General features: G+C 39.8%; 3 protein-coding genes and 1 pseudogene across 3 annotated transcripts in view; 2 read left to right on the top strand and 2 right to left on the bottom strand.

Annotated features, from left to right (window-relative positions):
• The first annotated feature begins 613 nt into the window (after positions 1-613).
• pou5f3 (POU domain, class 5, transcription factor 3) lies at positions 614-3,979 on the top strand. Its single transcript, XM_076283362.1, has 5 exons — positions 614-2,029; positions 2,141-2,252; positions 2,383-2,513; positions 2,785-2,949; positions 3,722-3,979. Exons 1-5 carry the CDS (start codon positions 1,286-1,288, stop codon positions 3,977-3,979), a joined length of 1,410 nt encoding a protein of 469 aa, XP_076139477.1. The 5' UTR covers positions 614-1,285.
• Positions 3,980-16,122: 12,143 nt separating this feature from the next.
• Positions 16,123-20,933, bottom strand: LOC143123402 (alpha-(1,3)-fucosyltransferase 7-like). Its single transcript, XM_076284786.1, has 2 exons — positions 20,738-20,933; positions 16,123-17,861 (listed from the first exon to the last, which is right to left on the bottom strand). Exons 1-2 carry the CDS (start codon positions 20,798-20,800, stop codon positions 16,818-16,820), a joined length of 1,107 nt encoding a protein of 368 aa, XP_076140901.1. The 5' UTR covers positions 20,801-20,933; the 3' UTR covers positions 16,123-16,817.
• A 4,963-nt stretch (positions 20,934-25,896) lies between these two features.
• On the bottom strand, positions 25,897-27,065 carry LOC143122662 (4-galactosyl-N-acetylglucosaminide 3-alpha-L-fucosyltransferase 9-like; annotated as a pseudogene).
• Positions 27,066-55,841: 28,776 nt separating this feature from the next.
• Positions 55,842-60,948, top strand: part of LOC143123401 (alpha-(1,3)-fucosyltransferase 7-like) — a 14,959-nt gene continuing 9,852 nt past the window's right edge. Inside the window, exon 1 of the mRNA XM_076284785.1 lies at positions 55,842-55,948. The gene's annotated coding sequence lies outside the window, so the exon portion shown is untranslated. The remainder of the gene's footprint in view (positions 55,949-60,948) is intronic.

The following is a 60,948-nucleotide window of genomic DNA, read 5'->3' as shown; positions in this document are numbered from 1 at the left end:
TGCGGTGTGTGGTAGCCTACGATAGCCTACTGATGTGGCGTGCAAGCAAAGTACGTAGCCCAATATTGAAGGCGACACATTTAGACAATTTCTGACATTCAAAAATTAGCCTACAGAGAAAACCCATTTTGTGCTTGTAAATACTAATACCTTTTTCATCGAACATTAGGCCTACCATGATCTACTAGGTCATTGTAGCCTGAAGGACTGAGTTTATTGAAACGTCACAATCATTATTTTTTGTTTGTATGATTATTATTATTATTTACACAACAGAAACGTGTCATTAACTGTAGGAATTGGGACACTAGTAGTAAAACTTACATTAATAAGCTAATGCAATATAGTGATGTATCTAGGCGTATGACCTAAACCATGGCTTTCCCACAACTGCATCCAAATAGTGTAATTCGTGGAGAAAATTAACCGTTTTCATATCTGCATGTTTGAAATGTAGGCTAGTTTTCTAGTGAGATGGTAAATTTGAATACCAACGTGAGTGATTAAAGGCAAATCCTATTTTAACTAACTTAGTTCAATGAATTGGCCTATGCATGTAAAATACCACTGCTATGAATTTGTAGCTTCTAGAAAATTCATTGTTTCGATGTAAATGCACGAAATGGATTAACAGTGTCATCAGCCTAATAGTTGATCGTGAATAAATCCCCACCAACTTTAGAAGAGAATAGCCAAGCATCCTCTAAGGCGTTAAGTTTTCATATGAAACACCTAGGTTGATTATAATACTGGGACATAAATGGAAATAAAATGAACCTATTTAATAAGTAGCCTAAGGTTAGCCAATCTCTTTCTTGTCTTGACTTCTTCACGCCCAGAGAAGAAATCAAGTTCATTCACAACTTCACCATCAGCTGGTGCCTATTGTCTCGGGTGACCAATGAGAGAGCAAACAATTACGACTCCGGCCTCTCACGGTTGATTAAGAAAACCTGTTGAAGTCAGGAGTGGGTATCTGCACGCGTGTAAGTGAAGTGAGTGGCGGTGAACTCTCTGCCTAAATGAATGGACTAAACTGATTGTCATCTCACGCCCAGACGGCAAATGCCCGCATTTCCACACAGGTCGGCTTCTTGACCTCTTGCCTTCTTAGAGGAACCTTATCTCGCATAGGCCTACGACGTTGAATGATTTCACTTGGTTTATTACTTTTTTTCCGATGATGGAGGGATTTGTCACTTTAACTTAGAAGTTTAAGAAGACCACATCCAAGCTTGCTGACTTGCCTGCCAAGACATAAGCTATTCTAAAGCTAATCCTGAAGATGTCGGAAAGAACCCAGAGTCCAGCAGCAGACTGCAACGGAAGGTCCTTCGATGTCAACAGAGCAATGTACGCCCAGGCTCTCGGGCAAGATGGACTGGGCAACGCATCGCTCCAGTTCCAGCACATGCTACAAGACCCGGGCCTGCTTTTCAACAAATCTTCTTTCAATGGAATCACTCCTCCGCCTCCACAGGCTTTCTTTGCGTTCCCTGGGGTTGGCGGCGACTACAGAGCATCAGAGATACAGGCTGGGGACTTTACGCAGCCCAAACATTGGTACCCTTTCGCTGCCCCGGAGTACACCGGTCAGGTAGCCGGTACTACAACGGCTACCCAGCCTGCAAACCTCAGTCCGCCAATTGCTGAGACAAGGGAGCAAGTAAAAATGCTAGAGATAAAGACTGAAAAAGATGTTAATGACGAGTATGCTACTGAGACAAAGCTGCAGGTTCCACCACCGGCGACCTCCGTTGCCCACGGCGTCTATTACTCTGCTCCGTGGAATCCATCTTTTTGGCCAGGCCTCTCGCACATCACCGCTCCCGGCAACCCAGCCGCAACTCAAACAATACAGTCCTCTGCATTATCTCCTTCTCTTTCACCATCTCCGCCTGGAAATACGTTTTCTACAGCCGGGTTTTATAGCGGTGGTTCCGCGCAAACAGTACCAACGACCCAGGCGCAGACCACGGCGCGAAGTAGCGGCTCTTCTAGTGGTGGCTGCAGTGACTCGGAGGAAGAGGTGAGTACAACCCTGACCTTCAATCAGTACTTCTTTTGCACATCAGGCCAATGTGTAGGCTACGATTTATTTTTGATTTGCTTATAATTCAGTCGTGTTTTTTTTTAATAGGAGAATCTAACCACAGAAGAATTAGAACAGTTCGCTAAAGAACTGAAACACAAGCGCATCACCTTGGGATTCACACAAGCAGATGTTGGATTGGCATTAGGTAATCTTTATGGTAAGTCTTTTTTCAGTTAACTCCTCTTACAGACTGAAGAAGCCTATAGGACTTCTAGAAATATTTTGCATAAATGTCAGTTAAGCAGTTTGTTTACGTTAATCACTGTTTTTTTGTTTTACTTGTCCAGGTAAAATGTTCAGCCAGACGACGATTTGCCGTTTCGAGGCGCTTCAGCTGAGCTTCAAGAACATGTGCAAGCTCAAGCCACTACTGCAAAGATGGCTCAATGATGCAGAAACCTCCGAGAACCCTCAAGACGTGAGTGATTTCTCTGGAGTCAGATTTCGCCATGTTTAAATACAATTTGGTCACATTTGACATTTGTTGCTTTGGTCACATCATGCGTCACCTAACGCCATCTTGAAGTCTGCAATGTGAAGTCTGACTTGGGCTAAGGATCACTTCTCCAATAAGTGGCCATTGGACAAGCTGTATGACGTTGAATCAACAATTCCATAACACCATGTGTATCTGTCTAGTATTCAACAACAATAGGACAGTAATGTTGCTAATGGCCCTGTTCTTACAGATGTATAAAATCGAGCGTGTGTTTGTGGACACCAGAAAGAGGAAGAGGAGGACCAGTCTGGAGGGAACTGTGCGTACTGCCCTTGAATCCTATTTTGTGAAATGCCCCAAGCCCAACACCCAGGAAATCACTCATATCTCAGATGACCTTGGCCTTGAGCGAGATGTGAGTTTACTCCCTTCTGAAATAATCTGGAGCTTATTACAATGTTTTATGAAGTATTTGATGGACAGTGTGACTTCATGGTTTGTCTGCTCACACCCTTTATATTTTAAGCTTGTTAAACCAAAGGCTTCAATAGGCCTCTACAGTCTGACATAACATGCATCAAAGCAGCTAGTTGTTTTGATACATCCTCAGCAATGTGGTCCTTTAGGGCAGTGGTTCTTAAACTGGTGGTCGGCAAAAATATGGAAGGGGTCATGAAATCATTTACATGATTTACAAATCAGTGTTTCCATAATGTTAATTCGAAAGTGGATGTTCTGATTACGCAAACTCAGCCCCTGCCTCTTGCAATGATGCGCTTGAAGATACTGTACATAAGCTTACCACTCACAGAACACCGCACAGCCTTTTTTCGACACAGGAGTGCCAGTTATACATTGGATGAGTGCTAGTTATCCTTTGAAAAATAATAAATCAGATTGTCATTGGCTGCCATGACATTAATGCTTTTGTTGTTGACAGCATATCTATGTGAAATGTCTGCCTCTGCAACATTTTCCAAAGTAAAAGCACATTTCACCAGTTGGAGAGGGGGGTCGCAAGACTTGGCCAATGTTTTTTGGTGGGTCGGCAGACAGTTTCAGAACCACTACTTTAGGGGCTAGGTACAGGCATTTATTTTAACTTGTAAAGACTTTCACTTTGCATTAGTGAACCTGTGGTGGTTTATGCGTCCTAACGGTTTGCTTTTTGCGGTATCTTTGGACAGGTTGTGCGTGTGTGGTTCTGCAATCGCAGGCAGAAGGGAAAACGCCTGGCTTTGCCTTTCGATGACGAGTGTGCCGAGAGCCAGTACTACGAGCAGAGCCCACCCCCACCTCACATGGGGCCCAACATGCACCCGGGTCAGGGGTATCCGACCAACACCCACCCCTCCACCCCAACCCTGTACATGCCCCCTCTCCATCGAGCAGATGTCTTCAAACAGGCCTTGCATCCTGGACTGGTGGGTCACCTCCCTAGCTAACTGGAGCTAGCCGTAGCATTCCCAACACCCACACCCCACTCCCCTTTGAACCATTACATCCTCTATCACTCTACAAAAGGGCGGGTTGGTACCGGTGACATCAGGCCAATGTGTAGGTTTAGGCCGGTGGTACTCATAAGACTGATAACCGATGACTATATGGAACACCACCCATGCAAGCAAATTAAATGTGTGCACACGAACATTCTTGACTGAGTATGCTAAATGGTTCAGTCTTGTTGGTCACAAGCCTATCAGCTTGGGTGTTTGTCCTGGTTGCTGGAAAGAAGTGTCCAACATGTGGCTTTTTTCTAGCTGACTGAAATTTTGATGAGCCTTTTTTGCTAAAGCTATTGCACATCAAGAGTTGAAAGTTGATGTTTTTCCTTTTTTTTAAATGTTTATTTTGAGGAATGCCCATTTTATATATGTGTATTTGACATTTTTTACTGAAAAAGTACTCAACACAAGGTCTGCATGCATTTAAAATCACCTGGATGCTTTAATTAATAATGAAATGTGTTCCTCTATATGTGAACGCGACAGGTTTTTTTAAAAGCCAAATGAATTGTATATGTGGCTGAAATGCAGTCTGTTACCAAGCCTGTTTTAAATAGTTTTTAAAGGATGAGTGCATTCACTAGACAGAAATGTTTTGTGAGGACATCAGGTAGTGCTCTTCATTTTGCATCCATTTCTCTTCCTATTCATTTGTTAATGTTGCATGTAAAACAAATTCTCACCTTTCAGTTGCTAATGCTTGTTTTTATAGCCATGGTTGGCATTCTTAGTTTTATATCTGTGTATGCTTATGTGTGTCTCTTTTTAATGGCCTCTATGTGGAGTAGTCATGTGCCTTATGTTTACACCTGCATCTTCAAATGAGTCACTTTTCAAGCTGCTGTATCACTGTTGCTACATACTGTAAATGAAGTCTTGAATAATTTATTGAGACACTAAACCTAAAGTGTTTCTTTGGTTGATGGCGATATTGCCCTCTTGTGAATGTAGCTATTAAATACATCATCTGGAATTCCAATCACTTCATGGGAGCTGTGTCTAGTTTCCATAATTGACTTTGTTCAGCAACAGGCTACAACATCTTCCTCTTTCCAGCGGTTTTGACAGCTCTGCTGTGCCATATGGGGTCAGAGACCCTTAAAAACACTCACACTCAACTGGATCTCCGGGTCAAAATGACCTCATCCTTCCTGGTGAGACTCAGATTTTGTTGGCTGAATCTTAAGTCCTGAACCTTCACACACTTAACTGACATCTGTCGTAAGTGGTCACGTTTGCGAGAGTGTAAGAGTTTTTAAGAGTGTGTCCATGAGCGGATCAGGCGGGGGTGATGCATGCTACGTCACCAATTTTGATGAAACTCGGCCAGTTTGAAGGGTCCACCTAAACTCAAAAAGCCATTTTGGGCCCCCTCCTTGTTTTAGGCCAAAAAAAAAAAAATGGCCCAAAATTGCATAAAATGTTGACGTCCTTCCTGCTGTCATATTTAAACACAGCAAAGTAGCAATCCATGCCATCAAAGGTCCATCCAAGGTTAGTTTAAAGGTTAGTTACAAGGCTTAAGGTGTGACGGTAGTCAGTCCAGGACTGCATGTGTCCACTATGTCACATGCCTTTTGGCGAATACCCAAAAAATAGTAATATTCAGACCTGAATATCTCTGATGAGCAACCTCCTTTTTTCAAAATTCTTTCTGCACATGAAAGGGCCATCTGTGGACTTTATAAATCAAAAGTAAAATGCTCGGCCTTTTTATTATTTTTGTCTCTGTAACCGCCTAAATAGTGTGATCCAACCAGTGATTTCAAATACATATCTACTTCAATGATTGGTTAAAAAAGAATGCTTATGTCATTTATGGTGGACAAATGGAGATATAGTATCATCAATCATGTCTACTGATCAAATCCAAGCTAGATTTAATGTCCTGAGTGCAATATATTCCTTAAGGTAGCTCAAAATGACATCATTGGGTGACATACACCAGTATACCTGTAGGTCTAATTTTTGCAAATGTGATAACTCCAACATATCTCAAGGCTAGAAACGGTCACTTGGACGCAAATAATAACTTGTAAGATTTTGATAGTCAAAGGTCAAGGTCACTGTGACCTTATGTACATCCCATTGTGGTGAATAAATCTCCAAAAACCCTGCCAAGATTTGGGGAAATTAGCTTTTTCACCATCTCCCCCAGAGTTAGATAAGATGATACCCTTCCTATCTCTATGTGTAACTCAGTCTGAAGCACCCACCATTAGCATAGCTTAGCATAGCTCATTGAGGTGGGCAGTTCCAACTAGCCAATCCCCCGAAAGTGACAAAAGCACTCAAACATTGTTCTATTTACATGTTGTGACTAGTATAATTACAATGTGTACAAATTTCAATGTAAAATGCAACACAGAGATTTTCTAAGCATATACAAGCTTGGAACTACATTCTAATTCAGACGAAGCCCTGCTACTGCAGCTTTTCAGGTGCTGCGTGCAAATCACTCTGCCAAGGTAGCAGTGCTTTTCCTGAATGAAAACATAGTTCCAAGTTTGCTTAGAAAATTGCATATTTGTAGCCTATGTTGTAACTGTAAAAGTCACAACATATAACATGTAGCGCTGTCGTTATCAGTTTAGCTAGCCTCTGGCCCGCATATATCAGATACGCAGATTTGATTGGTTCCCCGGGATGCAAGGGGTAAAAGTAACGTGTATCATTGGTCATTGCCAGAGTGTCTCGCAAAGACAATTCCATTGTGCTCTTGCGAGAACTCTGGATTTCCAGGGTATGGTCAAAGGTCATTCATTGCCTGTAGGAAGTTTTTTTTTTAAATTCGGCACACAGAGTCACTTGCACTCAAAGATGAACTGATTAGATTTGAGTGGTCAAAAGTGGGTGTTACTGTGACCTTACAAAAAACAACATGGGCCTACTGTATTTTTACACCTTGAACACAATATCCTAGAAACACCACTAGTCGTGATCCCCATAGGCCCAATAGTAAACCCAGAAATGTTGAGTACCCTAAAGTTTTATTGCAGAAATGTAATCTATAGGCCTAGTGGGTGGAATTCAACTTGGTTGCCTAAAGTTGCACTTTGGGCAATTTGCATAATTAGCATAAATAGGCAATTAAGGCGAGGCAGTACAGGTGAATAGGGTAAAACATTTAAATAATAGATATCACCATGAAACTTTCTGAGTTGATTACTTATGTTAAGATGAGAAAAAATGTATTGGATGTTTTTTATAATTTAATGTTTACATATGCAAATGAGGCCCTATCTCATTAAAAATGCTCTAATTTGCATACACACAACTGATACAGTTACAAGTTAAATAGTTGGTATTTAGAATACAGTTACATTGTTGAAATCAATGGATTACATGTAACTGTTTCATAAGTTTGTTCACTCTCTAAATAAATTGAAGCGACTCCATTTCCCAGAAGCTGCTGAAAGCAATCTATGATGAAATTGTTTACATGTTTAAATCCAAGCCCCGCCGTCTTGCACTAGCCTCAAAACGCAGCCAGCGCACATTATGGACGCGTCATCGGAGACCCTGAAATCACTGTTTGCACAGCAAATTAGGAGTAAAGTAAGTGGAGGTAACTCCTGTTCCTCACTGATCGTGGTTCCTGATGTCTGTTCAAAGGATATTTTCCCAAGTATTAATAGCTCAGGCTACTTCGGCCAATCGGTTATGTTTGCTAAGCAATAGGCCTAAGCAAAGCCTAGTTCAGACCTACAATAAAACCAATATCTAACTGCATTCTACGTTTTTTATTCTAACTTAAAATAGCTTTATGGATTATTATTTTTTCTAATTAGATTTACATTTACGTTTTAAAATTAATTATATGGTGCAGCCTCTGAAGAATTATTCTTGCGAGTAGGCCTAGCATATTTTAACGTGCAGTTTTTGATTGTCATTATTATGCGATCACGTTCATTTTGAGAGCACTGATATACAGTAGCCCATGTTTACATTTACAGGTCATTTGTGTTCCACCTGTCATATGCGCAACCCTCAACCATCAACCCTCACTTGTACTGGGTTGATGCCACCGAAAAATCTCACAGGCAAACCTAAATTATAATTTCTGGCTACGCCCTTAAAGTAGGCTAGCCTATTTATTTTGTTTGTTTTAATTAGCCTAGTTGCCTGCTGTAGTTTTAGTGGTCACCTTGCTATTTTAAAGTTGTATCAGGTAGCTTAGTTGACTTTACATTCTCCTATGTGGGCCTAACACTTCAGCCATTTGGAATAGAAGAACACATCAGAATAGGCCTGTTTAGTAGGCCTAAACAGGATTTGATGGCTGCATTCCTACACTTATAAAATGCAATTCAATGCGGAAGTAATCTAAGTATTCAGAATACGTTACTCAGATTGAGTAACGTAACGGAATACGTTACAGATTACATTTTTGGGCATGTATTCTGTATTCTGTAACAGAATACTTTTTGAAAGTAACCCTCCCAACACTGTTTGTCTGTTTGTTTGTTTGTTTGTCTGTGTGTCTGTTCATCTGTTTGTTCGCAAGATAACTCAAAAAGTTTGGGAGTGATCCGGATCACCGTCTGGATCCAGGAGGCGGTTATGTTTTCTTGGCGGAGGTCTGCACTCTCGGAGTGCTTTTCTAGTTTTGCATGGCACACTTCATTTCTTAATCTGTCTGTCCATAGGTCAACACTGCCTCCTTACCAAGTTTCTTAAAGGTTTTCACCAACTCACCCAACCAAGTACACGTGTTTACCTTGGAAAAACAATTTTGAGCCTGGCTTTATCACACTATCTGGGGGCAGCCATAGCCTTTGGGGGCAGCCATAGCCTACTGGGGGCAGCCATAGCCTACTGGTTAGCACTTCGGACCTGTAACCGGAGGGTTGCTGGTTTGAACCCCAACCAGTAGGCACGGCTAAAGTGCCCTTGAGCAAGGCACCTAACCCCTCACTGCTCCCCGAGCGCCGCTGTTGATGCAGGCAGCTCACTGCGCCGGGATTAGTGTGTGCTTCACCTCACTGTGTGTACACTGTGTGCTGTGTGTGTTTCACTAATTCACGGATTGGGATAAATGCAGAGACCAAATTTCCCTCACGGGATCAAAAGAGTATATATACTTATACTTATACTATCTGCTTTTGTGTGTATGCAAATTAGAGCATTTTTAATGAGATAGGGCCTCATTTGCATATGTAAACATTAAATTATAAAAAAACATGCAATACATTTTTTTCTCATCTTAACATAAGTAATCAACTCAGAAAGTTTCATGGTGATATCTATTATTTAAATTTTTTACCCTATTCACCTGTACTGCCTCGCCTTAATTGCCTATTTATGCTAATTTATGCTAATTATGCAAATTGAAAAGCCTTCTGAAGGGAATGCTGCTTTACTTGGATCTGTGTGAACATCCAAAACGGAGATTTTTACAAACAAGGACATGATGGTTACTTTGGGAATTGAGTCAGTCAGTACTGTCCTGGGCTTTTACTACTGTACATCGATGTCCATCACGTGATAATAAAAATAATAACAATACACTGTGTTTTTAGGATATCATGTTCAAGTTGTAAAAATATGTTTTTTTTTTGGTGAGGTCACAGTAATATTGACCTTTCATCATAAACAAGTGCTATTTCAAGGAAAATTCCTTGTATATTGCTCTAAAGGCATTTCTTAGTAAAAGTTGGGAACAGGACTTTTTATCATAATTAACATGTGCTGAATCCAACTAGCCCTGTTCCCAAGCAGAATTTTCAGTTTTTGACCATCTAATTAGCATAAACAAAATGGCTGCCAAAATGACGGTTTGTGCACTTTCTCTGGGCGGGCATCATTATATCATGTAAATAAATGAACATTGTTCACATGTGTGCATGTCAGAAATCTCCCTTGGGCAATACATCAAAAGTTAAGGCTATGAAAAAAATAAAACAACAAGCTAGCATCAAGCTATTATCATATCATTGATTCCAAATGGGAAAGATGGTCACTGTTTTTATTGTGATACAGCATTTATTGAGTAAAGGAAACAAACAGGCCCTGGCTGTCTTCTGATCCCAGGGCTGCCCTGTAGAGCTCTGCTAGGCCCTGGGCAGAATCCACCCTCTCCACTGTCCCCATCCCAACCCTCACATTGAGTCCAGCATAGGCCCAGCTCCCCGCCTAACCCTAGTGCTGCCCTGGGCCCCAGACTTCCTGCAAACACCCACCCATACCTCAGACCTAACCCTAACCCCAACCCTAGCCCTATCCCCAACCTATCTGCCTGCTGCTTTTGATGTCTAATTCTGATTAACTAATTCAAATTCAGAAGGATTTTGACAAAGCGAAAGAATACTGAAGAAGTGTAGCTTTAATGCATTCCAGAGCATTCCCGAAGCAAGCTGGCTCTACCATCTTGGTTTTAGGCTTTATAGCCTGTCTTGACATGGCGTCATTTGTTTTTCTCACTCAGAATAGACAGAATATCCTCTATTTCCTTCTCCATACATGGTAATACACAGTCTAGTTCTTCCATCTATTTGCTTCTATTTGACCTCTAACCTTACTGACCATACATTCCTTATGGCTTGCTCATCTCTCTTAGTTCCAAGCCTTATTAGTGTGGCTAGTCCTCTGCCATCCCCAGGAACTGCTGCCAGCCTGCCCCAGTCACAGGCAAGATGGACTGAAAGGATCTGGTCATATTTTGAGGCTGCTAATATTCGATCAGTCATGTTCATTGTTGAGACCATGGAAAGTCTAACCTTTGAGTTCACTTCTTGGTGCAGGCATTCCAGTTCATGGTCACACTCCCAACAGAACTCATTGTCTTCACAATCCTCAACACAGATAAGCAATTGACAGAGTGCTTGTTGTCCAGAACACAGAACAGCACTTGGTCTGCAGAATGTAATAGAAATAGAAAGTAAGAGTAAAAAAAAACCTCTTGGATAACTCCAAACTCAATTCACACACTTTGATCCAAAGACAATAGTATGCATGTGACTCCAAACAAATGACTCGCATTTTAGATATTCTGTTTGTCCATTTGAAATATAAGGATAAAAACAGATATTTTCATGACTACAATGCAAAATAATACAATTATCATTGTCACATACAAGTAAATAAACATTCTATACTCGTTAATTGATGTCGTGCAAGATGTAAAGTTGTCCTATGTTCCAAAGGTCCTATGTTCCCAGGGCCCTATGTTCCCAAGGTCCTATGTTCCCAGGGTCCATGATCTCCTGTTCAATTTTTTGTTAACACACATTGAGCTAAGGAATGCTCAATGCAAGCATCGCTACGATGGAGGGGTGTGAGGAACTGGTGATGCGTTGGGCAACCGGTGATGCGGAGGCAGAGCAGTTTCCATATCATACTGTGTGCTAGCTTTTAACTTCCTGAAGTCTACAATGAGCTCTTTGGTCTTCTTGGTGTTCGGAGCCAGGATGATATCGGTGCACCACGACTCCGAGACTACATACATTACCAACCTAATTTGCCTCCAATACCCCATTGTAGAGGTCTAATTTAGCTCGTAGATAACACACACACTTACATGTACCATAACCTCCAATGTAAAAGCGTTACTAATTAGCTAACTGTGGTAACTGGTGAAATAAAAAGAAAGAGAAATATCCATTGTAGCAAATTCCATAAGCCGTGGGAACCAGGCTTGTGCAAAATTCCAGAATTGAATTGAAACTGGCTCTTAAATTCCAATTCAATTCTTGTATTTCACTTACATTTCAATTGAGGTAGCAAACAGGAAGCAGAATTGCATTTCGAATTGCAATTTTGCACAACCCTGGTTCCCACGGCTTATGGAATTTCTGGATTATCATGGAATTTTACTAAAGTCTATTCCAGACATGGAAAGTCAGGGAATTATATAATTTTATGGGTCAAAGTCAGGGAATATCAGGGAAATTTCTTGTTGCAATTTAAAATGTATTTGCCAAAATACATTAATACAAATGTATTTCCACACAACATTGATGTTCATTGACTTATTAGCTTTTTCTACTAGGCCTACTGCTTGCTTGAGTGGCTGTGGTTACTGGTTAGCCCTACTTATAGTTTTCTTTTTAATGCCCATTTATTCATTTTCCAAATCGTCATGGTTAATGGAAATTCAGGATTTCTGTTACGGAAGGTCAGGGAAAAGTCAAAGGGATTTTAAATTTGACTTCCCGGCCCGACACGTTAACTGTAATTATGAGCCCGAGCCCGATTTAAACCCGACATTTTTTAAATACGTGGGCCATTATAACTGACGTTCTCAACTACAATTCCGAGCTGTTTGAGCTACAGAAATCCGTTTAGAGGACATTGAGATGACAAAAGAGGACATTGAAGGCTGGCTATCATTATTTCTGCCATGGCAAGTATTTTTGCTGTCATAGGTGAACATCGTGCGCACTTAATGCACGCAACAAAGCATACCTGACAAATGCATACCTCCGACTTTTCTCCAAACTTCCTCGAAGTTATTTCTCCTGTTTTCATTTTTTTTCTTTACATCTTCAAGCTTCACGTTGCACTTAAGCTACACAATACAGCACAGCAGGCCCGGTGTGATGTGTGCGAGTGGAGAAGCTGCGCATGACACGTGTTGCGCAGATGACATTACAATTGACATTTTGTAACTCTGAGCCTAACTTGTATAACTTTGTATACACTTGTTACTTAGGCCTACTTTGATAAATATAAAATATTTCTGAGTCTGACTATGGCATAGCTTTAGCTCCCCACCCAAGTAGGCTAATGATTATAAAGAAAAAAAAAGCAAGCTTGATCAAGGACCCGGCCCGGGCCGGCCCGAGGATAGTGGCTGGAAATATCGGCCCGACCCGGCCCGAGGGTCGGGTCGGGTCAAGTTCGGGCTCGGGCAGAGAATCTAAACTCTAATCAGTACTGAAGCCAGAGAAAATTGAGGTTTTGAAAAGCACTATGAATTGCTTAAGAATTTGGGCATTGGTGAATTCATAGAGGCAACTATCAAATCTTTAGAAACATTTGTCTGTAGAGTTTACAATGTGCACAGAACAGACTTAGTCATACATTTGGTAGAGGAATATATAGGGGAATGGTGGAACTTCTAATGAGACAAAATTCAGACCACATGGATTGGTGTGTACAATTTAGGATTATAAACTAACAATTTGAAATAATTTCAAATTTTTTTTACATTTCATTACTACACATTTTTCTTGACCCTCAAAACATAATAAGTCTCATTTATCAAATATGCTCAGTCATAAAGTTTCAGCAATTTCTTTTTTCAAAGGTTTTTTCAGGTAATTAGCATAGGCAAAAGAATAGATTTATTTTTCACAGCCTGTAGCCTTGATTTGTTGGCCAAGGGAGAGATCTGAGATGCACAATATGAATGTGAACAATATGAATTTATTTAGAAATAAAGAAAGAGCCCAAACTCGCCATTTTGGCAAACATTTTGTTTATGCTAATTATATGGTCAAAATCTCAAAATTCAGCTTGGGAACAGGGCTAGTTGGGTTCAGCACACCTTATGATAAAACATCCTGTTTCCAACTTTTACTAAGAAATGCCTCTAGGATGCACATATCTCAAAAATAGCACTTGTCTATCACCCAAATATAATCAGCCACAAAACTTCTGTTAGACTTTGGTTTTTGAGGACGGTCACTGAAAGGAGCTGTAACAGTTATCGGAGGTTGCTGAAAAGGCAAGCCAATGGCTATGGCACCCACATGCTATTTGGGGTCATGTTGCAACCTGAATTGACTCTGAGATGCTGCTGCTGTGTTTCTGGAGTGGTAGTTGTTGGTGCCTGCATCAAGGGATTGCGTGTCGGCTGTGTATGTTGTTTATCAGATCATAATGTCCACAGTAATGAAGAGGAATGGCTGGAGAATTTATGATATTGCTTGGTATGTTGGTATGTTGCTGATCGGATCATAAATGGCCATAGCAACAAAGAGGAATGACTGAAGAATTTGTGACATTGATGGGTAGTTGGTATCGAAATATTTGTTGGTATTTGTTGGTGTCTGCATCAAAGGCTTGCGATTTGACTGGGTATGTTGCTGATCAGATAATAAACCGCCACAGCAATGTAGAGGATTGATTGAAGAATGTGTAGGTATTTGTGGTTGCCCACATCAAGGGCTTACGGTTGGTCTGGTTATGTTGCTGGTCAGATCAGAAACGGTGAGAGCAAAGAAGAGGAATGACCAAAGACTTTGGTGGTACAGTAGTTCTTGGTGCCCTCATTAAGGGTTGGTGTTTTGTTTGTTGTATAGTTGCTGATGGGATCATAAATGGCCACAGCAAGAAAGATGATTAACTGAAGAATTTGTTGGTATCTGTGGGTTCCCACATCAAGGGATTGCAGTTTGTCTGGCTATGTTGCTGATCGGATCATAAACGGCCACAGCAAAGAAGACAAATTACCAATTGTCGGTATTGGTTGGTAGACAACCTATCATGAGTGTGGAGGGAGGTGGGTCTGAGATGCCAGATACCACAGATACCACTTTTGAGCCTTCTGGAGGTCACCGATGAAAGACAAAGACAAAGGAAGTGCAAATGAATATTTGTACCAAATTTGAAAAAAAAAAAAACTCTCTACAGGCATTTATGATATATAATTTTCTCAAGAATGCAAGGCTCTTGACCTCCACCTTTGACCACCAAATTCAAATATTTGTTGTCTGTGAGTCAAAGTGAATATTTGTATCACATATGAAATTATGTCAGGATTTTTTTGAGGTTTATTCACCACAAAGGGATGTACATAAGGTCACAGTGACCTTGACCTTTGACCTTTGGCAAACAAAATCTTTCAAGTTATTATTTGAGTCCAAGTGACTGTTTCTACCCCTGAGATATGTTGGAGACATCACATTTGCAAATATTGGACCTACGGGCATATTGGTGTATGTCACCCAATGATGTCATTTTAAGCTACCTTAAGGAATATATTGCACTCAGGACATCTAAATCTAGCTTAGATTTGATCAGTAGACATGATTGATGATAATATATCTCCATTTGTCCACCATAAATGACCTAAATTATTTTTTCAACCAATCATTGAAGTAGATATGTATTTATAATCACTGGCTGGATCACACTATTTAGGTGGCTACAGCGACAAAAATAATAAAAAGGCAGAGCGTTTTTCTTTTGATTTCTAAAGTCCACAGATGGCCCTTTCATGTGCAGAAAGAATTTTGAAAAAAGGAGGTTGCTCATCGGAGATATTCAGGTCTGAATATTGCTATTTTTTGGATATTCGCCAAAAGGCATGTGGCAAAGTGACACCTTACTCCTTGTAATTCCAGTTTTAAACTAACCTTGGATGCACCTTTGATGGCATGGATTGTTACTTTGCTGTGTTTAAATCTGACAGCAGGAGGGATGTCAACATTTTATGCAATTTTGGGCCATTTTTTGAGTTTTTTTGGCCTAAAACAAGGAGGGGGTCCTAACCCCCCCTGTTTCACATTTTGTACTATTTTGGCTTTTTGAGTTTTTAGGTGGACCCTATCTGGGACCCAGGCGAGAGCAGATCAGCATTAGAGGTAGAATGTATCTCAGGTGATATGACCTCAACAAGAGCAAAATTGTGTTGGAATGAAATGGTACACAAACAAAATTAGTAGCCTATATTGCACAAACACAAAATAAATAACAATTAGTAATTCAAGTATCATTTTGAACATCAATCTTATTATGTTTTTTTTACCTCTTCATTGCACCAATGTCATAGTATACTTTTTGTGATCTTAAAGGCACTCTAAGCGATGTTGAGTAATGTCACTTCTGTTGTCGTTCAAACAAAACAGAGCTAGTCCCTCGCTACTCCCTCCCCCTCCCTCCAGTGCAATTGGAACTCTAGTCAGTGATTTGCTGGAATAGTTTGTTTTGTTTTTATGGTCCAGGGGCCTATTGCACAAAACTAGGATAAGGGATATCTTGGTTATCCTGGCTCAATTTACCCGTGATCCGGTTGCACAAAAGCGGGATGGGGGCAGCAGGATATGTTATGGTATAGTATCTAAGTCACCATGGCGATTTATTCTGTGGAGCTAGCCTGCTCCAGTTCCAGGATCTATTAAATCTCATCCCTTATCTCAGTCAGCAGTCACCACAAAGGGAAACCAATAGTTATTCCACTGCCCACTAGACATTGTTATCACATATAACTAGACCCACTGTCATTATTTAAACGTTTGTGATCATTACTTAACTTTTACATATCGCCATTCCCGACCTGTTATGCGACAATGTGACGTAACGGGAGCGCCATAACCATTTTGTGCGTGGTGGTCGTGACACTATAGTTGCAATATTCTCCTAAACAGAGGTGTTGCTGTTTGTTGCTGTTGTGAAAAGGCTATCGCTACCTACTTTACACCGTAGAAGGAGCAATGAAGCCGCTCTAGTTGCCATGGTGAATCAGTGAATCTGTGATCGGCGGCGGGGTCTATTTGAGGGAGCCGTGAGCGCGCACCTATCCAGGATAGGTTTCACCTGGCTTGATGAAGCCGTTTCTGCTCATCCTGGCTTGCTCGTTGTGCAACCAATTAAGCCTGTACGCTCTTGTTTTGGATTCATTGAGCACAGCTCAGTAACTTATCCCGGATGTCTTAATTCTGCTTTTGTGCAATAGGCCCCAGGTTGGACCAAGTTGTTTTTGTTGTCGTTTTTAGAGCCTGGGCTGTCCACAGAGGCCGCATATTTTTAGTGTATTCAGGGCATAGGCAGCTAGCGGATGATGAGGTGATGTTTTAGCTTAGAAAGCGTGTTACATCACTTTGAGCACCTTTCATTTGTGGCGATGAGAGCAGATAGAACAAAGCCTCTCCCGCCAGTCTGTGTGCAGTTTAACAGAATACTGATGTTTCCAAGCAAAATAAGTGCCATAGCGTTCTTTATCCACTGTCAGATTCTTGAGAAATTCTCCAAGCTCATTAATGGAACTGAAGTCGTCCACATGGATAAAGGAGTCTTTTGGTGCCACGGCCTCATACTGTTCCCGCGGTGGACCTAAAACTACAGGCACTGCTCCCCCTAGTAAGGCATTTCGCCAAAACTTTTCTGTGATGTAGTCTCTGGAGATGGAGTTTTCAAAAGCAAGGTAGAAATAGCAGTGAGAGATTGTGGGTAACAGACTCTCTGCGTCCAAAGGGTTTTTCGTAGCTTTCCCATACACTTTCACATTAATGACTTTTTTAAGCTGCTTATACACAGTCGACCTGTAATGTCGTTTTGAGTAGTTACTCACAACCCAGCAGGCTTGGAACGTTTTGTTCATTGGTAAGCGGGCATCAACTGTGCTGTCATTATTTGCTTCCTTCGGCACCAGTTCTCCATATGGGATGGTAATGTCTGCATCCCGTCTGTAGGTCATGACATAACTGAAGTGACATCCAAGGCCCTTGAGATTCCCACTGTTCTCTGGGCTCTCCAAGGACATCCAGACCCACCTCTGGCCGGGCGGGCGGGAACTGTTCAACGGCAGCCTCTGTTGACCTGACACCAACTCGCGATTGTGGAAGACCACCAGATCTGCTCTTAAAAACCAGGACCGATTATCCACCAGAAGGCATCCATGATAGCCATACTGCTCCAAACACACATCAGCACTCAGGCTGTATGGCTTTCCAAAAGGCCAGTGCCAGAGCAGGATTGTGACATTTGTGCTTGAAAAAGTAAAAAGGTCGCTCTGTTTATAATCCATAGGCTCTATCGGTGATAGCAAGTAAAATAATGAGAATATTGAGATGAGTGAAGATGAAGTGAGCAGTACGCAGAAGGTCATCTTCTTTCGAAAGCAAATCCTCATGGTAGATATCCAGTGTATTAACCACTGTGAGCAAAAGAACAGAACAAATAGTTAGAGATAAGACATATTTACACATATTCAGTGCTCTCTGCTTATTGTTTCTTTTCCTCACTTTTTTCAGTCTAGCAACCACTTGATACACTATATCAACCACCAGAACTACCCTAGCAACACCCTAGCAACCATCTCAATTACCCTAGTAACAACCTAGCAACCACCACTATAATGTCAACCTAGCAACCACCATAGCTACCAACAAGATTACCCTAGCAACCATCATAGCAACCACTTTATTTTGAATAGCAACCACCATATGTTCCCTAGCAACAACCTAGCAACCATCTGAATTATCCTAGCAACAACCTAGCAACTACCACTATAATGTCAACCTCGCAACCACCATAGCAACCAACTTGATTACCTTAGCAACCACCATAGCAACTGCTTTATTTTGCATAGCAACCGCCATAAGTACCCTAGCAACCATATGATTTACCCTAGCAACAACCTAGCAACCACCACTACAATGTCAACTTAGCAACCACCATAGCAACCAACATGATTACCCTAGCAACCAGCATAGCAACCACTTTATTTGGCATAGCAACCATCATTATGTACTTTTTTATTTTTATGCAACAAAATTGTAACTATCTCTGCATTATCTGTTTCTACTCTGTATGATATTTTACATCATATTTTTAGCATTTTCATGCACTTGTAATTCCCTGGAATTACATTCTTTAGTTTGTGTTTTTGCTTGTTTTGTTTAATCTACTGTTGAAGTAAAGAAAATGTTTCATGGCAACTGGTCATGGTCATGGAATTCTTAGACATGTATGCTTCCAATGTTGAATGTTTGCAGAAGTGGACATCTAAAAAAATGTCACCAGTATTTCCACAATCAGAATATGGTCAAATTTTTGCATAATATTTGTATTTTTTCCCCTTGGGTTATTAACATAAGACTGGCTAAGTAAGTTGCATCATCATATAATGTACTTTGTATAGCATATTTATGGAAAATCTATTGAAGTGGACAAAAACTGTTTGGCAGAAAACCTTAATATAGTTTTACAACTATGTCAGTTATTATGATGTTCAAATTGTATGTAGAATGTTTGTTGGCAGGCCGTTTGATGCATATCTGATGTATTTCCTCTGATTAAAAAGTTCAACCAGGTTAGCTATATTTTTAAACTTATGTTTGATGGAAAGTTGGACCATATTTCAAATACCATCCTTTTCCATTAAAATTATGATAATTCTTGTCTTTCTTCAACATCACAATTGTAGAAAATTACAGATCACCTTCATATTCATTTTCATTTTGTGTAAAATTCACTATGGAGTTGTTTTGTTCATACACACTGACATCTAGAAGAGGTCGAATTAACATTACATGTCAAACCATGTAGATCGCTGTAGAGAGTAACGGTCATTTTTTGTTTCTGGGTGGGTCTCATGCTTGTGGTGAGAGCTGAATCACAGACTTGGTGGTGGTTTGTAATAAAACTATGTTTTTTCATTGCTCCTTAAAATGAGCAATGCTCCACCACACCCCCCTGCCCAGCCTTCACCCCCACCCATCTCCGGGGTCTAGAGGCCAACTTCCTATGATAAGAGTGCTGTCTTTCAAAATAAGTAAATGTGTGTGTGTGTGTGGGTGGGGTGTATTCGGGTAGATGTGGTTAGGGTGGAGATTATTGTAACAGCGGCCAAATCTTGTGTCAATCAATCATTTTTTTGTCTTTTAATGATGCCATTGAGTCCACCATTGCTTCATCAGACAACATAAGGGAAGAAGCTGAGCAGCCACAGAAGAGCAAAAGGACGCCAAACATAAGTTCACAGCAGCTTGATTCTTGCGTAGTCACCTCTGGTGACAATGCTCAGATGCATTTCCTTTATACAAGAAAGGTGTTAACTTGACTTGACTTATCTGTGCTATTGGTAGGAGATTTTCCACAGTAACCAATCAACAACCAAGCCTATTTGGAACTATGCAACATGAGCACAACAATGCACTATGGGTCTGGTGCCAGTTGCAAACATAGAACGTAGAATATCTCAAGCTGTTTGTATATCCTCTACTGTGACGTAAATTTAACATAACCAGTTGAGATTTTGTTATGCCTTCATTTATTGCCAGTTTGTTATGAGTGTGTTTTAAATCTAGAGGCTGTTTCAACTGTCATCCTCCCCTAATTCTCAAAAACCAAGATATTAATGAAAACATTATGTGGTATACTACAAATGATGCTGATAAGCGTGGGTACACTTAAAGATGGGTAAGTAGACGATTCATGGCATTTGACCCAAAAGTAGCTGTATTTAATGATCGATCGTTTTAATATATATATATATATATATATATATATATATATATATATATATATATATATATATTACCTGATTAAAAAGTGAAAGATCAAACTTTTTGTCTGATCAACATGGCAATTGCCATCCGTCCTTTAATGTAGAAGGTATTATATTTTAAATCTTCCATCATCTACATTGTCATCTACATTGCACCTGTATACTTATGTCTACATAAACTTTCCCCATGTCTACTTTTCGTACAGGAGACATGTTGGGGAAACCAAAGTAAAAAAGGTGCAATGTCAGCGAGTTCGGCTTTAACTGGATTAGCTCTAAAGAATAAAACTGAGTAATCAATCTTTTTTAAGGTGTATTTATGGGCGCATTTGTAACAATGCACGTTCACACATAGGTATGTCTGATTTTTTACAGCATCACGCATCAGCAGCATGTAGTCCATGATTAAATCTTGGATTGAATGCAGCTATCATAAACAGCAACCATGTTCACCGTGTTGACACGGAATGGCATATTATAAACCAGTGAAATGAATCAATGTTGGTGAGTGGCACCCTTACCTTAGGAAGCGTGCGCTTGAGTCGGGGGACATGCCGGAAGCTCTCGTGGTTGAGCGGTTGCATGTGGCTCTGCTATTCTCCCCTCAGCTGTGCCTTTGAGCTGACACGTGGTATAGGCTCCGCAAAGTAGACTGGTTAGTCTAAGTAGACAAAGTAGACCAGAGCTCTTCAAACTCAAACTCTGTCTGCTCGTTTCTCTCTGTTTCTCTTCCTCTCTCTGTCTCTCACACTCTCATTTTCTGCCTTCCCCCTTTTGCACCCTATCATAAGTGTGAGAAAAGGATATTGTGCTAGAGAGAGAGAGAGAGAGAGAAAGATAGAGAGAGACAGAAAGTTCTTCTCAAATCCCACCACTGTCTTTAACACCCAGACTGTGATGTCAGCAATGCCAATTGGCCTATTTGTCTATATATTTACATAGAGCATAATTCATGAAATTTGATGAACAAGCTTGAAGTGATGAACAATCAAGTCCTGCACCTTACAAATGCACATCTATACTTAAATGACAAGCCTGAGCCTACATAGACTTAGAGAGTTGAACTCAGAAGTCAAAGATCAAGGAAGCTAAGGAGGCTCCTCACAGTTACAAAGAGATTATGAAAGAGTGGTTGAAACTTGGAGATCATGAGTGCAGATCACACAGATTCCCACAACTGCATTGAATGTGTGACTTTGTGATACATTCTTTTAAAAGTATTTCAACAAAACCGGCCGCCTGATAAGAGAGTTGTGACACAAAGAGTAGCTCAGCTATTTTGGGAAAATAGAGACAAAGGTGTTTTCTTTTTTTACATCATTCAGTATACCTTGGAGAAGCTTCTGAACCAGAGCTGAGACAGCTGACGTGTGAGGGAGAAAGAGCTAAGATGAGAGTTTTTAGAGAATGGAGATTTGGGAGAAGACAGATACTGTTCTAAAGAATCATGGAGAGATGTCTTACCTCTGAACTGAACTGTGTTTGACCTTCTCTTCCATGATTCCCTTCTTTTAATGATGTTTGTACATTCATGTTTTATACATTTGTACATAGCAAACATTTGTCAAATGAAATGACATCCATCCTAAAGTATTTTATCTGATATTCACCACCACACAGTGAAGTAGACCATAATCTGGAGGTATGAATCACCATTTGCAGTTAGGCCAACCCAATCCCTTGATTTCATCAAGTTGTTGATCAGTGGCCTGCATTCCAAAGAGAATTAGAGAGATGAACTCCAAAGAGAACATTAACTAACCAAAGAGAACATTAACTGGCTCCAAGGAAAGAGGGCCAAGAGAAAGAGAAACAGGCTGCTGGTTTGAATGTGGTTTGGGATAGCAGGAAAATGAGACTAAATTATGTGGGTAAGGTGTCTTACACAAAGGATATGACAACATCACCGCTGCACTCTCCAAAAAAAAACCAATTATTTTCAGCGGCTTGCGTGGCACAAGAACCGTTTGCCACTTTGACTTTTGTGCTGAACCCAGTGGCAAGCGTGGCACATACGGCTTCCTGTCTGAAAACCTCCAAAGACCTGTGGGTATGTCACAAGAGAGATGGCAAATGTCACATCTCCCGTACTTCCGTTTAAAACGCCATTTAGCCACATCCTTCCTGCAACAGTTGGCTGATAGTTCAGATATCACTGAACAGCAAAACTCTAACCCGAAGTTGTCTCTATCTCTATAGGTAGATGCTAGAGGTAAAGGGTGGTTAGAAGAAGCTTTTGTATAACTACTGGATGAATCTACTTTCTGTCATTGATTTGGTGGTGATGTCAGCGGCGTAAAAGTGGAAGCGGGTGAAACAGTGGATAATCAAAATCACATGCCTACCTCCTCATTAAATAGACATAACCTGTAGCAATGCTTTGGATAAAATCATCTCCAGTCTTGTGCCTTCTGCAGGGTTATGGCATGGTGGTGGAATTTGTGTAAACTCATGCTGCTCAAGTATGCTCATGGGAATTTTATTTGTGTTACTTTCCTTCTCACTTACAGTCTGTTCCTAGATACACACACACACACACCAAATGTGTCAGAGAGTGGTGTGAGGTCAGCAGAGAAGACATCTAGGAGTACACTATGATGTCTATAGGACATGTACACTAGGAGATGTCAGTCCAGAGCCAAATAAATAACCAGAGACCCCAGTCATCCCAACTTTAGCCTCTTCTGTGTGCTAAGGTCTGAGAAATGTTACCGCTGCCTGAAAGCCAGTACTGAGAGGCTGAGGAAGAGCTTCTACTTACAATCTATCCACATTTTTGAATTAGCACTTTATCACTTAATAACACTTATCTTCTATCTTTATTTATTTATGTCTCTATTAATATTAATATTGCAGTCATCCCAATCAGAGGACAAAGCTTCATGCTCATGCTTAACATATTGCTTTTAAGAGCTACAATATATTTTTTGTTGCAATTTATAAGGATGATTAACATCCATTTCTTAGACAAAGGGTATGGTCCTCTTGGGTTTTAGAGGAGTTCACCACGGTGTTACAATTCTCTTTAGGCCCTCTGCTGTTGGCAGAGGGCAGTGCAGGCCTTGCTGCCCTAAATAGTGTCAATAATTACTCGGAATGTCTGGTGTGTGATTCTCCCTCATATAATCAAATGGCAAAGAAAATACCACATAAACATGCCTCACAATGTTACAAACCTGTATATTGTTGCTTTTAAATTTAATTTAATATACTTTATTGTCTGTCGCAACAGTGACAGAAATGTTCCTGACAACATTACATTACAATACATTACATTACATTATATTTAAAAAAAAAGGTAGAGTGCAGGGGCGTAGATTTGCGTGGGGACCGAAGGACGTGTCCACACCAATGTCAAAATACGACTGAAATGTCCCCACCAATATTCAGGTTGAAATGGGGGAAAAAGCGCTCACATGCGCTACACAAAGAGTTAAATCATGTCTCACTTCAGTGCTGCGGATCATCTCGTACAGATCTTGTAATGTGCAGTAGCCTATAAGGGTAAATCGCGCTGATTTTAAGTTACCTATAATAACTACCAGTGAGCCGCAGTCTCCTGCGCAGCATGCAGCACTTAAGCTTTACTTCACTACAAGCATGAAGTGCGTCCAAATTCACCTATTCTTCTCTGTTGAACTCCTCGAGAAGTAGGCTACTCATCACACATGTGTCACATGAAAGCCTTTTCTCAGCTTTTAAACGGTGCTAGCTAGCCACTGTTTGCTGTGATAAACAGTTCGCGAGAAAAATAACTTCAAGAGATTTAATAATTATTCTCTGCGCCCATCTCCACATCCATTCGTCTCGGTGGAATATCGTAGGCCTACACACTCTTCACGCAACACATGACAAACCATATATCAGAATAAACAGCAGACCTTACCGAACACAAAGGTGTAATGCATTCCCGTGTATAGTTAGCTGTTCCAGACTAATCCGGTTTTGAAATAAATTATAGCAAAATTCAACATGGTCTTTCGGCTGCATTTCTTAAAACTGAGTTGTGCTTACATCGCCTAGATATCTGTAAATATTAGAATCAGAGAATATACAGGCAGCTCACGGTTAAGAGTTTGTCAATGTAGCCTTAATGATTTATTTTCACAAAATGCTAAGCATGCATGTATTTAAAGGAACCGTATGTAAGAAAAATATTTCAATTAATCATAAAATGGCCCTGATATGTCACTAGACATTAAGAAATCATGTTCATTTCAAATACTTATATCACTGACAACAGTAGTCCAGCCAGGATATTGTCATTTAAAAAGTGAAGTTGCAGCCCTCAACTGTTGTTGATGTTGTGTTTTGTCATGTCATGTTGTGTTTTGGCCTGATGCGCCACCCTCCAGCTATCTACTAATCACGAAGTCAGTAGTGTTTCGCCATCTGCGTGTGCAACCTCGAGTCAGGTGGGAGGGGGAGGGGATACACCACTCTTCAGTATTTTGAAAGTGATTGCAGTACCAGTTTTGGCCACAATCTTACATATGGTTCCTTTAAGTTAGTTTCTTAAAACTGAGCTGTGCTTAAATGGGCATGATTTCATAACAGACCAAATAGAAAATAAATGTTAAATATAGCCTACATATCTGTAGCCTACATATTAAAATCATATTATGTAGGCTACACAGTGTAGTTAGATCAAGTTGGACATTAGCACATTTTAATCATGGATAGTAGTTGGACAGTAGCACATTTTAATCATTTTATATATCTTTGGCTGGTGAAAGAGTTGAGTGTTTTTTTGTTGTTTTTTTCGTGTGTGTGGGGGGGGGGGTGGTTAGTGGGTAGTGTCCCCACCAAAGCTCAGACCAAACCTACGCCCTTGGTAGAGTGCAATAAGAAATAGAATAAGTGCATCAATGAGTGCTGTTTCTTAACCGTCAAGTGTCAGTTCTAGTCAGGTGGTAAGTCTAGGATCAGCAAGACTAGTTATAAGTGGTGCTATCAGGAGATGATCTCTGAAGAGCTGGGTCTTCAGGAGTTTTTTGAAGATGGAGAGGGATGTCCCTGATCTAGTAGGAACTGGTAGTGTGTTCCACCAGCGAGGAACAACAGATGAAAAAAGTTTGGATTGGCCTGAGTGTACCGGTGGCAGAGCTAGACATCGTTCGTCTGAGGTGCCCAACGGTCGGGTGGTAGCATATGCCTGTATGAGGGCATTCATGTAGGTGGGAGAAGAACCAGAGACTACTTTGTAGGCAAGCGTTAGAGAATTGAATTTGATGCGGGCAGCCATAGGTAGCCAGTGTAGCTGGAGGAGCAGCGGGGTAACATGTGAGCGTTCTGGATCATCTGAAAGGCTTTCACTGTGCAGGCTGGGAGACCTGTCAGGAGGGCGTTACAGTAGTCGTGAGATTACTATTGCCTGTACCAGGAGTTGGGTAGACAAGGCTCAGAATCACATATAAAACATGCAAACACATAGGGACTGTAAGAGCAACTGACTGCAGTGTCTATAACATTGGCAACAATGAAGGTTTTTTTGTCTATGCAAGGTAAAAAAATAATTCAGCTTTTCAGTGACTATTTTCTTCCAGTTTAGTTTTCTTTTTTTACTGCATTTAGTTTTCCTACCACAGCAATGTAGGCCTATTACAATTTTAAAGTGTTACCCCATCAGACACAACATGTAACTGAAAACTGAAAAAAAAAAAAAAAAAAGACTTCATGCTCACCTCATATCTTCACCACCTGAACATGAGCCATATATTATGACATGAAAATAATAAATGAGTTTGAAATAAATAAAATTAAAAAAATAAAACAAATACAACATGAGTTCAGCCAAAATACATTTAATACATCTGGCAGTCTTCAGTTAGGAATAGACTTTTGGTTAGGATACAATCGAGGGTCTCTGAGGAATTTACAGAAAACATGCACCCTTGTTTTATTCCCATTGCCAAGCATTAAAATCTTTGTATATTTTAGGTGTTTGCAGGCTGCTAATTTGGGGGCAAGACTCACAGAGGCTTCTAATCCAGTAGTTTGTCAGCACTGTGTACTTCAGTTTCCAGTTGAAGTATGAGACATAGCGTTCCCTATCCTCAATCAGTTTCTTCAGAAATTCTCCAAGCTGCTCTTATCTACGGAATTGAAGTCATCCACATGGATGAAGGAGTCTTTTGGTGCCACAGCCTCATACTGTTCCCGTGGAGGCCCTAAAACTACAGGCACTGCTCCACCCATGAACGCATTGTACCAGAACTTCTCTGTGATGTAATCTCTGTAGATGGAGTTCTCAAAGGCCAGCGAGAGATGGTCAGTAATAGACTCTGATCATCTAGACGGTTACCTACTGCTACACCACAATTGGCATTATATTTGACAGTTTTTTGTACACAGCAGTTCTCTTATGGTTTGGTAAAAAGTTGCTTACCACCCAACATGTAAAATGAGTTTTGCCCTTTGGAATTAAATCCTTAACTTCAGTCCCCAAATCCTTTTCTTTGATCAAACTCCCATATGGTACATAAATGTCTGCATCACGACGGTAGGACATGGTACAGTTGAAGTACCCGGCCAAAGACGTTACATTTTAATTATTTTCAGGGCTTTCCTGAGTAAACCAAACCCACCTTTGTTTCTGTGGGCGAATAAGGTTCAATGTTGTCCATTGCCCAACTCCAAGTGATGGAAAACGACAAAATCTGCATCAGAGATCTGGGACTGATTGTCCACCAGCATGCAGTTTTGTATACCAAACCTCTCACGGCACACATCACCCTCCAGATTATCTTTCACCCCAAATGGCCAGTACCATAATAGAATGGTGGTTTTAGTGGATTTAAAGATGATAGCTTGTTTGGGTTCTTGAAACATTTTCTCTGATGAAGGCATTCGGATAAGGAGACCAAGAAAAACAGACAGGCAGATAAGTAAAACCGCCACTGGCTTAGGTAGGAATGACAGATCCGCATCCGCATTGCTGTGAAAATAAAAGCAGATTCGAATGTATTGTTTTACACACAATACAATTAACAAAACTGAACAAATAATACAAACATAGTAATATTTGTTTTCCTGAAAATACTGCAGCTGTCTCATGGTGGTTGTCTCTTTGGCACAATGTGATACGGTGCTTGGGTTATGGAAAAAAGAGCTTACTTACTAAAAGAAGCACCACACTCAAAAACTTGGCAAACACAATGACCAAGTTACAAAGACCACAATGACCAAGCTACAAAGACATGGACTTAAATACACCAGGATGATAATTACAAAACACAGACGATAGGGCAAAAGCAACAAGAAGCAGGTGAACACAATAGACACAAGAACCAGGCTTAACAGACTAATAATCAGACAACTGAACAAGACTCAGGTGAGGGGTGGAGACATGAGACAGGGAACAGACACATGGCAAAATAAACAGGAGCACATGGTTAACAGGAACTAAGGAAACAGGGGGGTATAGACCTCTGAAGTTCGCCTACAAAAAAGCTGCCATCTTTGACATCTGGTATCTGTCGATTTTTCCTATGGGGAAATAACATGGGTATTTTGAATTATCGCACCTGTTAAACTCTCGTGGGGATGAAAAAGTCTGAAATGCAGACGTTTGCTTGAACACACTTTTGTCCTCTGCCTTCGAGTGGATACTGTGATCTCTGGTACGAAAAGGCGGCACACTTAGATTTTTGCTACCCCAGAGCTAACTTGCGATGCAACTTGCCATAGGTAGTTAGCTTCAATTAACAACCGGATCTCCTTATATGGGCAAAGGTGGCCGTTTTGGTTCTTTTTTATAGGCGAACTTCAGAGGTCAATTCCAGAAAGGAAGTTTAACAAACACTGAGATAAACTCAAACTCTAGGTTGTCTGAACCCATGATGATTAAACCCAAGCTGTTGGTTCCAAAATACCGGTTACAATTTAGTTATGTTATTGTTCTGTAATTAGTTAGTTATGGTTAACCTAGAGATGTGCGCGTTCATGGCAAACTTATGCAGACAACTTATGAAAATGCTGCAACATGTGACCATAACTATATATCTGTACACTACCTTTAAACTATACTGAGACTTATCCTGAGATCTACACTGATACTTTTTCTAAGAACTGAGAAGAACCATAGGAAACATACGTATACCTTTGATTCATACATGCTGTGAAATAGGCTTAACAAGGCTTAACGTCCCAAAACAACGATGAATGATCATCAAATTTCTCTCTCATATTGCTCCTCATAACCACCCGGCATGTCCGAATCCCAGGACATAACGCACTGGACCTCACAATAGGCTGAGATATAATTCCAAAGGGGACAGATAGGCAGAGGTGGAAAAAGTACTAAAATATTGTACTCAAGTAAAAGTACCAATACTTTGATGAAATATGACTCAAGTACAAGTTAAATGACCCGTCTGAAAATGTACTCAAGTAAAAGTAAAAAGTAGTTCATTTAAAATGTACTTTAAAGGAATTATCCGTAGTAAAATGCACTTTAGATCAATTTACGGATGATTGGGAGTACACACGTTGAGTTGACATCAAAATCATGTCATTCGGATGTGTTTTGAGAAAGTTCGATTTTACCGTTTTTGGTAAAAACTCGTTAGCGTGGAAGTGAGAAGGGCATATTATTTCGCCGCTACAAAACGCTATTTTTATACGTCTTCTACAGTTCCAAACAACATTACACTTACGTGGTAGTGAGTAGAGGGTCCCTAAAGCCAAACCGAAGTATCCCGAGGTCTTTATGTGGTCGGATAGAGAGTCCAGAATGAATTTCATCAAGCCAGTACCTTTCCGGAAATGTTGCCATCTTTGCTGCCATCTTTAGGGGAAAGTCCGTAGGAGTCGATTGCCAAGTATTTAAAAAAAAAAAAAAAAAATAGTCCAGTATTTCTTTTGAAATTGAAATGAAGTTGTATGGACTGGACTATGTTTTTTTTTTTTTTTTTTTTAAACGGCGACGAAATTGTGAATTTCGGCAATCGACTCCTACGGACTTTCCCCTAAAGATGTCAGCAAAGATGGCAACATTTCTGGAAAGATGCTGGCTTAATGAAATTCATTCTAGAATGACATGATTTTGATGTCAACTCAACATATGTACTCCCAATCATCCGTAAATTGATCTAAAGTGCATTTTACTCCGGATAATTCCTTTAAGTAAAAGTTACTTAGTTACTTTTTTCTGGTAGGGGTGGGGGGGGGGGGGGCTTTGTTTGACTCACTAAATTGTGTACAAAAAAATAGTGAAGACTGTCTAAGGCAGTTGTGTCAAACATCAGGCCCGCCAGCAGGTTTAATGGCCCCCCAGATGTTTTTGGTAGGAACGGAAAGTCAGGAAAAAAAAAAGAAATTCACATCCAGTTGTCTTCAACAATGTGTTATAACCAATATTTCTATGATATGACAAATTGATTAAACCTAGTACTACAAACCATCCTCAGCAAGGAATAAGCAGAAACACTAACATGAAAGTAGGACATTTCAAGAGAGAAAGAGCAGTATATGACAGCAGTACATTATTTGTACTTGTTTGCTCATAAGTACAAAAATGTGATATATGGCAATATATGTAAATCACATATATTATGTCAATGTATGCCTCACACATATAAGTCACATATATACACATACATGTCAAATATATTTCAAAATATAGCAACATTGGCCGTTTTTATATATGTCACATATATTTTCCCAGATATACAAATATATTACAAATATATGTCAGTTGCATATATGTTAATATATGATAAGTTATGTATTTGTACGCATACTAGGGATACCAATATATTGCAAATATATGTCTATGGACATATATTTGCACTCATATAAGGTAAATATATTGCAAAATATATGTAATGTTCTGCTATGTCACATTTATAGAAATATGTCACAATATATGTATCAGAAATATAACATTGTTGATGTTCCAAAGAAAACACACAAAATATTTGTTTAACCTTTTATTAAAGTTTAGTTTTTCCACACAAATCTTCAAAGTCTTAACACTACCCTTCACAAACTAAAGATCCATTTAGGCCTACTAACATTCACGTTAGCCTGCATGGTTATTAGCAGCCACTTTAAATATACGTTAGCTGCTATAGCTAGGTTAGCTAACTTACTCACACCTGATATTTCATTCAAACTAAAACTTATATTCATAACGACATCTCAGACAGGCTTGTTGTTGGATATGATGTTAACTACCATTCTAGATATTCCACATAATGGTAAAGTTAGTTAATGGAAAAGTTAACATTAAAGGAACCATATGTAAGATTGTGGCCAAAACTGGTACTGCAATCTCTTTCAAATTACTGTAGAGCGGTGTATCACCTCCCCCTCCCCCCTGACCCGGATGCCGAAACACTACTGACTTTGTGATTAGTAGATAGGTGGAGGGTGGCGCATCAGGCCAAAACACAACATGACATGACAAAACACAACATCAACATCAGTTGAGGGCTGCAACTTCACTTTTTAAATGACAATATCCTGGCCGGACTACTGTTGCAAGTGATATAAGTATTTGAAATTAACATGATTTCTTAATGTTTAGTGACATATTAGGGCCATTTTATGATTAATTGAAATACATTTCTTACATATGGTTCCTTTAACAGCTAACATCGCTAACGTTAGCAATATTAGCTCGCTAACGTTATCGATAGCTAATTGATAACATTAACGTTAGCTAATTCTAACATGATGGTTAGACTGTTAACAAACGGATTTGGTTAACATTACATTATAAAAACAATATTTTCGAACTAATTCCCGTTTACTAAAGGCTTTCTTACCTTGGATATGATGACAGCAGAGTTTGTACAGCTTACACAGTTGGATGCATGACAAAAAGTGACGGTTGAAAGTCACCGTGTTTGGAGTTCAAATGTCAGTCCAGGGTGGGGGATGGGTATTGCTGTGTGCACATGCGCATATCAAGATGCGATAAGCATCCGTTATATTTAAAATAGATTTGGCCCCACACATTTTTCATGCACATAGTGCAACCCAAAGCGCTCCACACAAAACATTGACACATAAGGCAGCATAGTCGACACCATATCTGTGACGCCAAGACATAAACAAATATATTCACACTGTTCTCCATTTGGAAAATAAGTAATGTAATCTAGTGTATGGATATGTATGCCACCATATATGGAGACTACAAATATGTCTGCCACATATTCACACATAAAGTTCTCCATATATTTAGAAAATAAGTAGTGGAATCTAGTGTATGGATATGTATGCCACCATACATAGAGACTACATATAAGTCTTTCACATATTCACACATAAACTTCTCCATATATTTGGAAAACAAATAACTGGATCTAGTATATGAAGATATATAGCATCTTATATGGGAAATTAAAATATTTTGTATGCATGTATGGACATATAGCTTTGAATATATGTTTGACATAAATATTTGAATCACATATATGTCCATATAAGTATAATTATAAGTCCCTGTTATTTGACATATATGTTCATATATTGCCATATAGCACATTTTTGTATGGGTGATAATCAAACAACACTCTGATACCCATGCAGAAAAATTATAATGACCATGACAATGACAGCCGCCCACGAGGTTTCATTCCAACAAATCCGGCCCACTAGGGCCTACCTAATGAGTTTGACAAGGATAAGGTCATTCTCACTCTCCCTTGCTAAAGCGCAAAATGGTTTGGTCTGCCTGCACAACGATTCATAAGGTAGGCCTATCACCCCTTGCAGACACGTGACTAAGTCACGTGACAGCTCCATGCTGGACGGCAAAAAGATATTACAAATTACATTATGTCATAATGATTATGATGAACTGAACACCATTACTATAACATCTTTGTAGTTCAATGTATTGCTGTTTGAGGTCTGATAGTCAAAGAAAGATGCCAGTGGTGTTGTTAGATGAAATGGGTCATGATCGCCAATGTAAAGTTATTAAAACTGGTGGTAACAGCAAGGGGAGAGATATCGTTAGGTCGTCACGTTAGGCTACTGTTATGGTAAATGAACACCCATAAGTATTTCTGGACTAAAATATTGCAAAGCGATTTGGTTACTTTATTTGTCTTGCTTTTATCAGTTGTGACATAGTCAAAACGTTAAGAATGTCATATCAGAACATGAAATAATAACTTAGCTGCCACACCCTCAGTGATAGAACTTTCACCTAGCTGCCTCCAACAGTTTCAGGCTATATCTTCCTCCCAGCTTTCTAAGGTGGTCTCCCATATGAAATCTACATCCTGCCACTTAGATGTTTTACCTGCACGCCTTTTTAAAGAAGTTTTTACCATCATCTGCCCTCTTGTATTGGCCATAATTAATCACTCACTAACCAATGGAGTGGTCCCCTCAGGTTTTAAACGTGCAATTGTGCAACCTTTACTTAAGAAACCTAAACTTGAGCCCAGTGACCTGAAGAATTATAGGCCTATTTCTAAATTACCTTTTCTGTCAAAGATACTAGAAAAGGTTGTCCTATCTCAGGTTTCTTCTTATCTGAATGAGTTCAATATATGTGATAAATTCCAATCAGGTTTTAGATCTCTGCACAGCACTGAATCGGCCTTGCTTAAAGTCCAAAACGACATTCTCTTAGCAGTTGATTCTGGATCTTGCGCCCTCTTGGTGCTTCTTGATCTGAGTGCAGCATTTGACACCATTGACCATAACATCCTATTAAAACGCTTGGAGGATGAAGTTGGTCTCCAGGGTTCTGTTTTGCAATGGTTCTCTTCTTATCTTAGTGATAGATCATTTTCAGTTAGTTTAGGCAATTTCTCCTCTTCCTCTGCCCTTATAAAGTGTGGTGTTCCTCAGGGTTCCATTTTGGGCCCTCTTTTATTCTCTCTTTATATGCTACCCCTTGGCTCAATTTTTAAAAAGTATAACATTCAGTATCACTGCTATGCAGATGACACTCAGTTTTACCTGCCTGTTAACACTAATGGCATTTGTTCCTTGGAGAATATTTTTAACTGTCTCAGTGACATCAAATGCTGGATGGCAAGAAATTTTCTTCAACTGAATGAAAGTAAAACTGATATAATTATTTTTGGCCCTCCAAGTGATGTTTCTATCTTGAAAAATGCACTAGGACCTCTCTCTGCAAACTGCCACAGTGAAGTAAAGAATCTTGGGGTTTTCTTTGACTCCTCTTTAAATTTTAATAAGCAAGTAAATAGTGTGGTCAAAGGCAGCTTTTTCCAGTTAAGAACCATTGCAAAACTGAAGCCCTTTTTGTCCTTCTCCGATCTTGAAACTCTTATACATGCTTTCATAACATCTAGACTAGATTATTGTAATTCACTATATGCAGGCCTGACCCACTCCACTCTCAACAGACTTCAGCTAGTTCAAAATGCAGCAGCTAGATTATTAAGTGGCTCTAAGAAACGTGAGCATATAACTCCAGTGATGGCTAAGCTGCACTGGTTACCTGTGGAGTACAGAGTTAAGTTTAAAATTTTACTTTTTGTCTTCAAAGCCCTCAGTGGTTTGGCACAGTTACATAGGTGACCTACTAATTCCTTACAGCACTCCAAGATCACTTAGGTCTTCATCTCAGAATCTTCTCTATATCCCCAAAACACGCCTTAAAACTAAGGGTGATAGAGCCTTCTCTGTTGTTGCCCCCCAACTCTGGAATAGTCTACCTGTACATATTAAGTCCTCTCCAACAATTGACTGCTTTAAGTCTAACTTAAAGACTTTAATTTTCTCCCAAGCTTTTAATCTACCTTAATACCCCCCCCCCCCCCCACACACACACACACACTCTTTATTCTTTATTTTATTTTTGACCAATTTGTTTATTATTTCAATTATGTATTTATTTTCCCCCCATGTTATGTTATTATTGTTGTTGTACCATTGTAATTGTTTTATGTTTGTTTGTAAGCACTTTGGTTCAACTCAGTTGTTTTTAAATGTGCTATAGAAATAAAGTTGACTTGACTTGACTTGACTTAGAACAGGGGTCTCAAACTCAAATGAGCTGGGGGCCAATTCTGCCAACGTCATCTGATTGGAGGGCCGGCTATTTCTGAAAATGCAATGTTTTTTTTTTCAAATACCACACAAAACTGCAAACAGAAAGTGCAAGTGTTTTTATCTAGTTTTAGACACCTGTGCTAGGAACCTTAGCTTATAAATAAAATAATGATAAAATAAATATTAATACAAATTATAAAACAAATGAAAAGCATAAAAACAGGTATGTGTGTGTTTCACACCAAATAAAAATATTTCCTCTCATAACTTTTTTAAACCTGGCAAACTATAGGCGTCAGGGTTAAGAAAGCAACACAATTGGATTTTTATATCAAAATGTCAAAAGGCCATGGCTTGAAAGTGGTCAAAGATAAAGTCCTACTGTAAATGTAACAATCTTTGAGTAAAACAAAAGTTTATGAAGGGGGTAAATTTACCCATCTAATTTGCCACTGGATGGCAAGCACCTCAAATTATGCACCTTTCAGTAAATACTGGATGAACATATTTGAGCAGGTTTACTTTCCTTTTTTCATATTACCCACATAACAAATTAACAGGAAAACACCTAAGATGTATACCAACACCCAGGGGCGCCTGCAGGAATTAATGCTATGGTACGCACACTCATCGTGCGTGGACAATATTTATCTGTTGGTCAGCAAAAAAGTAGCCTACACCATAACAACATACACATGCAATAGTAATCAACGTCTACAATTACCTATTCATTTGTAAAACGTATACAGCCCAATACAGGCTAAATGTACCTTGTTTTGTTCTAGGGTAACGTGACGTCTGGCTTTAAACAGCTACAGTCTAATGTTCTGACAAGTAGCCTACACCAATTGCCTACTTTGTTCTTGCCCATCTGGAATAACTCCTCTAGCTTTGCATACTTTCTGTTTTTGTTGTTTAAACTTGTGATATCCATGATGAGTATTGAGTTAGTGAATTAGCTCAACATTGTGTGCTGATAACCATAGATAGCCGAGTAAAAGAAAATAACAAGTAGCCTAGCCTAGTTGTGTGCCCGCGTGCATATTCTGTCTCCTGCTCAAACAAAATGTGCGCGCGCTAATTTTGATTATGTTCACGCTCAAGTTACAAAATAGAAAATTGTAAATAGCCTGATGGCATGCAGCTAATGGGATACTGTGCATAGTTGGGAAGGTATGGTGGGCCAATTTGGAGTGAATACACATTACACACACACACAAGGGAAATTGTCTTTTGTTGTTGAATAGCCTGATGGTACGCACAGTGCGTACGGACGTACACCTGCAGGCGCGCCTGCCAACACCTAAGATGTATATGGTTTCTAAACCACAAGGCCTACAATAAAGTATTCTGGTCAAATCAGTTCCTATCGCGGGTAATCTGAGTACCCAGAAGTTCGCATCATATTGCGGGTGACTTTGTAGTTTAGAGGCCTATTTCTACTAGCCCTGCTGTCTGTACCACGTCCATTACGGACACAATCGTTACGATTACCACTGCAACCTCCAATCTATGTTGAGCAGACGAGGCTGAACTTGGCACCAGATTCATTTCCGCGGGGGAAGACCACTTTCAGATCGCGGGGGAGTTAAGTTTCCGTTCCACCATAAATAATGCAATTTTCTACCTCGTCCACAAGGGGCCAGTGTTGACCGCAAATCCGCGATAACACAGGCATGTGCCTGTTGCAGATGAACAGGCATTGTTCACAGACGTTCAAAAGCCTGTATATCTTTTTTCTGTTAACTCTACTGCCGAATGTTTTGAGAAATGTTGCCTTTTGTGTTCTATTAAATAATTTGGTAATTTAGAGGGTGGCAGATTATGTAGTTTTTTCTTTATTTTCTGTGCTGGATCTTTTGATACATGTTGTGTTATGTTTTTTTCTATTAAACAATTTTGTCCATTTTACACTGGGGGGTGGGTGGTATGTAGTTGGTAGCAGATTTTGAAGTTTTTCTACAGTAAATGTATTCCCTACGGCCTACATGTCATTTTGCATCGGACTTTTCAACACATTCTGAAACTACACTCTCTCCTCTTTCCAATGACACCCCACTTGTGAAATTCTATGGTTGAAAATGCCCTTTTTTGCCCCTCTGAAAATATAATATGTATTTGTGAAATTGCAGAATCTCAACACTAGAACAGGGACAGATAGCCCATGAAGGATTTTGCAAGGGATGTTTCACCACATTCTAAAACTACACCTCCTCCCCTTTCCAATGACACCCCACTTGTGAAATTCTATGGTGGAAAATTGGATATTTAGCCCCTCTAAAAACAGTATATATTTTGTGAAATTGCAGAATTTCAGCACTTGAACAGGGACAGATAGCCCATGAAGGATTTTGCAAGGGATGTTTCACCACATTCTAAAACTACACCTCCTCCCCTTTCCAATGACACCCCACTTGTGAAATTCTATGGTAGAAAATGCCCTTTTTTGCCCCTCTGAAAATATAATATGTATTTGTGAAATTGCAGAACAGGGACAGATAGCCTATGAAGGATTTTGCAAGGGATATTTCACCACATTCTGAAACTACACCTCCTCCCCTTTCCAATGACATCCCACTTGTGAAATTCTATGGTGGATAATTGGATATTTAGCCCCTCTGAAAATATAATATGTATTTGTGAAATTGCAGAATTTCAACACTAGAACAGCGACTGATGTCCCATTAAGGATTTTGCAAGGGATGTTTCACCACATTCTGAAACTACACCTCCTCCCCTTTCCAATGACACCCCACTTGTGAAATTCTATGGTGGAAAATTGGATATTTAGCCCCTCTAAAAACAGTATATATTTTGTGAAATTGCAGAATTTCAGCACTTGAACAGGGACAGATAGCCCATGAAGGATTTTGCAAGGGATATTTCACCACATTCTATAACTACACTTCCTCCCCTTTCCAATGACACCCCACTTGTGAAATTCTATGGTTGAAAATGCCCTTTTTTGCCCCTCTGAAAATACAGTATATATTGGTGAAATTGCAGAATTTCAACACTAGAACAGCAACTGATGTCCCATGAAGGATTTTGCAAGGGATGTTTCACCACATTCTGAAACTACACCTCCTCCCCTTTCCAATGACACCCCACTTGTGAAATTCTATGGTGAAAAATGCCCTTTTTTGCCCCTCTGAAAATACAGTATATATTGGTGAAATTGCAGAATTTCAACACTAGAACAGGGACAGATAGCCCATAAAGGATTTTGCAAGGGATATTTCACCACATTCTGAAACTACACCTCCTCCCCTTTCCAATGACACCCCACTTGTGAAATTCTATGGTGAAAAATGCCCTTTTTTGCCCCTCTGAAAATACAGTATATATTGGTGAAATTGCAGAATTTCAACACTAGAACAGGGACAGATAGCCCATAAAGGATTTTGCAAGGGATATTTCACCACATTCTGAAACTACACCTCCTCCCCTTTCCAATGACACCCCACTTGTGAAATTCTATGGTGAAAAATGCCCTTTTTTGCCCCTCTGAAAATACAGTATATATTGGTGAAATTGCAGAATTTCAACACTAGAACAGCAACTGATGTCCCATGAAGGATTTTGCAAGGGATGTTTCACCACATTCTGAAACTACACCTCCTCCCCTTTCCAATGACACCCCACTTGTGAAATTCTATGGTAGAAAATGCCCTTTTTTGCCCCTCTGAAAATATAATATGTATTTGTGAAATTGCAGAATTTCAACACTTGAACAGGGACAGATAGCCTATGAAGGATTTTGCAAGGGATATTTCACCACATTCTGAAACTACACCTCCTCCCCTTTCCAATGACACCCCACTTGTGAAATTCTATGGTGGAAAATTGGATATTTAGCCCCTCTGAAAATATAATATGTATTTGTGAAATTGCAGAATTTCAACACTAGAACAGCGACTGATGTCCCATTAAGGATTTTGCAAGGGATGTTTCACCACATTCTGAAACTACACCTCCTCCCCTTTCCAATGACACCCCACTTGTGAAATTCTATGGTGGAAAATTGGATATTTAGCCCCTCTAAAAACAGTATATATTTTGTGAAATTGCAGAATTTCAGCACTTGAACAGGGACAGATAGCCCATGAAGGATTTTGCAAGGGATATTTCACCACATTCTATAACTACACTTCCTCCCCTTTCCAATGACACCCCACTTGTGAAATTCTATGGTTGAAAATGCCCTTTTTTGCCCCTCTGAAAATACAGTATATATTGGTGAAATTGCAGAATTTCAACACTAGAACAGCAACTGATGTCCCATGAAGGATTTTGCAAGGGATGTTTCACCACATTCTGAAACTACACCTCCTCCCCTTTCCAATGACACCCCACTTGTGAAATTCTATGGTAGAAAATGCCCTTTTTTGCCCCTCTGAAAATATAATATGTATTTGTGAAATTGCAGAATTTCAGCACTTGAACAGGGACAGATAGCCCATGAAGGATTTTGCAAGGGATGTTTCACCACATTCTGAAACTACACCTCCTCCCCTTTCCAATGACACCCCACTTGTGAAATTCTATGGTAGAAAATGCCCTTTTTTGCCCCTCTGAAAATATAATATGTATTTGTGAAATTGCAGAATTTCAGCACTTGAACAGGGACAGATAGCCCATGAAGGATTTTGCAAGGGACGTTTCACCACATTCTGAAACTACACCTCCTCCCCTTTCCAATGACACCCCACTTGTGAAATTCTATGGTAGAAAATGCCCTTTTTTGCCCCTCTGAAAATATAATATGTATTTGTGAAATTGCAGAATTTCAACACTAGAACAGGGACAGATAGCCCATGAAGGATTTTGCAAGGGATATTTCACCACATTCTATATCTACACTTCCTCCCCTTTCCAATGACACCCCACTTGTGAAATTCTATGGTGGAAAATTGGATATTTAGCCCCTCTAAAAACAGTAGATATTTTGTGAAATTGCAGGATTTCAACACTAGAACAGCGACTGATGTCCCATGAAGGATTTTGCAAGGGATATTTCACCACATTCTGAAACTACACTTCCTCCCCTTTCCAAAGACACCGCACTTGTGAAATGCTATGGTTGAAAATGCCCTTTTTTGCCCCTCTGAAAATACAGTATATATTTTGTGAAATTGCAGAATTTCAACACTTGAACAGGGACACATAGCCCATGAAGGATTTTGCAAGGGATCTTTCACCACATTCTGAAACTACACCTCCTCCCCTTTCCAATGACACCCCACTTGTGAAATTCTATGGTAGAAAATGCCCTTTTTTGCCCCTCTGAAAATATAATATGTATTTGTGAAATTGCAGAATTTCAACACTAGAACAGGGACAGATAGCCCATGAAGGATTTTGCAAGGGATATTTCACCACATTCTATATCTACACTTCCTCCCCTTTCCAATGACACCCCACTTGTGAAATTCTATGGTGGAAAATTGGATATTTAGCCCCTCTAAAAACAGTAGATATTTTGTGAAATTGCAGGATTTCAACACTAGAACAGCGACTGATGTCCCATGAAGGATTTTGCAAGGGATATTTCACCACATTCTGAAACTACACTTCCTCCCCTTTCCAAAGACACCGCACTTGTGAAATGCTATGGTTGAAAATGCCCTTTTTTGCCCCTCTGAAAATACAGTATATATTTTGTGAAATTGCAGAATTTCAACACTTGAACAGGGACACATAGCCCATGAAGGATTTTGCAAGGGATCTTTCACCACATTCTGAAACTACACCTCCTCCCCTCTCCAATGACACCCTACTTGTGAAATTCTATGGTGAAAAATTGGATATTTAGCCCCTCTGAAAATACAGTATATATTTTGTGAAATTGCAGATTTTCAGCACTAGAACAGCGACTGATGTCCCATGAAGGATTTTGCAAGGGATATTTCACCACATTCTATAACTACACTTCCTCCCCTTTCCAATGACACCTCACTTGTGAAATTCTATGGTGGAAAACTGCCTTTTTGGCCCTCTGAAAATATAGTATGTATTTTATGAAATTGCAGATTTTCAGGACTTGAACAGCTACACACATTCCAATGACAACCCCCAAGTTAAACCCCCATCGCATAAAATGTCTTTTTTTTTTCGATTAGAACTCCCATGGCCTATTTCTGTATAAAAAACATTTTTGCCGTTTTTATACACTAAAATTGGTCCCTATTGGTCAAGACTGATTTGTTGCAAACAATTCCACCCTAGATGAATAGTTGAGTGTGTCCTCTTCCAATGACATCCCCCATGAGCAATTCCATCCAAGAAAATAGGCTTTTTTAATTAAAAAATCCACAAGCTATTATTCTGATGGGGGGGGCCAAGCAGTGAAGCTGCGAAGCATCATTACTGTTTCTACCTTTTCTTATTTGGGCCAGTAGCAAAGCCCAATTGTATATTTACACTTTCCTATTATTCAGGACCATGCAATGTAGGCACCCATTGTGTTTGTACATTTTCCTATTATTGGGGGCCAAGCATCGAAGCTGCAAGGCACCCACTGTGTTTATATGTTTTCCCATCCTAAGAACACACAATAATGTGGAGTCTTTTTACCACTGTGGGGGCGCTATAATCACAGGATGTAGGCTCATATATCAGGACTGCCCTATGTGATGACCCTGTGCCCCTTCAGGCCTTCTCCTGTCAGTGCATGGGAAGGGCTGGGCCTGGTTGGGCTAATACCCTCATTGATTACACCTATGGTTAGGGTGGGGCTATATAAGGGGTTCCCTATCTTTCTGATTAGGCATTTTTCTTACTTCTTGCAGGCACTCACTTTGATTCTCTCACACTTGCACTTTGCTCTCTCCCCTCATTTGTAACTCTACCTCTCTTTCTCTTTCTTTGTCTTTAGGCCCACTTCACTAGCTTCTTTGCATCCATACACTCATACACGCACGCCACCACTCCCATTAATTTCCCCCTAGACATTTTGCTATTGGTAACCTTGTGCTTTACTTTAATAAATTAATATATTTGGTTTTAACCTTGTTGTCCGTGTCCCTCTTTATGTTTTGGTCTGGGAACGAGCTGGCCCTAACACCTACCATTGCAGTCCCCTTGTCTGGATTCCTGGCCCGTGCAGCCTAGCTACCCAGTACTTGACATACTGTATGACAATTCCTAATCCCTATGGACAACACATGCCCTACATTGGACTATTTGAATTTTCTGACACTAAATAGGATTCATGCATACATCATACTGGTTATATAACCATCCTACCTCTTTGTAACATACCTCAGGTTGTTGTGTTCTATTCTGTACACCTAACTAACCTATTAATTTATTATGTATACAGTACAGACCTTACTGCCCTGTAACTGACCCTAGGCAGATGGGTCAGGCCCTTGAGTCTTGTATCCACTCGAGGTTTCTTCCTATATGTATCTCCAATTCTAGGGAGTTTTTCCTCGTCCCTGTTACTTATAGGCACACTCTGAATGTTTAACACTCTGTTAAGTGCCATGAGACATGAGTAATGTTTTGGCGCTCTATAAGTGACATTAAATATAAGTTGAAATTGAAATTGAAATTATTCACTGCACCACATTATACTGATTGCTTACACTTTTATTTTCCAAATCCAACTCCACTCCATTTTGTTAAGTTCTATTCATTTATTAAAAATCAAATATATGTATTGCTAATCCGTGTGTGGTCTTTCCGTACTCTGTTACTTTGTTGAAAAAAAACCCCAGCTATAAACCAGCTTATGCTGGAAGCTGATTTTAGCTGGTCTTTGCTGGCTTAGTTGGTTGGTTGTCACCGGGATGCTGTTGGTAAAATATTACATACCAAAGTGAAACATGAAATCCATGAGAATCATACAGGGTTTAAGTACAGCAAAGCATAGATATTCATACAGTAACAGTGGCAAAGTCAGGAATCATCCAGGCTACCTTAATCTATGACACAAATGGCTGTTGACGCAAAACAGACAACAACAAGTGATATCAACACTGGCGCCTTACATTATCCATGTTCAGAAAAACAGCACAGATGTTATACAGGGTCGAGACGCAGACATAGAATCATACTCGAAGCTGGTGTCACACTCCACCTCAGTCCCATTGATGAGAATGGGTCTGTGTATGCTAACGCATATTTGGTGTGAGAGCTAGGGACCAAATCCTGAGGATGTACATACAATATTGTGTTGACTTGTTACCACTATGGGGGTGCTAGAGTTATGGAAATGAGCTCATATCTCAGCAAATTTGTAACATATCAAAACTAAACTAGGTATGAGAGGTTATGTGGTGTAAGGGGGAGGGGGTTTATCAGTGTGGGTGTGTGTGTGTGTGTGTGGGGGGGGGGGGGGGCGGGGGTTGGGGTAAGTGTGATGAGAGGGGTAGCAGGTAATAGGGTGTGTGCAAATGCAAATGCCAAAAGGAAGGAAGAGTATGACAGTTCACTGTCCTGATGGTGGAAAGATGTGTATGCATCTAATGTAACAAAACCGAGTTGCCATGACAGCTCCTGCTCAACTGCTTGGCCCCCAAATATAGCTGCAGAGCTGCAAATTTAGAGAGAAATGGACAAAATTCAAGAGCTGTGAAGCTTTCGGAAAGTTTTCACCTTGGTCTGTTGGTGGCGCTACAGTGCACATGATAAAGTAAATTGATGGGTGGGGCCTTACCTTTTGCCTTAATCCACTGAAAAAGTTTGAGCTTCATAGATCAAAGCATTGCAGAGCTATTTGCATTAATGCTGTTAAAAGATTGATGGATTTTGACCAGTTGGTGGTCCTAGATATTTGAGGTTTTGGGGGCAGTAACTTGGTGAAATTGGTCAGTGGCCTGAGTAGAATAAGTGTGCAAAGTTTGAGCATTTTACTATGTACATTTGTATGTGCTGCCATGGACTCCTATGGCACTAGACAGAAGCATAATAACAAATCCTACTAGCCCTATAGGGTCCCTACGCAGCTTCAATGCTTGGCCCCCAATAAGACAAGGTAGAAAAACTAATGGCCCCAAAAATGACAGAAATGTGGCAAATGACTTTTAAGTGATAGGGACCAAATGTAGTGCTGAAAATGTATAATCAGAAAAATAGGCCAAAATAAATTTCCCATGACAAATGCATTATGGGAAGTCTAAACCAAATCTAGCGCTGAAAATCTTAAATTTTCCAAATACAATTTATATACTATATTTTCAAAGGGCAAAAAAAGCAATTTTCCACCATAGAATTTCACAAGTGGGGTGTCATTGGAAAGAGGAGAGAGGGTACTTGTAGAATGTGGTGAAAGACCCCTTGCAAAATCCTTCATGGGATGAGCGTTGCTGTTCAAGTGCTGAAAATCTGCAATTACAAAAATATATACTGTATTTTCAGAGGAGCTAAATATCCCATTTTTCACCATAGAATTTCACAAGAGGGGTGTCATTGGAAAGAGGAGAGAGTGTAGTTTCAGAATGTGGTGACATATCCCTTGCAAAGTCCTTCATGGGACATCAGTTGCTGTTCTAGTGTTGAAATTCTGCAATTTCACAAAATATATACTGTATTTTCAGAGGGGCAAAAAAGGGCATTTTCAACCATAGAATTTCACAAGTGGGGTGTCAATGGAAAGAGGAGATAGTGTAGGTTTAGAATGTGGTGAAAGATCCCTTGCAAAATCCTTCATGGGCTATCTGTCCCTGTTCAAGTGCTGAAATTCTGCAATTTCACAAAATATATACTGTTTTTAGAGGGGCTAAATATCCCATTTTTCAGAATAGAATTTCACAAGTGAGGTGTCATTGGAAAGGGGAGGAAGTGTAAATATAGAATAAGGTGACATATCCCTTGCAAAGTCCTTCATGGGACATCAGTTGCTGTTCTAGTGTTGAAATTCTGCAATTTCACAAAATATATACTGTATTTTCAGAGGGGCAAAAAAGGGCATTTTCAACCATAGAATTTCACAAGTGGGGTGTCATTGGAAAGGGGAGGAGGTGTAGTTTTAGAATGTGGTGAAACATCCCTTGCAAAATCCTTCATGGGCTATCTGTCCCTGTTCTAGTGTTGAGATTCTGCAATTTCACAAATACATATTATATTTTCAGAGGGGCAAAAAAGGGCATTTTCAACCATAGAATTTCACAAGTGGGGTGTCATTGGAAAGGGGAGGAAGTGTAGTTATAGAATGTGGTGAAATATCCCTTGCAAAATCCTTCATGGGCTATCTGTCCCTGTTCAAGTGCTGAAATTCTGCAATTTCACAAAATATATACTGTTTTTAGAGGGGCTAAATATCCAATTTTCCACCATAGAATTTCACAAGTGGGGTGTCATTGGAAAGGAGAGGAGGTGTAGTTTTAGAATGTGGTGAAACATCCCTTGCAAAATCCTTCATGGGCTATCTGTCCCTGTTCTAGTGTTGAGATTCTGCAATTTCACAAATACATATTATATTTTCAGAGGGGCAAAAAAGGGCATTTTCAACCATAGAATTTCACAAGTGGGGTGTCATTGGAAAGAGGAGAGAGTGTAGTTTCAGAATGTGTTGAAAAGTCCGATGCAAAATGACATGTAGGCCGTAGGGAATACATTTACTGTAGAAAAACTTCAAAATCTGCTACCAACTACATACCACCCCCTCCCACCCCACCCCCCCCCCCCCCAGTGTAAAATTGACAAAATTGTTTAATAGAAAAAAAGATAACACAACATGTATCAAAAGATCCAGCACAGAAAATAAAGAAAAAACTACATAATCTGCCACCCTCTACATAACCCCCCCCCCCCCCCCCCCTCTAAATTACCAAATTATGTAATAGAACACAAAAGGCAACATTTCTCAAAACATTCGGCAGTAGAGTTAACAGAAAAAAGATATACAGGCTTTTGAACGTCTGTGAACAATGCCTGTTCATCTGCAACAGGCACATGCCTGTGTTATCGCGGATTTGCGGTCAACACTGGCCCCTTGTGGACGAGGTAGAAAATTGCATTATTTATGGTGGAACGGAAACTTAACTCCCCCGCGATCTGAAAGTGGTCTTCCCCCGCGAAAATGAATCTGGTGCCAAGTTCAGCCTCGTGTTGAGCAGAGGGTCGAAATAACCACGGTATGCTTAGTGGACACCGTCGTATAGGCTACACGCAGACGCACCTCCATTCAATAGACAATCGATCATAATCTCCAAAAGGATATTCTCCTTCAGATTTAGAATAGGTGAATAACATATTCTACCTAAGACTTCATCACACGTAAATGTTTTTCAACATTTGGTGTAGACCTATTTCGGCTTAATTTCTGCTTTGATTTGTGCAACACTATGGCCTGCATCGCTTCCGCGTCATTACAAATGCACGTCTTTGTGTTTCTCGCGTGTATTACAAGTATTTCCTGAAAACTTTGCGCAGCGATTTTGGGTTTGAATGAAGCTCTGGATGTCTAGCACATAGTGGAGCAGAGTACAAATGAGATTTGTCACCCTACTTGGAACTATGGTCTATTTTAATCAGTATCGTTGTTTATCGCAATTAAAAAGTATGAAGGGCCGGATTACATTATTATTTTGACATACGTCGCGGGCCGGAATTGGGCCGGACGCGGGCCGGATTTGGCCCGCGGGCCGGGTGTTTGAGACCCCTGACTTAGAAGCTAGCTATTCTAGCTAACGTTTATCGTAGCTCATAGTGCTAGGGCTAATGTAACTCGTCAGTTTGTACGTTGCCCAGCGAATAAACTTACTTCTTACATGTCTTAAGTTAAAGAATGGAAAGAAATAGGAAATAAAAAAAAATCTTGAACGGTATTATCAGAGCCCGTCTACGGAGAGCCTCCCCACTCTCTATTAATCCCATACAAACCGAATTTGGCTGCAGTTCACCAGAGTTCACCTAGATGGCGATCGCGGGCAAGTCCAAAATACATGGGGTCCTATGGAGCTACATGGCTACATTTATTGTTTTAAAAAATAAAGTCGCTGGGGGGACCTGAAATCTCGCTAAATATGGCGACAAAGTCGCTAAGTTGGCAACACTGTCCATCAAAACACTGGCATTTAAGTCAGATCTAACCACATGGACGCACGAAAGAAACGTCACCAACACGCCCTCTCAGTGTGATTTTAACCGCATGTTCTACTTCTCGTTCAGACACAGCACATTTACATAATGTCCGGAGGAAATACTAGGGGGGGAGTAGTATAAACACCGGGTGAATTCGGACTTCCATATAACCGGTTATGTCGTTCAGATATACGGCCCCACCGTTTAACATCGGCAGAACCTCCGGTCTTACACGCATGTCTGAAAGCTTATGGTTGCTATAGCAACCGCTGCTGTGCTTCATACACTGACGAGATAAGTACTCCCGAAACACAAAGACAGGCATGCAAACTGGTCAGGGGTGAAAAAGGTGAGAAGGACACGCGAAGTGACAATAGTGCATAGCTTCCACAGAGTATGAAATGGCCCAAAACCAGAGATTTACAAAGAAAACAAACTATAAAATCACTAAATAAAATTGTTGTGGCCAAAAATATCATATGTATGATAAAAATAAGTGAATATAAAAAAAGTGTCTTCTTCTCCTATTTCTCCTTAAGTGTGAGGGGCCCGTTGCACTGTTTGGCAGCATGATTCAGCATGGCCCTCCTCTCCTCCTAAGCAATCTACATGAGTTTTCTTTCTTTCTTTTTTCTCTGTGCCTGAAGTTCAGACATTTCTGAAGATTTCAGGCCTATTGGACATGAAGACATAGTAGGCATAGTATTAGAATAAAGATGATAAGTTTGAATATTTGTTGAACCAAACCAGGTGAAACTTGCTTGAGACACACAGTATTTCAGACTAACATTATATAAAATAGGGTAGACTAGACTAATTTGTAAAATCTATTTGAAATGTTTTAACTTCCTAAGGACATGTCTTATGCAGAAATCCCAAACACTTTAACAAATAACTTTGGTTCACAAAGAGGTTACTCTGAGAGGAGCATCCTACGATTTTGCACCCAGCATAATTAGGCATCCACTAACTCGGGACCACCTGGAAACTGAGGTGGCGCAGTTTGCGAGGTAGCCTAGGCCCTAGGGGATGCCAGGCCTACTGCAGTCACGTAGCCTATACTGTATGCAATCATTTCACTCATTTTACTTTGATGTATTTATTAGGTTGGTCCAACATACAGTACCTCAGAATTATTGGCACCTCTGCTAAAGTTGATGCCAGTAGAAAAATGAGGAAATATCCAACTTATAGCCTAAGGACACCTGGTTTGATGCTCAGATTTGATGCTCAGATGCTTGATTTGATGGTAATTTTGATACCACAGATTTAATAGAGACCCAGTCAGACTAATAGTATGAAAAATCAGGAACAGAGTTTATTTACAATGATGCGCATCAAGGGAGAGACAGCATGACTTCACCTAAAGATCCATCAGCTGCTCTAAATAGACAAGGAAATAGTTAGGGTTTAAGTATCCTTCCAGGCTGACGGGAGATGGTGTTGGTCATCCCATCTCACGTGGACTACACTGAATCAGACCCTGATTAGTGGCAACCTGGCAATCCGGAGCAGATAGCTACTGACGCAGCCATACAGAACAGTGAAACACTGCAAAGTCATAATATTCCTTCTTATCTCTAAATACAGTCACACAGAGATATACACAGGGACAGTACAGATATCATACAGTCATTACATAGAATCATACTTTTAGTATCAAAGTGACTCACTAATGAGAAATGCAGAACATTAAACCATATATTGGAATATTGGACATAATGTTCTATTCCACTTTCTCTCAGATTATCTTATATTAGATTAGATTAAACTTTATTGTCATTGTGCAGAGTACAACAGAGACAATGAAATGCAGTTTGTGTCTAACCAGAAGAAAAGATATAGTGCAGTGTAGACAGTAGAATACAGTTATTTTCAGAAGGTGGTTTAGAGTAGTATAAATTAAATATAAGTATGTGCAGTGTATTAGCAGTAACCTTATAAGAACAGAATAAATATGGCTGTAATATGAACAATGTATGAACATCATGTACAGATATGTGCAATGTAGTGGCAGTATACATTATAGTAGTATGAACAATATAGATATATGCAGTGTATTAACAGAATATATTACAGAAAAACTGAATAAATATGGATATTTAGTATGAACCATATAAACAGATATGTACAGTATGTACAGCTATGTGCAGTGTGGTAACAGTACCATAGTGCAGAAACAGTAACATTATAATAGTAGGCCTATTAAGAATAAGTGCAGGATGAAGAGCAGTAGAATAGTAATAGTAGAGCAGTAGCAGTAAACAAATAGACATTATGGATGATTGATGCTCATTGAGCTCAATGCAAATCAAACCAGCTATAGGCTAACTGAAATAAAACCATGCCAATATGTATGGTGAAGGGTATGTGATGTGGAGCTATTTTAATTCCAAAGGCCAGGGGAACTTTATCAGGATGCGTAGTATACTGGATCCATGAAATAACTGGCCTTTAAAAATAAAAATCTACCTGCCTGCTAGGCTACTGTATATCAGTGCTCTCAAAATGAACGTGATCGCTAGCCTGGCGAGCCAGACACACATTATAATGTAGGGTCTGGGCACTCACCGTTCGCAGTGCTCAGTCCGAGGGTCGGGATAATCAGTTGTCTTTCAAATTCCCTCTGCACGCAATAGGACGCAATATGATATTTGTTTTCAAGTAGCAGGGAATTCAAGCCAAACCGTTGAAACTCTGCCATCAATCATTATGTTAAGCCCAACAAACGACTCTATACACGATTTCAATGCCAGATTTAGTTTCGATTTCTAGAGCTCACAAGCAAAGTCCTTTTAGGCAAGTCCCTCCACTCGGCGGCCATATACCAACGTTTTATGGGCACTCATCGGGCACAGTCTTTGGGTCGAACTGCGCGTGCGCAAGGCTTCACAACACCAATCTTGCTCCAGCGGCGAGATCACAACACATGATTGGCACGATGTCTTCACAACACACCATATGATTGGCTCAATGTATTCACATCACACCACATGATTGGCTCAATGTATTCACATGTCGACGTTTTGCCGAGGAAGGGGTGGGATATGTGTAGACAACGGCCATATTGGCGTGACAAACTAGCCCCATGCATTTCTATGGAGTATTTTTTGAGTGCTGTGTCTCCACATTAGAAAGTCTCTGTCACAAGTCAACGGAGAGTTGCTAGACTAGCCCTGGCAGCCACTAGGGGCGCGTCTAGATTTCTAGGCTACGTGATCGCGTAATGACAATCAAAAACCGCACGTTAAAATATGCTAGGCCTACTCGCTAGAATAATTCTTCAGAGGCTGCACCATATAATTCATTTTAAAATGTAAATGTAGATCTAGAAAAAATAATAATCTATAAAGCTATTTTAAGTTAGAATAAAAAACTTAGAATGCAGTGCCTATTTTAGAGATTGGTTTTATTGTAGCCTATCTAAATCAACACGTGAACTAGGCTTTGCTTATTGCTTAGCAAACTGTGTAACCGATTGGCCGAAGTAGCCTGAGCTATTAATACTTGGGAAAATATCCTTTGAACAGACATCAGGAACCACGATCAGTGAGGAACAGAGTCACCTCCACTTACTTTACTCAATTTGCTGTGCAAACAGTCATTTCAGGGTCTCCGATGACGCTTCCATAATGCGCGCTGGCTGCGTTTTATGGTTTTGAGGCTAGTGCAAGACGGCAGGGCTTGGATTTAAACATGTAAACAATTTCATCATAGATTGCTTTCAGGAGCTTCTGGGAAATGGAGTTGCCTTAATTTATGTAGAGAGTGAACAAACTTATGAAACAGATAAGTATCGTCATGTAATCCATTGATTTCAACAATGTAACTGTATTCTAAATACCAACTATTTAACTTGTAACTGTATCGGAATACAGTTACTCATAATTTGTATTCTGAATACTACGCCGGTAGGCTACATGTATTCCGTTACTCCCCAACACTGGCCATATAATGAATGGGGGAAATTGCGGATGTCATAGTTTAACGATGTCATAGGCTACTCCCGTGCGGGCCAGATGCTATATACCACGGACATGATTTGGGGGGCCATCCAAAATGAGGTGGCGGGCCGTAGTTTGGGGACCACTGCGTTATACTGTCACAAACAGTGGATTAGCTAAGGACGGTGAGTCAAACGCAAATAGCATTTTTTAACCCGTAATATTGTTCAAAACAGCACCAAACCTCGTCAGTAGCTTACTCAGGCTCCATACACATAAAACGAAGCACCAACAACGTAGTTAACGAACCCGGAGTTTATTACAGAAGACTGTTAAGAACACTTACCAACTGTCCTACCAGCTCCTCCAACCCCAGCGCAAATAATAGATTAACCAAACGTGACAATACAATGAATCCTTGCGATATGGGTTGGAGGAGCTGGTAGGGGGACAGTTGGTAAGTGAGGCCATAAAACCTGTTTTGTACGTTCTGGTATGAGTGTTCTTTACTCTGTGAGAACAGGCGTCAGTGGGATCCTTTTCAGGTAGACCTGCAGAGCAAGTTAACCCAGGCTAACATGACGTTATTAAACTTCTATTAGCTACACACTCCATTCTCTTTTGACATCTTGGCAGGTAGGGGAGTGCTCTGCTTTTCTTCATTAGTTTATTATACATTATCCTAACCAACACTTATGTTTGGGTGTAGGCCTATGTTTTCAGTTCATACAAGGATACAAGGAAGTTTATTGTCACATGCATATAGTTACTGTAAGTAAGAAATGCAGTGAAATTATGTCTGGTGTCAGCCTATTTGTGCATTTATGGGGGGGGGGGTAAAAAGTGCAGTAGAAGAGGGGTTTAGTAGATTAAGTGGTAAGGGCTGCATAAGAAAGGTGGGGGAGAATTGGGATTGGGGGGGGGGGGGCACCAACAAGGACACCCAAGAGCAACCCAAGAGCAACAAGGAAGAAACCTTGGGCAGATCCATGGCTCAAGGGTTAACCCAACTGCCAGGGGTCTTGGTGTGTGTGTTGGGGGGATGACAGGGGAGATGGGATAGTGTGCTGTGTATGTGGGGAGAGGGCAGTGTGCAATATGTGTGTTGGAGAAGCTTCCTCATGAGACAATGTGCTGTGTATGGGGGGGGGGGGGGGGCAGTGTGCTGTAAGTACGTTGGGGATGTGTGTTGGAGAAGCTTCCTGATGAAATAATGTGCTGTGTATGTAGGGGAGGGGGGGCAGTGTACTGCAAGTATGGTGAAGGGACTTACTATTGCAAGCAGAGTACTGTATGTATGATGTATGTGAGTGATGACAGTGAAGATGTGTGTGTGGGCAGGAGGGGAGTGGAGCAGTGACTGTGAGTGTGTGTGTAGTGTGTGTGTGGGCAGTGTGCTGTAAGTATGTAGAGGATGTGTGTTGGAGAAGATCCTGAATACAATGTGCTGTGTATGTAGGGGGGGGGGGGCAGTGTGCAGCAAGTATGTAGAGGAGGCTTACTGTAGCAAGCAGTGTGCTGTATGTATGTGAGGTGATGACAGTGATGATGTAAGTGTGTGTGTTTTTTGTGTGTGTGTTGGGGATGGGGGTGGGGTGGGGGGGCAGAAGGCTAGGCAATCAAGGACATGGGTAGATAGATGGAGGAGAAATCAAAAATAATAAATAAAAAGCTCTATGGAGATGTGCAAAAGTTGGAGAAAGTCAGATATGTGTGTGTGTGTGTGTGTGTGTGTTTTGACGTGTGATGAAATAAGAAAATAAATAAAAGGTCTGTAGCATAGGGAGAGGGATGTAAAAGTGCTAAAAGTCATGTAGGTGTGTGTGTGTGTGTGTGTGGGGGGGGGGGGGGGGTCATGAGTGCTGAGGAGTGAATGAGTGCAAAGTCAGTATAGTGTGAGTTCAGAGTTGCACTGATAAAAATATTGAGCCTGATCTACTTAAAAAAGGTAAGGCAACTTTTTGCATCAGATTAATATGTAGTTAAAGCAAGGCTGGTCTTTGTATAGGCTACTTAATTTCTTGTGTGTAAGAAATGAGTTTTGTAAGTAAAGTCAATATTAATTTATCAAGTAAATTCAACTTAATCTTTCAAGTAAAGTCAACTTAGTTTTGTAAATGACTGAACCTTATTTTATGAGTAAATTCTACTTAATTAAACTAAGTTGACTTTACTTGCAAAGTTAAGTAGACTTTACTTCCAAAACTCATGTCTTACATTCAAGAAATTAAGTAGCCTATACAAAGACTAGCCTTGCATTATATACATAATAATCTGATGCAAAAAGTTGCCTTACCTTTTTTAAGTAGATCAGGCACAATATTTTGTATCATGTTTGGTCTACTTAAAAACTTAAGTATGTGTCATCTATGTGTTCGAAAAGACAATCCTCTTATCACATGTCAAGATATGCTGCCATGGAGCCAAGTGTAGACCATAAAAAGACAGGAGCTGCAACGATTAGTTGATTGATCAATTAGTTGCTAACAACTAAATAATTTGTCAGCAATTAGAATTTTCTTTAAATCATTTTTTTTAAGAAGAATCCCAGATTCTCTGATGTGAATGTTTTAAATTGAGAACTGGTGATCAGAACAAAACAAGACATTTTAGGACATTTTTTTTTCACCATTTTCTTACACTGTATGGACGAATCCACAAATCAATTTATCAAGACTATCGACAGATTAATTCATTGGTTGCAGCCCAACACTGGAAACTGAGCAACCCACATGAGTCAAACAATCTCAGATATAATTATGCATCTTAACCCAAAACAAGACTTGGAAGTCATTTAGCTCAAATAAATACATTTATTTGACAAAAGCCAAAAAAACAAATCAAAATACATTCTATTACAAACAAATCAAAATACATTCTATACACCATCTGTATAGATTTTAAGCTTGCAAACAGACCTTGAGTTCATGGACTTTGGAGGACAGTTTTTGGTTTGCATCCTCTAGCTCTAGGAAGATCTTCTGAAAGACCTCAAACGTGTATTTCAGTTTATTAGGGTACCTCAGTTCCAAGGCATAGATAAGGCCCATCAGATAGGTGCAAGCATGTGCCACATCTGGGATACCAAAAAGGACTTCTGCTCCCTCGATGGCTATTCCAGCTTGCTTGGGGAGACCATCCCTGGCTTTGCTGACAACAAAGATGCCGAGGGCAAATGTAGTAATAGCTTCTTGGATGGTCGCAGCATCGTCATCATTAAAAACCTGTGAAATACAATAAGACTTATTTATTGTATAGTAATGTGAAGGATGCATAACTCTTTGTTCCCCTCTCCAAACAGATGATCACATTGTTATGTGGTACTTTTGAGTAGTATTGTAGCTTAACAAGGGTGTCTACAGGTATTACAGAGTTCAATCAAATGCCATTTAAGGCCATTTTAAGTCAATTTGTTGGAGTAATTAAGCAATGCAGCTTTATACAGTATAAAGAGTATCATATATTTGGTTCTGTTAACTACATAATTATACAAATGGTTACACATCAGCATTTTTAATAATTAAATACTGAAATATTATCAGTACCACAATGGAAAAAAGTCCTGAACTTTGTGTTTTTTTTATTCTTGATTATACTTTGTGTCCTTCATGCATAGTAATATCTTCTTTACCTGGTAGTCCTTCATTAACTCTCCAGTGTTTTCACCAAGGTAGAGTGTGAGTCCTCGAATCACAACTTCTCTTCGCGACTCAATTGTGTCGTCCTACAAAAATATGGAATGAGATTACTAATTAATACGAGAAATATGAGATTAATATAAAATATGACATTACAGACATCAGAAAGCTACTACATACAACTAATTACTACCACACTGTTGTAAATACATGCCTCATTTAACATGTCATGGGTCTCATCAAGTTTCTTCCCAACGGCTCCACCCTTCCTCCTGTACAGGCAACAGCTTGGGTGTGTGTTGGTCCAACTTGCCCAGGACTGCAATAGCTTCAGTGTGATCCTGCAGAATTCCTTCTCGATCTGAGAGACCAAGAGATGTAGACAAGACATGGAGATGTAGAAACATAATGAGACAGACACACATGGACAAGAGAAACAGAACAAAGACATGGACAAATTAATCCAAAGACCACACTGAATAAATCAGTCTGCTGGTTGCAGAACTGGTTACAAAAAGACCTTGCCTCTCATAGACTTAAGTCTTACATGTACATTGTTGGCCTTTCCTTATCTTACTAAACTTCGAGAAAGTTCTATAACATTTGATCGTTTTGACATGATATACTAGTATATTAAATGTTACCTGTTCCCAGGTATGATTATGTGTACCTTGGATTTATTTTAAATGATGTAAAAACGGCAAACTTTCGTTACATTAAATATATTGATGACAAAGGCTGCACTTTTAAGATTAACCATGGTTTAGTTTTCGGGTCAAATGGCTTTTTGAATGGGTTCGCCACGGGCAGTTGGTTGTAGTGTTACGGTCCCTTATCACACAAGTTTATCACTGCTAGCAGCTAGTTGGCTGTGCCCATTCGCGAGCCCATTTAAGAATAGCCTAGAAATCCAGACGCACCCTAGCGGCAGCAAATGTAGTTCTAATTTGGCTAATTCAAGAAGTCGTTTAACCAGAAAACTAAACCATCGTCAATCTTAAGTGCAGCCTTTGTCAATATCCTTTTAACCTAACGTTTGACTCGAGTATTTACACAAATGCATTTTGGCGAGGATTTTGTTTTAACGTCACACACGACTAGTAGTGCTAGGCTAAGTCCACTAGTTGAGTAAGGCCACTTGCTAACGTTAACATTCATTTTCGAATTAAACAAAAAGACTCGACTAGTTGTACTGTTCTAGAGTCTTTTAGTTTAACTTGAAGATGGAAGCTAATCTAACCATAGACAGTAAAATAAATATAACCAGGTATCAATACTTGGCAAACTGTATTCTTACCTTAACGTTCAGTGGACTCATAAACCCAGCCTCTGGAAATGCGGTGGTCTTCTTCTGCTCTTTTCAACGGATGCGTGCCAGTTGGCGGGAGTACGGAACAGCGTAAATTAAACAAGCTTTTTGTTTGTTGAGTGTTTGTACTTGAGAATATCGACTGGGATAACTAAATAATGTATGTAAATGAAAAAACACACAATTTTATTGTAATTTGAACACATGCAGATTAATTTCAAACAATACATTTTCATGTAAAGATACAAACTGAGATTTTTATTGTTAATTTCACAGATTTAATTTATGTTATATCTACACATGCTCAGAAACACTTTTTTCAGTGTGGGAAATGTTTGAGAGTGCTGAGGAGTGAATGTGTGCAGTCAGTATAGTGTGAGTTCAGAGTTCGGATGGCCTGGGGATAAAAACTTCTCCCGAGTTATTAGTCATTATATATATATACATATACATTATATATATTATATAGTCATTAAAAATAAATTACTAATGATGCTTACATCAGACCTTTTTAAAGGCTAATAAAGAAGACACATGTTAGTTGTAGGTTAATGACTAACATTTGTTCCCACTTTTTACTGAGCTCCATAGCCAGGAAATTCACATTTCCATCATGGACCAGTCAGTCACTACGATGACAAATCTCATTTGACAAATCCTGGTCACACCTGCACAGTGATTAGTCACCTGAGATAGGCGGGGCGGTAGGGTGGTACAGTAGTATCCAACAATACCGCCCATGTCATTCAGGTGAAACGCCAGACAAAGTACCTTCTAAGGGGACAGTTTGCAGGTGTACTACACTCCCATCAGAAGGTAAGAAAGCGTATACCATCTTATATGAAACGCGTTATACAAATGAAGCTGCCTTGCCTTGCCTATATCAGGACTAACACACAAGTGAACCCTAATAATTTATCTTACACATTCTTACCACATAGTATTCAGAATTCATTTCAGGGCAGACTTACCAGTGTGAAGGGCATTGACCAAAATACTATCAGCTAAATAGCGAGCCGCAGCGCTACTGGTCAAGTGGCCAACACTGTAGATAAAAAGTCAGGTAAATGATATGATTACTGTAAGATGGAATGACCCAAGTGTGTTGATGTAAGCCTATCACAAAAAAGTATGAAGGAATATGAAAATAAATAGATATCCTATGGAGTGTGAGTCACCTCAAAAAAGCAATATGAAATATCAAATAGATGATGCAAATAAAGGCAACAAAATAGATAATGGAAGATACTGTTTATATCAAGAAAACTAAAATGAAGCACACAATATACTAAATTGTGTGTACAATCTAGTAAAATGACAGCACAGTTTAGTCAATCGAGCGCACATGTAGTAAAATGAGCACGGGGGGGTTAAGATTCTGTTCCGCAACAATTGAAGGTTCTAAAATTCTATGTAGAATTTAATGAACAGATTTTCTTTAGAACGTTAATTTTCCAACATTCCCACACGGGTGGGCTACGTCTTTTTCTGGCACAAGAAGTTGTGCAGACCGCTTTTTCAGTTGTGAAGTCATGTCAAACGAATGAATGGAACAGGCATGGGGGACGAAAGAAACATACCATTTAAGCTATGTACTTCCCACAACTTCAATATTTGACAACATATCATGAATGGTACTTCAAATAGGTGTTATTTTAAATAGATTGCTGATGGGCTAGGCCTATACATCTTGGTGAACGTCTGTTAACAACTTCTTGCCGTTATCGTGAAGCGTGTATCTCGCGGTTATGGAAATATCATGCAATATGCCATTTTTTACAGTTAGAACAATATGTGTTACCAATTATATCATGTTTCTATAGTGTAACATGTTATTTCACTGTGTCTTTACGTGGGTTAGGGCACCACACATCCAAATAAGGGCCCTTCATGACCCACAGGCTTTCAGTCTCCACAGGTTAACATGGCAAAACTCGAAAAGCTTGTCAGACCTCCCGTGCCTAGTGACGGGTTGCTAAGCCACGATTGGCCTGTGGCGGTTTTCGGGTGTGGCTTAGCGAAGGGTGAATTCCCTATGCTCAGACCTTTATCTCGACCGGTGTTCTGTCGCCTTCTCCATTTTTACTTGGTTGTCATGGGAAACCACAGGTCTATCTGCTTGTGATTGGTCATCTGTAAAAAAAACAGCATGACGTATGGCGTTTTTTCCGCTAGAAGTTGAACATTTCTCAACTTCTGAGCTGCAGAAAAAGACGGTTGCAGTCGCGTTTTAAAAGAAGCCGAGAACTTTTTTGAAAACACGGTCTACTCCAGAGGGTTATAATGTAAATGTAATGTAATGTAAACGGACGCCGGCAGCTGAGAAAAAGACGCTTAGTCTGAACGTAGCCTACCCTAACACTACATCAAAACTATATAGCTGCACAAAAGACTAGGCTTATCTAATCCATGTTATCAGTCATTGCTTTACCATTGGTGGAGAGATCTTGGATTGTTACTAGGCTACAAAAGTTTTTCTCAACAGCTTACACTGTTTACTCATATCAGTTCCGCTGAGACCTGCTGAGCAGAATTTGGTTATACATTTGCGTAGCCTATATGTGACACCAGGCCAGGCGAGGGTCTGTCTCTGGACTGATCTGGTTTTATATAAAATCCATGAAACTAAGTAATACCCAAAATCCCCCCTCAGATAGAAAAACATGGTAAAGCCCAATGAGCTGGTTCCAGGATATAGGCCTAGGCCTTCTCAGCACTCAACCACACATTTTGCCCAACAAGGGATTGCCCCCAACAACTAAATTAACTCAAAGACAAAGAAACGCATCATTAATGTACCAGGAAAGAATAGTTTGTACCCTGTAAGGTTAAAATGTGTGCACTCCATGGTAAACAATGTAAGATTAAAACAAAATGAAAGCTAAATAAAACTAACTGTTATCAGTTTCTTTATGTGGCTGTGGCCATAACAAACATTACTCACAAAAAGTCAGGGATATTCGGCTTTTGGGTGAAGTTTAAGGCTGAACCTAAAATCCACTATAACCTTTACATGTCCAACAGTTCAATGTTTCAGTACTTTCTGTTTTGAAACATTAAATTTCACCCGAAAGCCAGATAGCCCTATGCCTAACTTTTTGTAAGTAGGCCTAGTGCAAATAAAAATGTGCTTTAATTGTTGCTTTAAAATTGTTTTATTCATTGACATCGGCAAGTGTATTTAAACATCATGGCTTCCCACACTTGAAAAGGGAAGGACTTGACCAGACTCAGGATTTCACTCGTTCAATTTATTTGACCAGTAAACAAGGAAGGTGAAAAACCTTTAAGCATACAAAAAATAAACAATTTAAATCCATCAAATACAACAAAGCACAACAAAGTACATTTCAATAAGGCAATTTTAAACAAACAATGAAATGGTTAATTTATCAACCCAGGCAAACAGTGGCAAACAGTACAGATATATTACCAATTAGGCATTAAATAAGCAGAAAGCCAGTTCTACCTTTAGACCCATTTTAATTTAACCTGTTTTACCTTATGTTCAGGGTGCGATTTGTGTAAAAACCAGAGGGGGGGATGATTTTGAATAAGTTTGTAACCCCCCCCCCCCCCAAAAAAAAAAAATGTCATGGCTAATAATAGGCTACCCTATATTGTTTTTGCCACCTTTGTAACATTTCAGTTTTAGTTTACCGTGGTGTATGACTTTAAACAGCGAGTGTGCTTGGTATGATGATCAGCTCTAATGCAGGGTAGGACACGAAGCTGAAGTTGGCCGCACATTCAGAATGCGGTGTAGTCAAGTTTCCGTTCCACCTTAAATATTGCAATTTTCTACCGACAGGGGGCAGTGCTGACTGCAAATACGCGATGACACTGGCATTTGCCTAGTAGCAGACGAACATAGGCTACTCCTCACAGACGAATAAAAGCCTTTTTTTCTGGTGACTCCATTGTCGACCAATCTTTAAGTAAATGATACATGCTTTCTGTCAAATAAATCGGTTCATATTGCACTTGTTTTGGGGGGGCTTTTCTGTTTCTTCTTTACATGAGCTATATTTCATATTTTACCATTTATGCACTAGATTTGATACCCATTGCTCACACATGATTTGCCGTGAGATATTACACCACATCCCGATACAACAGTCTCTGAGCTTTCATTTGACACCATGTATGGCCAATTTCGTCGTGAAAATTCACCCTTTTATTACAATTGAAATTCCATGAGCTGTTTTTCATATTCCACAATGTATGCACTAGACTTGATACCTATTGCCCACACAACATTTGCCGTGAAATATTACACCACATCCCGATACTACCGTCTCACAGCGTTCATATGACACCCAGCATGCCAAACTTCGTCGTGGAAAATTGCCATTTTTGTTACATTTAAATTACATGAACTATATTTTATATTCCACAGTATATGCACTAGATTTGATACCTATGGTCCATACATCATTTGCCGTGAAATATTACACCACATCCCGAGACTACAGTCTCTGAGCTTTCATATGACACCTTGCATGCCAAATTCCATCGTGGAAAATGGCCATTTTCCTTACATTTAAGTTACATGAGCTATATTTCATATTTTACAATTTATGCACTAGATTTGATACCCATTGCCCACACATCATTTGCCGTGAAAAATTACACCACATCCCGATACTACAGTCTCTGAGCTTTCATTTGACACCATGCATGGCCAATTTCGTAGTGGAAAATGGGCCTATTTCATAGATTTAATTTACATGAGCTATATTTCATATTCCACAATTTATGCACTAGATTTGATACCTATTGCTCACACATCATTTGCCGTGAGATATTACACCACATCCCGATACTACAGTCTCTGAGCTTTCATTTGACACCATGCATGGCCAATTTTGTCGTGGAAATTTACCCTTTTATTACAATTGAAATTACATGAGCTGTTTTTCATATTCCACAATGTATGCACTGGACTTGATACCTATTGCCCACACAACATTTGCCGTAAAATATTACACCACATCCCGATACTACCGTCTCACAGCGTTCATATGACACCCTGCATGCCAAACTTCGTCGTGGAAAATGGCCATTTTTCTTACATTTTAATTACATGAACTATATTTCATATTCCACAGTATATGCACTAGATTTGATACCTATGGCCCATACATCATTTGCCGTGAAATATTACACCACATCCCGAAACTACAGTCTCTGAGCTTTCATATGACACCTTGCATGCCAAATTCCATCGTGGAAAATGGCCATTTTCCTTACATTTAAGTTACATGAGCTATATTTCATATTTTACAATTTATGCACTAGATTTGATACCCATTGCCCACACATCATTTGCCGTGAACAATTACACCACATCCCGATACTACAGTCTCTGAGCTTTCATTTGACACCATGCATGGCCAATTTCGTAGTGGAAAATGGGCCTATTTCATAGATTTAATTTACATGAGCTATATTTCATATTCCACAATTTATGCACTAGATTTGATACCTATTGCTCACACATCATTTGCCGTGAGATATTACACCACATCCCGATACTACAGTCTGTGAGCTTTCATTTGACACCATGCATGGCCAATTTTGTCGTGGAAATTTACCCTTTTATTACAATGGAAATTACATGAGCTGTTTTTCATATTCCACAATGTATGCACTGGACTTGATACCTATTGCCCACACAACATTTGCCGTAAAATATTACACCACATCCAGATACTACCGTCTCACAGCGTTCATATGACACCCTGCATGCCAAACTTCGTCGTGGAAAATGGCCATTTTTCTTACATTTTAATTACATGAACTATATTTCATAT

This window comes from Alosa pseudoharengus, unplaced genomic scaffold (assembly GCF_046254945.1).
Source record: "Alosa pseudoharengus isolate Yale_2024_CS ecotype anadromous, Long Island Sound unplaced genomic scaffold, YU_APseudo_1.1 YU_APseudo_1.1_scf_14, whole genome shotgun sequence".
Classification (NCBI taxonomy): domain Eukaryota; kingdom Metazoa; phylum Chordata; class Actinopteri; order Clupeiformes; family Clupeidae; genus Alosa; species Alosa pseudoharengus.
Note: the sequence above shows the minus strand (reverse complement) of the source record. Positions and strands in the feature narration are given on the sequence as shown.

Coding starts and splice junctions, on each gene's coding strand:
- pou5f3 (XM_076283362.1), top strand. CDS start 1,286: ATGTCGGAAAGAACCCAGAGTCCAGCAGCAGACTGCAACGGAAGGTCC. Junction 2,514..2,784: donor CCTCCGAGAACCCTCAAGAC/GTGAGTGATTTC, acceptor CTGTTCTTACAG/ATGTATAAAATCGAGCGTGT. Junction 2,950..3,721: donor ACCTTGGCCTTGAGCGAGAT/GTGAGTTTACTC, acceptor ATCTTTGGACAG/GTTGTGCGTGTGTGGTTCTG.
- LOC143123402 (XM_076284786.1), bottom strand. CDS start 20,800: ATGCAACCGCTCAACCACGAGAGCTTCCGGCATGTCCCCCGACTCAAG. Junction 17,862..20,737: donor TCAAGCGCACGCTTCCTAAG/GTAAGGGTGCCA, acceptor TTTTGCTCACAG/TGGTTAATACACTGGATATC.